Raw genomic sequence first — 72,089 nt, 5'->3', positions numbered from 1 at the left:
GAGCCATTCGAGTGACTGACATTGACTGATGTACCTATGATATGCCCCAAGTTCTCTGTTACAAAAACAGAGCAATGTTGAAACTATTTGTATCATTGGGATCTGTGACATTGTGGATTGCATATTTTGCTTGGAGAGGAAAAATCAACACTTAAAAAATAACTGGAGGACATAGCAACACACATAGAAAGTTTCATCAAGTGATTGAGATATGAGCAAGTTGACCAATCGAAAACATGTATATGAAGCTATTTAGGAATTCAGACTCCCTTTAGTAGGATACAGTTCTAGGTCACTTCATTCTCCCTCCCACACACAGAATAAGCAACTCTACAGCAGTGAACACACATAAATCTTTATTATTATTATTATTATTATTATCATTGTAAAAACGAGTCCACTGAATACTTGAAGATCTGGATTATTTCACAATTTTATTTTAAAATATCTTATTATTCTGCTGTTCCCTGTTTATGAATAACAGATACTTTGGGACATGCCAGTTGGAGGCCAGGTTTAACACAAGGCAACCACTGACTGCAAGGGTTTCTTTTCCAACAAAAGCTGTGTTCTATTAGTGTTCAGTAAATCCTTGAAACAGACGTAAGCTAAAGCCGCCAGGCAGCTCTTTGTCTGTCATTATCAGCTGTTCTTTGATGAAACTGCTATCTTGGAAAATGTATCTGCCTTCCTTGGGAGATTGTTCAGCACTGGAGAATGAACAAGCTTGTAATTTTTAGGCTTTGTGGTTTTCTCTGAATAGCAACCAATGTTGAAAGTTATGTGTGCCATCTTTTTTCAGTCTGATCTCAAAATAAGAAGGTTATGTAACCAATATCAAAGTCAGTTTTTGGGCACTGGATAAAAATTCCTTCAATCTCTTCTTTGATGAATTCTACACATTTCTCAATATCTTATTAAACTATCCAAAAAACCATAAAATCATAAAAATAAGAAAGAATCCAGACTGGCAAAGTGATAATGAATTGTTAACTTGAGTTTCTTTTGAGATCAACTTATTGGAATGGCTGAAAAGATGAAATGGTAGTTTAGTGGTTCTTAGGCTCTGATGTTATCCATTGGTGCCCAAATACGGATCCTTAAACACTACTCTTTCCATCAATTCTTAGTGTCTCTTTCGACTTCTCTCTTGCTTGTCCCTAGACATGTGCTCAACAATAGTGATAATACCTACTTCAGACTTGGGTTGGATAATGTGAGCTTTTGACATGAAAGTGTAAGTGATTTAAAATGCACCAAACTGTCCTGCATGAAAACTTGACCTAGTTCCCTTGCATAACTTCCAATACAATGCTAATATCAATTAAATGAGTCAGGGTGACTGAGACACTGCTGAATATCAACATATGCAAGTAGTTTTTCTACTGGAAGCCACGACTCACATGATAAAGGCAACCCTTATCCAAAACAGCTGTGTACCAGGTAACATTCAAAAAACTATGCCTAGGGCCCGGCGCCATGGCCTAGCGGCTAAAGTCCTCGCCTTGGAAGCCCCGGGATCCCATATGGGCGCCAGTTCTAATCCCGGCAGCTCCACTTCCCATCCAGCTCCCTGCTTGCGGCCCTGGAAAGCAGTTGAGGATGGCCCAATGCATTGGGACACTGCACCCGCGTGGGAGACCCGGAAGAGGTTCCAGGTTCCTGGCTTTGGATCGGTGCGCATCGGTCCGTTGCGGCTCACTTGGGGAGTGAATCATCGGACGGAAGATCTTCCTCTCTGTCTCTCCTCCTCTCTGTATATATAAAATGAATAAATCTTTAAAAAAAAAAAAGGACTATGCCTAGATTGAACTTAATTAATCATTGTACATGTTTATAGTTTGGGTATGATTCTTGCCTCCTGCATTAGTCAGCATTTTGCTACTTTAACATACCTCAAAGAAACTGTTTGAGAAGGGAAATATTCATTTTGGCTTGCAACTGGGGAGTTCACAGTTCAGTATTAGACAACTGCATTAGTGTGGTGTCTGGTGAAGGCTGGCAATGGCAAAGCAGGTGCAGGGAAACGGTGATGTTGTGAACCAAAAATGTGAGAGAAGCTGGGCAAAACATGAATAGCATAATCAATCCTCTCATGAAAACTACCTTCTTAGGGCAAGTCCTCAGTGAACTGAGTCTTCCCACCAGGCCCATCTCTCAGACCTCATATTTAAATCAAGTTGCAAACCTTAATTAAACACCCCTTCACATAAAACACAGATTTTAGACACCTGCCTGATTTGGAAAATTAACTACTGTCCAATACATATCACTTCCGTATACCAAATGATAATTACAGAGACATTAAGCATTTCAGCAAAGGTAACACAACTAATAGAAGAGGGATTTGCAGCCAAGTTTGTGGCCACAGGATCAGTTTTCTTAAGCACTATTTTGCTGAAATGTCCAAGTAGTCTCGATGAAGGAAGGACACAGGGCAGTTAGTAGTTAGTAGTTAGTAGTTAGTAGTTAGTAGTTAGTTTCTTATTGTCTAACTGGTCCAAGGGGTTGATGCTATGTCTTTTCACAAGTGCAAGAAACCTGAAAAACAGACTTCTTTTTAAGTCTCTTACTCCTTAAAATTGTGGTTATCAATTTTAAAACGTATTGAAGCATTGTTTTGACTTTCACAACACATTTCTAATAGCCACAAGTTTGTTACCTCCACTTCAAACACAAACTGTGTCACATGAGGATAAGCTCGACTCCTAGATACACAAAGGAGATACACAAAGGAGAGAAAGAGAGAAAGATCTTTTGCCTGTTGGTTCACTCCCCAAGTGGCCATAATAGCAGTAGCAAATTGATCCAAAGTCGGGAGCCAGGAACTTCCTCCAGGTCTCCATAAGGATGCAGGGTCCCAAGGCTTTGGACCATCCTCGACTGCTTTCCCAGGCCACAATCAGGGAGCTGGAAGGGAATAGAGTAGTCAGGACACAAACCAGTGCTCACGTGGGAGCCGGGAAGTGGCAAGGCAGGGATTTAAACTGGGCTATCGCACTGTGCCCCAGCACCTTAATTTTTAACAATCAAAATTGTCTCTAGAAATTTCTAATTTTTAAAATGTCCCCTCAGACAAAAAGTTGCCCTCAGTTAAACACAGTTGATTTAGGGTTAAGTTTATCATTCAAAATTATAGGAAAAAATACACATACTTTTTTTTTTTTTTTAAGAATTCCAACTTTTCATGTTAGCTTCTGGGAGATTTAGTTAGACTTTTTTTTCCTTATCACTTTGTCCAGGTAATGAGTTTTTACTGAGAATAGAAATGCATGTTTTTCCTTTCTGTTCTACCTTTACACCTGCTAGTTTTGATCAGTTGGTTCTGTGGGACAATCATCTCAAATTCTCGCACCCATTTTGCTGGGTCTGTTTATGCTCCACGTACTAGCACATGCGTCTTGGCACCAGTGTGGTACTCTTGCTTCCCATCATCCATGCTGCACGGGACGTGACATGTGGCCTTTAGAGTCTGCTCTGAGGAAGCTAACACATTAGTGTCAATTGGTAGAACAAATGTAAATTACATGTGCTGAATTTCTTTTTAAAAATGTACACATTAACAGAACTTCTAATAATGTTCCTTCCTTCACGACAACATTTTTCTCTTACCTGGAATGTGTATGAATCTCACTTTGGATGCCACTGGACCCAGTTAACAGAATTTCCAGAAACACCATCTTCTTTTAGTTCCCGATCAAAACTAGCCCACATCAATTCAAACCCCGAATCCTGTGGATGAATTTTACCTGTGGATGAATTCCTTGGAATAGGATCTCAAATGGACTGAAAGATGGAAACTACAGTGGCCTGTGCCTTTCTGGGCAGCATGCATGGGAAATCACCATTTTATTCCTGTTATTTTATCTCCAGGCAGATACTGATCCTTTGTTTCTAAGGTGTGTTGCTCCGATTGTCACATTTTATGAACTACATCAAAGCTAAATTTTGTGTATTCTGTTTTTTTTTTAGATTTATTTTATTTTTATTACAAAGTCAGATATACTGAAAGGAGGAGAGACAGAGAGGAGGAGAGACAGAGAGGAAGTGGAGCTGCCGGGATTAGAACCAGCGGCCATATGGGATCAAGGCGAGGACCTTAGCCACTAGGCCACGCTGCCAAGCCCCTGTGTATTCTGTTTTAAAGAAATCTAGTAGGTTTAAGTTTTAAATATGTTAGCTCTCAAAAGTGATTCTATCTCAAAAGATGATAATCTTATCTTCAGTGTCATCTGAGATGCACTGCTAACTCAGGGTTAGAATGCCTGTACTACCTTCATGGGATCTCTGTATATTTATTATAAATAAAGAAAACATCTAAACAATTATATTACTTCACATTTCTTGAGCGTTTGTTATTTGCTAGATACTATCTTAGCATGTGTGCTTTGCACTTTAATTGCTAGGTTTCATTAGGTTTTTGTTCAGACTGCTTTTATACAGTCGGCACTGTTTCACTGTTTTAAAGTAAAATTAAGTTGTGGAAACTTTAAGACTTAAAAATGCAAATATGGCACAGAACATTCTACGTGTTCTTTCACCAGTGTATCCTAAGTTCTTATCCGACATAATCAGCTGTATTTGAAAAGAAACAACAAAATAACACTAATGAATTACTATAAACTACAGACTTTGGAATTTATGTTTTTAATTTTTTTAACAGTGTCCTCTTTCTGTTTTTAAATTCAGTCCAGGTTTCACGTTCCAAATATTTCGCTTTTGATCAACTACTTTCATTTTCACAGTATCCTGGGAAACATTGTTGTTTCCTCATTTTACAGGTGAGGAAACCGGAGGCACAGAGAAACGAACGAATTAGCTGAAGTTTATTCAGTAAGTGAAAAAAACAGTAGGGTCTGTGGTCTCTTGCTTGCCTCTGGAGTCTTTTTTCTTTTTAGGATTTATTTACTGGAGTGAGTTACAGAGAAGCTGAGAAGTCAGGATGGGACGAGTGTCATGAGAGTGAGATTCTTCATCCACTGGCTTCATTCCCAGATGGACACAACATCCATGGCTGAACCAGCTCTAAGAAGGAGCAGGATGCTCATCTGGATCTCTCACCTTGGTGGCAGTGACACTTGTCCATCCTCTGCTGCTTTTCCAAGGCCATTATCTGGGAACTGGATTGGAAGTGGGTTGCTGGGTCATGAACTGGCACCCATATGTGATCCTGACATCACAGGAGGGAGCCTTATCCCCTGTACCACAGTGCCCACAGAAGCTTTATTCTCACCCTTACCTAAAACTGTTTTTTATATACACAAAAGACAAATATAACCCACCTATTTTGAACATCCAAATAGCTTCATGACTGGTAGGTTCCTGACAATCTAAGACATTACTACAGTCCCTCAGTGTGGGTATACACCATTGGCTCAACAATAGCTCCTCCATTTCTTCCAAAATTAGCATCTTTCATTGTATCCAATTGAGTTTTATTAAGAAACAAATGATTTACCCATCCCTGCATGTTTAACGCAGGCCTTTCCAAACTTGCTCGGTGGGTGGATCAGAAGATACTAGACTAGCAGGCCCATTCTGGAGGAGTCTGTGTATCTATTATTCATCAAGGCCCCGGGTCTTGCTAGGTCGCAGGGAACAATTTAAACATGGACACCTCTCTCACCATCCACTTTTAACCAAATTGGCCAAGTTTCTTTTTGTGTATGGTCCTTTGTGAAACAACGTGCCTGGGTTTAGAGAACAGAACAGATTCCAGTTGTACTATCAGATGTATATTTATTTTATCCATTGCAGGCATTCATTTCTTTAAAATACACGTACCTGGATTTCCTTATTACTTATAGGAATTGCTGAAACTGAGTAACTAACTCTAAGTACTGACACTTTGTTTCTTGTTATCTATTAACAATTCTCCCTTAGAAGTTCTTATGTTTCTGCCCTAGCATTCATAATTCCAATGCATCCCAAGGTGTTTTAATTGCTAAGCATTTTCTACAAGGCTCACTATGCTCTAAATCAAGAACTTCCTTGGCTGCTGGGCTTGTCACTCATTTTCACTGGTCTCACAACACGCACTCTTCTTTCCAACTTCTGTGTATAAGATGAGCAGCTCCAAAGAAACTTGTTCATCCATTTTTCTTTATATTACCCCCATTCCTTTAGCTTTCCTTCTCAATGGAAACATTTGCAAGTAAAATAATGTCACATCCTGTTCTGTTCCTGTGTTCCCAGTTTGCTGATTTTTCAAATATTTTTTCACTCACTCCTTTAGTATCTCTTAGCCAACTGAGACATACACTTTGTGTATTTTCTTGAAACCCATTGAAAGATGTTTTTGAAATGCTGGGTTGGAACCCAATACACTCATTATAGCCACACTTGGTAATTAGCAACTCTTAAATACACTCACTTGTTCTGAAGTTTCCTATTATTTTTTTAAGATTTACTTATTGTATTTCAAAGGTGAATTTACAGAGACAGAGAGGAGAAACAGGGAGAAAAATCAGTCATCCACTGGTTTACTACCCAAGTAGCCAAAACAATAGGAACCCAGCTGATCCAAAGCCAGGAGCCAGGAGCCTCTCCTAGCTATCCCACATGGGTGAAGGGTCCAAAGGCTTTGGGCCATCCTACACTGATTTTCCAGGTCCTAAGCAGGGGGTTGGATGGGAAATCGAGAAGCTGGAACATAAACTTGGGCCCCTGTGGGAGTCTGGTGCTTGCAAACTGAGGATTTAGCCACTAAGCCATTAAGCCAGGCTTGAAGTTGTCTATTATTACAAGCCCAATGATGAGTCCTTCTTCCTTTTAGATTAGAATTAAATCCACACCAGCACCTTCCACCACTGCTTGCTTTATTTTCTGGAAAACGAAAGTGCCAGCTTTTTATCTGGGCTAAGCATTTGCATGTTGCATACTTCAGATTTTTTTTCAACAGAAAAGATGAAGAGTATCAGGCTCTGTTCTGCAGAGCTGACTCAAGCCTGCACGTGCACAGCCAGGCATGCTTGAAGGACACTGCTACTCTCCAGGTTGGGTCCTAGGGTGTTAGTGGTTTGGGAAGGTAGCACTCCTTGGGTATACTCATGCTGTCACTCTTCGCAGAAGTAGATAGCTCTTCTATTAATAGTCACGGCTCCACTCTTCAACTGACATTTTTTTTAGCCTCAAACTGAAACCAGGATTTGGGGATCAGCAAGTAAGGTGCTCACAAATAAACAGGACTATCAGCAACTAAAACTTATGGAAAACTTACGAAAAACAGTTTTCAAACCAGGATGACAGTGTGCACAAATGTGACAGGTACATGGATTGGAGAAGCAGATATTGTCATCAACTTACTTTTCTGTCGTCCATAAAAGCTGCTGATGGTTATACATCAGGGACTGTGGGTGAGCAGATGCTTTGAGCTTAGCAGCATGCACTGAGTCTGTTGTTTGTCTGGAAAACTGCCTGGAAGAATAGGACACTGGGAAATGATTAATCAGATAGGTAGACTCATGCATTGTTTGTGGCTTTTACTTTCCTCTCTACACTTCTACCTTCGACACACTGTTGGCACACTACAATGAGGATTAAAAAGACATCTATGTCAACATGGAGATATGGAAATAAAGAGACACAGGTCCAGTGTGATAGCACAGTGGTTAAAGTCCTCGCCTAGCACATGCCAGGATCCCATATGGGTGCCAGTTCTAATCCTAGCAGCCCCACTTCCTATCCAGCTCCCTGCTTGTGGCCTGGGAAAACAGTCGAGGACAGCCCAAAGCCTCAGGACTTTGCACCTGATTGGGAGACCCAGAAGAGCTCCTGGCTCCTGGCTTTGAAATGGCTCAGCTCCAGCCGTTGGGGCTGCTTGGAAAGTGAACCATCAGATGGAAGATCTTCCTCTCTGTCTCTACCTCTCTCTGTGTATCTACCTTTCCAATAAAAATAAATAAATCTTGAGAGAGAGAGAGAGAGAGAGAGAGACAGAGAGAGAGACATGTCGAAGAGAAGGAGGTTGGTGGGAAAACTTCCTGAAAAGGCACTTGTGTATGTGTCAGGAGAATGAATCCTCCTGCTTTTATAAAGCAACCTATCCCATGTCCTTCACCAACACAGGATCAACTGACCCTCTCCCTCTGCACAGTCCCATCATGATTCCTGCCCAACATTTCAGCCTTAATTATTTAAATAGCCTAATTTCTTCTGCCACAAATGCAATACTTGACACTGAATTACCCCTCAAACCTTTGTTCATTGCTCTTGTTAACTTATGCACGCATTAAAAGCACAGTGTAAGAATACCTAGCTGTAACTATACGGTCCTAATTGAAAATCCGCTGTAGTTTAATTATGTCATTCTGCATTACAAATTATTGCTGCACACAGTGGTTCGCAAAAATAACTGTTTACTTGCATGTAATTCTGGATTACAAGAACTCAGGCAGGGAATGGAGGACGATTGCACTGCTCCATGTACTGGCCAGGGTCAGTCACTCACTCATGGCTATTCATTCTGGCCACCAATGTCATTTGTACGACTGCTTTTCTGTGTTCCTCTATATCCATTTGATGAAGTTGGGCTTTCTTCATAAAGGAAGTTCTCCTAATAGTCAGATTTTGATCCAGCTATCCCTTGCTGCATAACAAGACAACAATGTGATGTTATTTCCCACGGTATTGAATCCTCTTGGACAGATACCGTCAGACAAAAAGAGTGCTGTAGTTATCCAAAAGTTCTGACCCCTGACTGGTAGTTGATATTGGCTATGATGCGAGTTCAGTCCTAACTGTCAACTGGAGCAATTCTCTGACTGTGTACATGTGCCTCTGGCTTTTCCTGTTACAACACCTCTGTGCCAAGAAAGAGTGTCTCAAAAGTAAGTCCTTCAAAGTGTCCAGACAAGAAGTGGCTAGCCTGTAAGCTGCAGAGCATTGCCGTGGTCAATTTCTAATGGTCAAGAGCAAGTCTCAGGCATCATTCAGAATACAGCCAAGGAACTTCCAATGGGATGAATATGGAAAGTCATGACCAAAAATACAAAAGGGTGTCTTTGTTTACTGATATTGCAGATATTTTACACAGTTTTTTTTTTCTTTCACGAAGTGACATTTTAGGAAAATAGGAACAGAAACTATAAGCATGCTAATATCTAGCCTCCAAATGTATGCACTATTATTTCTGCTGCCAGATTCAAGGGGGAGGGGACATAAACCTCCCAACCCATGTAATTCGTCAATCCTACTGGAAATGGTTGATATGAGGGTTAGGAAAAATCACAGAAATATTTCATGCATGTTCATATAACTGAACTAAAAAATGATGTGTTTTATAAACATGTTGTATTTCATGCAAACATTGACTTAACTTTCTAGACTTCCTTCATCAAGGATTCATGATAGAAAAACATTTTCAGAGTTTGGGAATTTGGTGACAGTTTCCCATTCCAAAAACATATTTTTGTAACTTATCCAACTTCAAGTGACTTTTCCAAGTTTTGATTTTCATGAGTTTGGGTTTTAACTAAATGGAAAATGACTTTCGGAGTATTTGGCATAGTACAAGAAACCTTATTTAACTTTCATTATATTGACTCAGAGCCTCAAGCCATCATGTTAATGTCAAACATCCTACAAAGAAAGTAAACATGAATACAAAGCTAAACAATTGTGAATTGCTCCCCATCTTTGGAAATTTAAGATTACAGGCTTAATGACTTTCACTCAAAGTTATTTTTTCTGTTATGTTCTATAATATGTACATTTAATACTTATAAGCTAAAATAAAATTCTTTCTCATATAAAATTACTTTTCATTTAAGATCTCACAGAACTTAAAACCTATATTTCTTTAGAGCTATTCTCTGTTTCTCTAAATGCCCAAAATAATAACCAAAAACATATTTTCAGAAACAACAATGAGATGAAAACATGGAGTTAGATGACAACTATTCTCAGCTAACATCAATTCAGTCAATGTGTTTGTTGAAATTCTACTAAGTGTTGAATGTTATTTTATGTTAGAAATAAGTTCAGATAAACATCTTGCTCTTTTCTTGTGACATTACAACATTTTAATGTTTTGATCCATGCGTAGTATCCAGAAGCATAAAATAGGCAATATAAAGCTTTCAACACAAATTTAAAAACTGTCTTTATTTTGATCTAAATCACTGTAAATATCTGGCTATAATTCTTAACTCTATGATTCTATTCCATTAATTTCTGTCTTGTGCCACTCTTTCAACTATTACAACTTTAAAATAGGTTTCTGTTTAGATTTTTTTATTAGTGTCATTTAAATACATGGTAGAAAGGATGGTCTTATGGTTATAATTTCATTCTTGAAGTCCACCTTACTATCTTCCCAGCAAGCTTACATGACCTACTAGCTGTGTTATCATAGGTACTTAATCTCTAATGTGATTGTTATAATCTACACAATGGTAAGAATATCATTCACAAGAGATAATTTAATAAACATGTGTTTTCATTAGCTATGAATTGCTAGATACTATATAAAGTTACCAAGAATCTCCAAAGTTTACTATTGTTGATGGCTATTGCTGGTCCCAATGCCATCCGTAGATGTTCCACTAATGACCTTCTATGGAGCCATTAAAATTTTTCAGAGAAAGGAAAAAGGACACAGTTAAGTTTTTGTGGGAGAATATAAACATCAAACATTTCAGTGATGCATAGCTCTATTGTTCACTTCTGAATGACCAGCATGCGAATACATCTCATACCTTATAAAGCAAAAACCTGGCAAATGGGATCCGACTGAGGATGCCTGTGAGACAGAAAATTCATACAGTGACCTATTCACCATTCTCAGAAATAATATACACAATTCCTACAAAAACTGTTGGCACATAAGTAATTAATGATGGTCACATTTTAAGATTGTTATTGCAGACGAACAGTATGGTCCAACAGTCTAGGATCATTAAGTGGACAAGAATAATGAAGTTGACAGGGGCCTTTGCAAGGAAGTACAGCATGTTAAAGGAGTTCTACAGAGAGTCAGGAGCAGTTGCTTCCAGATGCAAGTATCAATTAAAGACAAGCACGAATTTTAAGTAGACTTGGGCCCACTTAAAGGAAGGATACATGGGTTTTAGGCAGCATAGTCAGTGGTTTAGAAACAAAAGGGTTATGCTAGGTATGAAGACTCTGGTTAGTTGTTGCTCTTGACAGGATTCAGACTACTTAATAAGCAGATACACAACTGGAGTTGAAAGAAAGGAGTAAGTCTAGATGAGTCTTACAAACACATAAACGTTTCTCTTGGCTTTAATCCTGAAATAGTGTAAATTGCTTTCAATTGACAGAGAGAAGTTTTATGCTAATAGGTTCCAAATCCAGTAGTATTTTAAGTCTTAGTTGATAGGTCTGTGGACACACTAATACAGACAAGGACAACTAAAGGGGCTTAGAAAGAATGTCTCACCTCTGGTGCAATGAAGTCAAAAACTTCTCAGAACAATCAAGACCACTAATCTAACACACTCGGAACATTCTTCCTTTTGTCAAGATTGAGATCATTGACCAACTTTGTCCCCATGGGCTGATATAAACTGGCAGCAAGGAGTAGCGGGCCCCCTTTCCTTCCTCATTCAGACCCAGGAGGAAAAACTGAAACATATATCTCACCTCCCTTCCCCCACACCCTACCCTCTACATTGTAGCTGGAGGTCCACATGGGTCTGTGACTCCTCTCCCCTTTATCATAAATATCAATATTTTCAAAAAATAAAATTCAGGTGAAAATTATAGTAAATCTTTGTTAGTTATTTGTCAGAACTATCAAAACTGAAATTGGAATGAAATTAGAGAAATAAAACACTGTGTCAACTGAACATAATGACGATGTCTTCATTCAAAATTACTATCAAAACATATTAAATGCCAACCTAAAAATTGTCAATCCTGAATTGTACAGTCGATTTCTCAAGCAAACCAACAAGCACACAGATTCACTTTGCAATAATCTCTTCAGCATCCACAATATATTCCACACCATATAGGTGCTTGGAATTGAAAATATGAAACTGTATCCTCAGAAAGTGCAAAGTCCATTTGAGGAATCAGGTGAGCGTAACTGCAAATGTGGGAGTAGCTTTCCATGAAGATACCAGAGATCATGGTTTATTCTTTAATGGATTGTTGATGATTTTCTTTTTTTCTTTTTTTATGTATTCATTAATTACATTGTATTATGTGACACAGTTTCATAGGTACTTGGATTCTCCCCACCCCTCCCCAAACCCTCCCCCCATGGTGGATTCCTCCACCTTGTTGCATAACCACAGTTCAAGTTCAGTTGAGATTCCCTCATTGCAAGCATATACCAAACATAGAGTCCAGCATCTTATTGTCCAGTCAAGTTCAATGGTTTCTTAGGTAGGCCCTCTCTGGTTTGAACGCAGAGCCAGCAGAGTATCATCAAAAAGGGCAGGGAAGGACATTATATATTGGTAAGGGATTGATTCATCAGGAAGTAATTACCATCGTGAACATATAGGCACCAAATTCCAATGCACCTAGCTACGTGAAGCAATTACTTACAGACTTAAGGGGAGACATTGATATGCACACAATAATTGTGGGTGATCTTAACACCCCGCTAACAAAAATAGACAGATCAACAAAACAAAAACTCAACAAAGAAACAACAGAGCTCATACAAACAATAGAACAACTGGACTTGGTAGACATTTATAGAACTTTTTATCCTAAGGCCACAGATTATACATTTTTTTCAGCAGTGCATGGCACCTTCTCCAGGATCGACCACATGATAGGACACAAAGCAAACCTAAATAACTTCAAAAAGATAGGAATCATACCATGTACCCTCTCAGACCACCACGGAATGAAACTGGAAATCAGCAATTCAAAAAGCCCCAGGAAATACAGAAACTCTTGGAGGCTGAACAATATGCTATTGAACGAACAATGGATCAGAGAAGAAATTAAAGATGAGATCAAAAAATTTATGGAAACCAATGAAAACTCTGACACAACATTCCAAAACTTGTGGGACACCGCCAAAGCAGTGCTACAGGGTAAAATCATTGCAATTGGAGCTCATGTCAAGGCCCAAGAGAGGCGCCAAATACAGGAACTAACCACACACCTCCAGGAATTGGAAAAACAGCAGCAGAAGAGCCCCACACACAATAGGAAACAAGAAATCATCAAAACAAGGGAGGAAATTAATCAGATAGAAATAAAAAAAAACTATACACAAAATCAATAAAAGCTGGTTTTTTGAGAAGATAAACAAAATAGACACCCCACTGGCCCGACTGACAAAGAAAAAACAAGAGAAAGCAAGAATTAACAGCATTAAAGATGAAAAAAGGCAACATAACAACAGACATTGCAACCATTAAGAACATAATCAGAAATTACTACAAAGCACTGTACTCCAACAAATCAGAAGACCACCAAGAAATGGAAAAGTTCTTAGAGTATTCAAGTATTCATGGAGGGTTTAGGAAGTTCTTAGCGTACCTTTGCACCATTTGAAATGAGGCACTGCAATGAGTGTGACTTTATTCAGCCCATGATCGAAAATGACATGAGCCGCTTAGACAGAACCATTAAAAGCCAGTCTATGATCAATGCATTTACTGATCCCTTTCAGTCTCCCGTCAGACCAGTGATTCCTTGATAGCATGCATCCCTGGATGGCAAAAACATGGAATAGAGACTCTTGAAATCACAAGATATACTTGCAGAATGAAAGAGAAACAAATCTTCATGAGTTCACTAAGATTTGGGGGACTTCTTCACATAGCGAAACTCAGCCATTCTGAATAAGCACAGAGAAAGGAGCCTTCAATAGAGCACTGTGAGAACAAACCCCAAATTACCCGGCAGTGGCTTGGTGTCCAAACACTGCAAAAGAAGCTGCTATTGAAGGTAAGAAAGAAGATGCTTAAAACATTGTGTTGAAAGCTTTAGGTGGGCTGGCAGTGTGGCATAGTGCATAGAGACACCACTCGCATTGCTCATATTGTGTAGAGAGTGCCAACTGGAGTCCCAGTTGCTTTATTTCTGGCTCTCTGCTAGTACACTTCAGAAAACAGTGTAAGATGGTTGAAGTACTTAGTATCCTACCACTCATGTGGGACACCAAGGTGGAACGCCTGGGTCTTGGCCTCAGCCTGACTCAGCTATAAGCATTGCTGTCATTTGGAGAGTGAACCAGCAAATGAAAGATTTCTTTCTCACTGTCTCCCTCATTTTCTGACACTATTCCTTTCAAATAAATAAAAATACACCTTTTTGTTTCAGTTTTAAAAGAAAATGAAACTTTAGTAAAGTTGTCTCAAGATCTGTAGTAAATTTGGCAGTAACACAGTTGTAACTCCAAACAAGAAGACTGAAAATCTATTGGTAGGTGAGGATTGCTATTGATCATATTTTGGAAGGTATATTCCAAGAAAGGGATATGTCTAGGAAACAAATGGCAGGTTTGCTCTCAGATGGATAGAGGAAATATATACATGAAACACTTATCACTATTTGAAGTAACAGCTCTTTTTAAGTTCAGTGAACAGGTAGCCTTCACAGATGGTGCTTTGTGGTATGGTCATCCTGTTGATTTTTAATATCAGTGAGCATAAAAGGGTCTTAGATTAAAATTCTCACTCAAGATGTGGTGACCATTAAATACATTTGATTGAAAAAAAGAATCAGTAAAAGAAACTAAGTATGTGGTTCTTTTTTATAATGTGTTCCTAAGTGTTTTATTATTATTATTATTATTAGTAGTAGTAGTAGTAGTATTTTACAATGCAGTTTCATAGGCTCTAGGGTTTCTCCTCCCCCTCCCCAAGACCCTTCCAATCACTGATTTTATTACAATATAATAGTCCTTCATAAAGAGTCACATGTCCATCATTCTGCCATTTAAGTGTAACCTTACATTGTAGGTATGAACAGTGGCAGAGAGTCCAGCATCCTATTGTGAAGACGTATTTAACAGTTTCTTTGGGAGTTCATCTTTGGTTTGGAAATAGAGATGCATACTGCATTACATCTTCACAACTGGTTAAGATAGTTTCTATTACATAGTTACTATACTTCCTTAAATGAAAAGCCATTAACTAAAATCAACAACAGGAATAGTAATAAAAATTTTGGAACAACATAAAGTCAAGTAACATGTTCTTGGATCATCATTATGTTGCAGAATAAATGAAAAAGAAAATAAAAAATCTTCCGGAGGAAAATGATGCCACCGTGTGACTTATGTGTCACTGAAGAAATTAGTGAAAAAATACTTTTTTATGGAAGAAATGAAGTGCACAAGCATCCTAACAACAAGGGAAACTCAAATAAAAAACACGCATACAGAAAAAAGCCAACAAACAACACCTGCTAGTGAGGATGTGGGTAAAAGGTACCCTACTCTACTGCTGGTGGGACTGTAGACTGGTGTTTCCACTTTGGAAGTCAGTGTGGAGAATACTCATGCAGCTGAAAATTCACCTATCATATGACCCAGCAATCTCACTCCTGGGAATGTATCCGAAAGAACTGCTACACACACATGAGAAAGCGTTCTGCACCCCTACACTCATTGCAGCACAATCAACAATCAAAAACATGGAAGCAACGTAGACACACACTGAAGGAGGGCTGGATAAAGAAACTGGTACCAATACTCTACGGAATACTATTCAGCTACTAAAAAGAATGAAATGTTATTTTTTGCAAAGAAATGGTCCCGGTTAGAGACTGTTTGCTCAGTGAAATGAGCCAATTCCAGTAAGACAAACATCGTATCTTCACTGCAACCTAAGACAACCTCCATCAAGAATGCAAAACCAAAACTAAGGTAAACAAAAGATACACTTATAATCTCAGAAAAAAAAGGATGTAATGGAGCCCAGAGTACCAGTAGTCTAATAAAATCAACAGAATGTATCTCTACTAATGAATAATGAAGCTTCTAAACATACCTAGACAGCAGAATATCAAACTTTCTACCATTGCTTATGCAAACAGTGTCGTCACCCATGTAAACAGCAGAAAGTCTGAGTCAAGACTACACATGATAGACAATTTTTATTACAAAACACAGAGGACAATGGAGGGGAGATATCACAAATGGCCTTTTTAGTATGTGGTTCTTTTGCGAAGACTTGCTGCATTCAATCAGCTACAAAGCGGTACAAAGGGAAGCACACAAGGTGGGGAAGGCAAAGGAGCATAAACAGATGAGTTTGTTTAAAAAAAAAAGAGCTCATCAACAAGCATATAAGTATTTCACAAATGTTTCAAGGAAATGTGCTATAATCGCACCATAAACTTGTATTCCAAGGAGCAGACGTCTGAGACTGACTGCTTGAGCTCTGAGCGTGGGCTGGAAAAGGCTGAAACACTCGCTGGAGAGTGGGGAAGGATAGTGCCATGCTAGCAGTTCTGATTTGAAGATGAGTGATGGGAAGGTGTCTTCTCTTAGAGGGTGGAACCTGAGTCCACATCCAGAAAAGTAGTGCAGTAGTGGAATTTAGAGTTGCTGCAGCCAATTTTGTTGCTTTTGCCTTAAGGTGAGTGGTTTTTACGGTTTTCCTCACTGTGTGGGACTGCAGTTGGTCCTTTTCATTACCTCAACTGGAAACAGAGACAACCAAATATTTCAGTACTGAATGGACTCTTTTCTGGTACTTCCTTGTCTCCTTCATCCAGAAATATGTCACTATTGCTTTTCTTTGCCTCTTCCAATTTATGTTCCTTTGTCTTACTTGAACCTCCATTAAGTCACAAGTGGGGCCAGCAATGTAGTGTAGTAGACTATGCCTCGACCTGCAGCACCAGTTTAACATATGGACACTGGTTTAATTTCCAGCTGTTTCACTTCCAGTCCAGGATGGTTCAGGTTCTTGGACACCTGTACCCACATAGGAGATCAGGAAGAAGTTTGTGGCTTCCAATTGGTTCAGCATTTACCATTGAGGCCATCTGGGGAGTAAATCAGCAGATGGACGATATCTCTGTCTCTCCCTCTTTCTGTAACTCTACCTTTTAGATAAAAATAAAATAAATCTTAAAAAAAAATTGTGTAGGCATGAGGAAAAGTACTATGTGTAGCACTTTTCTGCTTTTCTACAAACATATTTCAGTTTTTGGGTAGAATCAGTGTGTCTCATCATGCTCACTGCTTTCATCACTCTGGCTTTGAACCCCAAGTGTGAACAATGCAGAACACAGCCTCCTGCTCAAGACGGAAGTGCAGAAAAGCTGAGAAACAAACCCGTGAATGACACGTGCAAATCCACTGTGCAATTTAGAGATTGATGATGACTATGGTTTAGCAACAACCTGTTCTAAATGGTAGACACGCTAAGACACATCCCATAATTAATTGCAACCTGCATTAAAAATCACATGAGTGAAAAGGAAGGGCATTGCCCCAAGGGAATGTTGTATTTACAGATCAACTATCCCATTTCAACACAATTCCTAGAGTGGAAGTTAAACTATTAGCTTAATTCCAATAGGCGACAGAATAATAAAATATGTAGAGTGCTTAACTTTTGAAATTTTAAATATTAATAAACCTAAATACATTGTAATATGTGAGACTATTTAATAGCGTAATTATAAAGGGTTTTTAAAGGTAAGAATGTTTTAATTAATTCTAAATAAAAGAAAATTAGGGAAATTCAATGCATTAAATCTATGGGCAATCCATATATGCATAGTAAAATCTGTGCTCAAGAAAAATACACCACTTTTATTTTCCATAAAATATGATCAATTTAACTCCTTATTGGTCCTTGATATTGAGCTTACTGGTGTTGACTTAAAACATAATTTGTACTCTGAGTACAAACCACAACACTAGCTTGGTGATATTGCATATTATGGATTTGATGTCTTGTCACTCTGGAAATACTCTAAATTAAATGAAAGCAGTCTGTTATGTCTAAGACCTGGCACTTGTCTGTAAAAGAGGAACGGAAATTATGGAGTTTTAGGCAGAAATACCTCCATCAGTGCCCTGGAGAACTGCTGTTGAAATTGAGTGCTTTATTATGAAATCATGAGTAGTTAGCAGAATTATATCCAGATAGCTAGATAGCTATTTTACATTATTTTTCTATCAGGCAGAAATTCCTTCTCCATGGGAAAATTGAAAATGTGATACTGACAAATTAGAGAAATAAAGGAGAATTCCTTGTGGAGTGCTTTTTTTTCTTCTTTTGATTAGAGTTAGGGGCTATAAGTTATCTCTAGTTTCATATCTTGGAAAAATGGGTCAAGACACAGGTGGGATCCACAATTCTTTTCACTTTCTTTAATTCCTGGACTTTCTGGGAGGTTGGAGAAACTTGTCTTTATGTTTCAACTTTGCTATTTCAAGTGCGAAATGTTGCAGAAAATGTTTAGTTATGGCATTGTGCAATATCTTATCCATGGATTTTGCTGTGTTTACATGGGTTTTTGTATGTTATGTGGGTGCACTTTGTCAACTCCCAGTTGACCTGGCCACCGGTTGTGCTTGAACCACTGACTCCTAAGCAGACATTAGCATGCCAAGCACATGGGGGTCCTGCAAGGAAGTTCAAAGAGTCACAATCCAAATAAAACAGACTGCAGAAGGAAATTGAAAGCATTGTGCATACACACCTATGTTTATGCATGCACATGTGTAGATGTGTGTATTTGAGGGCTGTGAAATACTCCACTTTGAGCCAAAAAGAGATGACATTTATTGGGGACATAAGCAAAGTCAGAGAAGCACCACTCCCAAGTCCTACTCTGCAAGGGACAAGAGGTGACCTCCTATTTGTTCTCAGGGTCGTATGATGTGATGTTTTGGGCTATTTTTTAATTTTTTTTTTAATTTTTACTTGAAAATCAGTTGCACAGAGAGAGGTCTTCCATCTTCTGGTTCACCCTTCAAATTGCCAGGTCTCCCAGAGTTGTGTTGTTCTGAGGTTGGGAATCAGAAGCTCCTTGCAGGTCTCCCATGTTGGTGTGGGGTCCAGAGCCATGGGTCATCCTCTATTGCCTTCCCTGGCCATGAGCAGGGAGCTGGATCAGGTAGTAGAGTAGTCAGGACACAATCAAGTGTCCATGTGAGATACAGTGTCTCCCACAAAGGAATAGCTTGCTATGCCACCACACAGGTCCCTAGAACTATTTTTTTTTAATTTATAGAATGCAAAATGGTTAATGTAGCATGTAGCTCAGAATTTTTTTTAAAAAACATCTTTATTGAGTTTAGGACCCATAGACCTCAATGTTTTATGCACATAACCAGATTAAAGAACAGTATCTAATAAATATGAAATAGTAGCTCACCAAATTTTAGAAGAACATGATATGGAACTTTGATTCAGTATAAAAGAACTTGGCCCTAAGTTCAGTATAAAAGAACTCAGTCTGACACAGTGGGGAAGAGTTCAACATGAACTGAGACAGTTACTGAGCTGGACCAACTAATGACATTGAACCTAAGGCTGGCTAGTGACAGGTGCCAGTCAATAATGAACACCTGATGAGAGCATTCAGGGACCGACCGGATTCATTTGTAATCATGAAATTTTTTCGTATTCTGAATGTAGAAGTAGTTGCAAAATTGGTTTGAATTTGGAGAGACACATTATTGAGCCTATATATGAATTGTTTCCACTGGACAGGGGTGGAGAGTGGATAAGCAATGCATCAGACAAAGCCTCACTGTGCTCAACTAAAGTGATAAAGACCTAAGGAGGCGTGAGAGTCCTTTCAGATCCAGAACAGCAATGCAAAGCTAACACCAGCTACCACACAGACACCTTAACCAGAAGTGCTTTCTGTTTGCTTTGTTTCTTTTCTTTCCTAAGACCATCAGTGAGTCAGCCTTCTGAGCCTTCTGATAGGTACTATTCTTATAGATAATAGCTAGCATGACGAAACCAGAAGAAACTCAAAGCCTTTTCACACTTCTCCTTACCCCAGACTCTTGTACTATCTTTCTGATTTCCACCATGCCTTCCTTTAGCTAGGATTGGCAATATCCCAGATCCAAATTTTCTTACCCTTCCCTTAAGCTAGCAAGGTCAATGGATACCCAGTGTATTTTAGGCAATTCAAGGCTAGAAATGAGATATGTTCATATGGTAACTTCTAGATGAGATGTTTTAGAGGATAATACCTTCCCACAAAGTTATAAATCCAGTTAGGAATGGAAGATATGTGATGTTGCCTAATCTTTGACATGCAGCCATATACCCACTTCACCCGTATGTAAGTGTGGCCATGGCCACAAAGATGAGCTTTGTGGCTTTACACTGAGGCTGTAGAACTGAACTTGTAAGCATACTCAAAGCATGAGCCCAGCTGGGGATCTACTGCCATGATTTGTGTGGATTTTTTGGATGTAGCCATTCAGAGACCAAGCACAGGTAGGCTCTAGCTTTGTGGTCAGACTCCTCTCCACTACTGTAAGATTCCAGCATTAACACTGTTCATATCTAAAATACACGAGCAGTTTGGGCCAGCACAGTGGCTCAAGAAGCTAATCCTCCACCTGTAAGTACTAGCATTCAATATGGGCAACAGTTTATGTCCTCACTGTTCCAATTCTTATGCACTCTCTGAGGCCTGGGAAAACAGAACAGGATCATTCAAGTTGTTGGGATCCTGCACTCACATGGGAGACCCAGAAGAGGCTCTTGACTCCTGGCTCTGATCAGCTGATGCAAGATCTGTCTCTCTGTAAATCTACCTTTGCAATTAAAATTTTAAAACTTCTGAAACAAAACAAAACAAAAAGAAACATGAGCAGTGTCAGTGAAGCCGACCAAATGCTGATTTTTAACTTACAGGTGAATAATAAAACAGGAAATTATCTCAAAATTCTGAAATAGCATTTTCATAATGTCTAATGTTTCATTTCATTGGGATAAATTTCAACTATGTTGGCATAGACTAACGAAACCTCTTTAAAATCGGACCAGCCTCTCTCCCCAGCATTGGTCCTAACTTCTCTAGTGCACTTATGCTCAACTTCTCATCATTCCTTAAATGGCAATATCCTTTCGTTAGTTACTCTGCCCTAGCCAGGAGACTCTGGGTGTGTCTAATTTGCCAAGAAATGTCTGACTCCTCTGTCAACTTAAAGCTGGTGTCCTCATCTCTGTGTGGCCATCTCTTGCCGCCCGGGATCTGTCCTTTCACCCGAGTTCCCACTGTCCTCTTTCATCGCTGGTTTAGAGTATTTCTAAAACAGATTTCAGATATTTACATGAATATATCCCCTGCTACTGTGTGCTCTCCTAGAGGGGACCAGCTATGTTTTATTCATTTTGTATCATCGGCACCAATCATTGTGTGACTTGCCTAGAAAAGTAACTCAATAAATAATTGTGGAATGAATGGCTAAAAATAAATCCTGAAATATTTGAAGTAGTCTTGACGATGGGAAACATTTGTCTTGACACATGGGATAAGGTACAACACAAGCTATGAGAAAGAAATAGAATGATTCTGCCGTAAATGTTCTTGCTAGTTAATCCACACTACATCCAAAACTGCGAAGCCTAAGAAGTGCTGTGTTTTAAAACCGCCTTAACTGAAAATGACTACTTTACTCAAGAATAAGAAGCACAATTCTTATCAGATGCATATTAGTTATTGAGCAATAAGAATTTAAAAATTACACTGGAGATGCCTAAGTAAGCAGAGTCTATTGAGTTTCAAGTGAAATTGGCATTTACTTATGTTCTGCCATTAGGTGCTGACATACTCTGTCAGGTGTGAGCATGTTTGTTGATGGTAACTTGGCTGGGCAGGATAGAAACTCCAGGGTGAGTTTTACGATTACATTTTCATTACAAAACACAGATCTGTATCTAAGGCAGTTTATTCCTTGGAGTTATGAGTCATGCTCGTGCGATTCTTGAGTTCTGCCATTCCTGTTCAAATCGAACAGTGGAGCCGTGCTTTATACCTATTTGGTAAATGGCGTGGCCTGTGTCTGCAAACCCAAAGTGGTACACGAGTGTCCCTGGAAAAATTACTTAAATCAGATCTTGTATATTGTGCATTCAAAATACCTTTTAAATGGTGCAAAATTTTTGAAAAAAATATTTTAATCCACGTTTTTCACCCCATACCCAACAGAGTTTATGTCCAGATAAAAGTATTGTATTCTTAAATGCATTCAGTATACCAACCCTCTACTTGCTGATATAAAATACCAATGATAAAAATTATATCAGAACTGTAAATTTTAAGAAATTATGAACAAAAGAATACTTCTGTCACCTTGAACTTAATTTATGAAAATAGACCGATGAATAAGAAAATTGTCTAATTTCCCATTCTTATTCCCATTCCCCCCAAAAATAGGGAAAAAAGCAAAGCATTTTTTTTGCATTTATAGTTCAATCAGTTTTATCCATAGTTGTTGAGTGGATGAAGGCCATGCAAAGACATCTTAACATCTTCAGAATCACTAGCAAATGTCTATATCTATTTCCACAAATAACCTTTCAAGTAATTCATCAAGGAACACAACTGTGTTCTGGAAATGTTATCAGCTAGGACTCCGCACCCCACCCCTCCCCAGTGTGATCATTACATTATTGATTGGGTTATTTTCTCCTCCAATGGAAACTATGCAGTCCACTGAGGTTTGTCATCTGATTACTTACATCAAAATGGTCCACACCATTGAGTGAGCAACATTCAATCTAGATTATTTTCTCCCAACACAGCAAAATAGAAGCCATCAATGAAAACAAACTCAATTAATTTCTGCTGATTGCTTTCTCCATTCTGTTTCATTCCATAATACGAAAAGAAATACTTTACACACACCAAGGTTATGTGTTTATACTAAAAGAAAAAAAATAAACTTTTATGCCAAGATTGAATTGTAACTGCCAATTAGAGGCCAACTTGGTAGAGAATTCTTTTGGGTTTGTTAATACCTCTCGACCACTGGATGTAATAATTAGTGCTGTAAGCATAAATGTGAAAATGAGGGGGCTGTACTAGGTAATCTCTGAGGTCCCTTCCCACAATAGAATTCTCAAAGTTGGTGAGCCTGAAATTGCTAATGTGTTTCTGAATGTACTGAATTTATGCCAAGGGACAACTTATTCATTTGAAAGACCAGTCCTTTTTTCTTTACTACTAATTTGGCTAAGAAATAAAAGCTTAAATGAAAAGCAAGTACTGGTTAAACATGAATAATAATATGTAATTCTATAGTGTTACACCTTTTACAAACATGCATTTAATTCACAGCAATGTAAAAACAGTTCTGTAATTGGAATTTTCTCACACCTTTGGTAAATTTCTACAAAATCTTATATTGCTGGGACATTGCCACTTTTTTTATTTTGTCAAAGATGCTAAATGAGGGAAGGTGTTTGGAACGACGCTTAAGATACTGGTTGGGATACCTGCCTCCATCGGAGTGCCCAAGTTGGGCTCTCCTTTCTGTAATGGCAGGTCCCTGCCAATGTGCATCCTTGGAAGCAAGCTGATGACTCTCATAGGTCAGTCTTTGACACCTGTGAGGGAGACCCAGATGGAATTCCTGGCTCCTGGCTTTGATTCAACCTAGTTCTGGCTGCTGCAGACACCTGGAGAATAACCTACCATATCAGATCTTTCTCTCTCTCTCTCTCTCTCTTTCTCTCTCTCCCTCTCACTCGTTCTCCTCACTCTGTCTCTCAAACTAAAAAAAAAAATCCATATATGTTAACGAGTCCTGTGCAATCCTGGTATGCTCATAGTGTGAAACATTCAATTTGTGTAAACCTGGAAGCTACCTCCGGGCAAGGGCCTCTCTATTTTATCTGCAATTGCACCTTTAAACTACAGCTCCCTACTTCAAGGTTGTATCCCAGTGATAGTGATATGTAATATGTCAGACACTATGTCAGTAAATAATGAACTTTTAAAAAATATGTATTTATTTTTATTGGAAAGCCAGATTTACAGAGAGGAGCAGAGGCAGAGAGGAAGATCTTCTGTCAACTGATTCACTCCCCAAGTGGCTGCAATGGCCTGAGGTGAACCAATCCGAAGCCAGAAGCCAGGAGCCTGTTCCGGGTCTCCCACATGGGTACAGAGTCCCAAGGCCTTGGGCCATCCTTCATTACTTTTCCAGGCCACAAACAGGGAGCCAGATGGGAGGTGGGACCACCAGAATTAGAACCAGTGCCCATATGGGATCCAGGCGTGTGCAAGGCAAGGATTTTAGCCACTAGACTAGCATGCTGGGCCCAATAATATTTTTAAGGAGTATTGGAAAGACATTTTAAATAAAGATGAAGTCTTTAAGCAGGTGCTATTTGCTATCTCTCCATCGAGAGATAGCAGAAGCCACCCCTTTCTTCAAAGTTGTGACAAACAACATACCTCTCATTGTCTTGTGCAAAAGGAACTACTTTGAGATATAAGACACCAGCTATGGGTAACTGCCTAGGCAAGTGTTATACTGCTAGGAGAAAAGCAGCTAATAAATGGCGGGCATCCTGGGCCTGGGTAATTCCAAATCTATGCTAATTATACCGGTGTGCCAGCACAATTGCCTATTCTATTCTTTTAATTTTATTTTAAGATTAGGGGGAAGATGCCAACACACCAGCAGATAGGATCTAGGGACACACACATGAGCATGTGTGGGCCCTGGGTAGGCAGGCAGGGACCCAGGCTGCCATAGTACACTTCTGCAGGAGCAAGCTTGGGGATCTACATGTTAGCTGGAATTGGCAGGGGGGCACTATGGATTACTCAGAGAAGTGGGTCTGAAGATGTGTGGAAAGGAGGACTGCTGAAGGAGAATGTGACAGGTGAGAAGTGATTTCTGGGAGACTTCCAACAACCAGGTTGCTACACTTGCTGGTAAATGAGGGGACTGAGACCAGGTGGTTTAGAGGAGGGAAACCAGAGAACCCTTTGAGGCCAAAGAAATATACCCACCCATGAGGGAGAGTTGAGTAGAGCTAGTTGGTGTTAACCACAAGCTACCAATGCACATGAAAGCCAAGGCTGGGGGACATGCCTAGCAGGGTTCGACACAGTACCTGCCAGTTAGTGTCAGGCAGAGTGTGAACTGTTTTAGGCTGGATCATGACACCACCCAATTCACAAGAGAACTGGGTATGGGCACATAGTCTGTGAGGGATCGTGGGCTTACCCCTGTGCAACCGCCATACCAGCTGGTTTGCTCAAGGGCTGGGGTTCTGCCCTGGTGACCCAAGCTTTATTTTATGATAAACATAGTGTTTTGTTTGAATTTACAAGTTTCTTTGGAGGGCGGTCATAAATAATAGAAAATAATGGAAGTTAGCCTGTGACAAAAAATCAGCTCAATGGCTGAACTAGGCATGACCATGGAACTTATCAACACTCAGGGGCGTTAGGAGTGGGAACAGGCCAGGCCAGGCCTGGGTATGGGCCTAGTTGGGGAGAAACTGGGGAACTCCCCTAGTAGGCTGTCACTTTCGCTGGTGAGCATGTGAACCAGCTGGGTGTTAGGCCAGGGAGGGCCCCTCACTTGTTGCCAGGTCTATGGGTTGGTTCATGTGGTGGGGTAGAGAGGGGAAAACAATAGCACACTGGCATGTATGGGAGCCAGGACGGGGTGGGGACTATGCAGGGCTAGGCTATCACCCCTTCTAAATTTGCATGAAAGCCAGAGATGGGAGTAGGCTGGGCAGGGTTAGGCTATAGTATCCATCAGCAAGGGTTAGAACCATGGATTAGACGGGGCCAGGTCAGGGGCAACATCTGATAGAAAAGGCCAAGACAGGTGGAGGGTTATGCCAGACTGGTTAGAGCAGCCACTGGCACATACAAGGTCTGTGGCTGGGAGCAACCCTGGTTGGGGAGCCAGGAGCTGTCCCTACAGGGCTGCAGTTCCCACTGGTGAGTACAAGAGCTGAAATAGGGGTAGTGAACTGGGATGGACATGCCTACAGTATCCCACACCTTGTGTGTGGACTAGGTCTGGGTTGTGTTAGACTGGGCTAGGTTCCAGCTCCTACTGGTTTTCACAAGAGCCTCAGTATGTTTAAGTCAGGCTCGGCTAGATCTCAACACCCACTGAACCTTGCGAGACCTGGGCTGGGGGTGAATCAAGCAGGGATGAGCTATAGCACCCAACAATAAGAGATGGAATAGGTGTGGTCTGGTCAGGTAAGGTCACTGCACCTGCCAGGACAGAAGATAGGCCAAGTCAGGCTGGTCCAAGTACTTTCCAGTGTGCACAAGATCTGTAACTGGGAGATGACCTGATAGAGCAGCTTGGGAAACTTCTATGTCAGGATGCAGTCCATGTGGGTGAATGTAAGAACTGCAGTCCAAAACCAGGTTACAGTACCCTCCAGCATACATGTGGCTCAGGTATGGGGTGAGCCAGGCTGTGCCAGTTCACAGCACCCATTGGCAGATGTGAGAACCAAGACTGGGTACAAAACAGTCCAAGTTGGGCCACAATATAAGCCAGTTCATGATATAAGCCAATTCTGAGGGCTGGCTGGGCTAGGTTAGGCTGCAGCACGTGCTAGTAAATATCAAGGTAAAGCGAGCCATGCCGCTCTGAGCTGCAGCTCCCATCAGAGTACGTAAGACCTAGGACGGGGGGCAACCCGAGCAGGGAGCTGTGAGTGTTCCCCTGGTGGGACACTGCTCCCACTGGTGAGTATGAAAGCTGGGACTAGGAACAGACCAGGCAGGATAGGATTACAAACCCCTTTGGCCTGCTTATGAGCTGGGTTGGGGAAGAGCCAGGCTGGGCTGAACAACCATAGCTATTGTTGTATGCATGAGCCAGTGCAGGCTGGTTGGAATTTACCACATCACTGGGATTTTTTGGAAATGGGGGCCAATTCCATCAGCTTAGACTACATAACCATCTGGAAAGTGCAAGATCCATGACTGGGAATAGACCTAGTAGAAAAATCGTGGGTAACCCTCTGATAGGCTGCAGCTCCGACTGGTAACTATGAGATCCAGGGCTGGGGGAGAACCTGGCTGGACGGGCAGTGGCACTTACCAGTGTGAGTGTGGGCTGAATGGTGTAGTTGATTGGGCTAAACTAGGCTCCAGTGACCACTGATGTACATAAGAGCTTAATGGGATATTGGACAGACTGGACCAGTCTGCTGCACATACTAGCATATGCAGGAACAGGGCCTAGGGGCAGGCCTGGTGGGGTTATTGGGGGTTGCTCCAAATAGGCTGCAGTTCCTGCTGATGTGTGTGATGGCCAAGTGTATGGTGGGCAGTTTTAGGCTGGGCCACAACACCCATTGGTTTGCACATTAGATGGGGTTGACAGAACTGAGCAGGTGACTAGCCAGCAAGGTGTCTGTAGGCTGACGTGGATGATGGACTGAGCCAGACTCCACATTGGCTGGCACACACAAGAGTAAGGTTGAGATCACCTCTGGCAAGGTTTCTTTGGGTATCTCCCCAACTGGATCACTGGACTCAGAACTCCAACCATGATGAAAATCACAGGATCATGGGGTATGTGTGTCAGAACTGGGCCTCCATGGTTACTGATGCCTGTGCAGTGGATATCATGGAGGACACAACTACCAATTCACTGAGACCTGCAAAGGATGAGTTTTGCCATGAAGGGCAGAATAAATTGGACAGCTCTGCTTTTCAACCTTTGACAGCAATTAGTCGAGTGAATTGAGACTCTAAGGTGGACTATATTGTCAAATAGACGTTAGGAGGATTTCTTCAACCTTGGAGCAATGAAATCAACAGCATCTCAGAACTACTGAAACCACTTAAACAGTGTCCTCAGTATATGTTCCACATTGGGGTCCCAAAGATGGCATCAGGTAGTCGTCTCCCTCTCCTCTTCCCTCCCTATTTCCACAGACACAGGAGGAAAAAAAGGAGATGGGAAAGAGTTGTCTCATCTACTTTCCCCTATTCTTCAACCCTCCCCACATTAACTGATGGTCCACATGGACATGCATCCCTCTCAACTATGTAAATATCATCAAAAATAAATGAATTATTACTATTTTTATTATTTAAAAGATACAGGGCATTGGACTGCTCCTATATGGTAGACCCAAAAGAAGCTCCTGTCTCCTAGCTTTAGATGAGCTGAGCTGAAACTGGTATGGCCATTTGGGGCATAAACTGTCTCTCTTCTCTCTGTAAGCCTACCTTTCCAATAAAAATTGCTTCAGTCTTATAAAAAAAAAAAAAAGAAGAAAGAGGTAACTGGAGCAGGTGTCCAGCCCAGCAGTTAACCCTTCCCCCACCCCCCATACCACATTAGAGTGACTGACTTTCCTGTTGGACTTGGCTTCCAGAAGCCAGCTATCTGCAAATACAGACCCTGGCAGCATCAATGACTGAAGTAATTGGCTTACTGCCATTTTTTTCTGGGATACCCAGATGTATTTCCGGCTCTCAACTGTTGCAGACACTTAGGAGTGAACTAGTAAGTAGGATCTCTCTCTCTCTCTCTCTCTCTCTCTCTCTCTCTCTCTCTCCCCCCACTCCTGCATTTTCCTCCCAGTCTTTTCCTCTCTTACAAATAAAATCTATTGAGTCTGTGATAAGAGAAGGAAGATGAGTTGAATCTTCTTACCAGAGGGATGGAGAAGCGGTAGAAACTTTTTAATGGCTTGGAAGCTGTTCATTCTAGGTCTCCAGTGGATGCCAATCAGGGAGATCACATGGGAGTGTGTGTGTCTCAGAGCTGAGCCTCTCACTCATGCAGAGACTATAATATTCTTTTAAATGCTGGACTATGGCCATGGAAAGTGGAGAATAGCAGCGTTGCCCCACTGAATGTCAAAGACAAGCATACAGAATTGTACCACCTTCTCAGCTAACTTGGGCAAATGGGTGGCTGCTCACATTGATAGCTATTATTAGCATCACCAGGACCCACCCCAAACCCAGCCTGTATCACAGGCAGATAAGAGAATCTCTGAGAGGGATCATGCGCTTGGTTGCCACTTGGCATACTCTCATAAAGGTTCTTACCCTCTGTGACTACGATTTCACCAAACTCTTCACTTATCTCCTTTTTTGTACCTTGGTCCCAGTCCAATCTTCCTCTGCTCAACTGTCAGAATGTCCTTTCTAAAACACAACCTGAAATTATCTCAGCCCTTCCAAAAACACTTTGATGTTGCCTTTTAAATCAAGCTCAAGTCCCATAGCATTGCCTAGATGATGACTCTATCCTGTGACACCTTCTTTCAAGTCTATCAAGTCCCAAACCCACATGCAAATATGTCCCTTGCCTGTCCTTTTTCTGCTCATGGCCCATTCCTGACACTGCGCTTTAATATATGTCCAATAAATATGTATCATTGAAAAAGAAATGATGTTTTTTTAATTTATGTAAATATATTTCAACAAAGAAAAATGTCTTCTTGTTTTGTTTATTCCATTTCTTGCCCTCTACTCTCTCTTCCAACAACCACCCCCCCCTTCTTTTTGCCCTACGTGAGAATCTCTCTGCCATTAGAATTTCAGTATGGAAATTCTGTAGCTACTATGTCCCTCAGTTATTTTTCTGTATCTCCTCTCCACCCTCTCCTTTACTCAGTTTTCCTCACACATCTGACTAGTCTGTCTTGGTCTGTCCTGGTGAGAAGTCTTCACCATCCTTAGTTGTACATATTTAGCAGATCTCTACCTTTGATACCGTTCCTCTTTTCCTTTCCCATGTTTTCCATGGATAATCATTCCTATGAACTGACTTGCCACTTTGATGCTGGTGATCCTCAGATGTGTCCTGCAAACCTAAACCCATTTCCTGTGCCTACGATTCCTGAAATAAAACATCTTCCAAACACCTCCCCTGGGTGTCCCAGTTACACCCCAATTCAAAAAGCCTTTGGCTTGGTTCATCTTCATCTCACTGACATGGGACACCCTGCCACCATCCTAATCCAAACGTAGATTCTCCTGATGGCTCAAACTGGTTCTTTCCCATCCCCATGGAAATGTTGAGTAAGTTCTGTTCACTTAGGATCCCTCATGCTGTCTTGTTGATCCTGACTTTATTCAGACTCGGCTGGGGAGAAGTCTCGAGTATTTATCACTGACATGTTTTGTTCCAATCTGCTCTCTATGCTGCTGGCAGAGTAATCCTTGCTATGTTTCAGCACTGACATCCTGCGGGTTGTTCTCCAGCACGCACAACCTCCTGCGTCTCACCACTGGGGATATCACTAAGGCAGAATGACAGTACCCACTACAGCCATCATCACATAGATGCATCTGTGAATAGTTCTAGAACAGAACAGAGGCAGAAAAACAACACCCCTGTGATCTCCAGCTTCCTTTCCAGCCTTATCAGCTCCCGTGCAAGCTCTTTTGGCCATTTACATTCCAGCTCTATGAACTTGTAGAGTACCAGACGTGCAAAGCTTGGTCAAGCCTCTGTGAATCTACTAACGTTAGAAAATCTATTCCTCTCTCCTCCTCCCAACCTTTTCATCTTCAATGCCCTTCTGCCCTCTGTTTTTCTGATAAATACATAATTTTTCAAAAAGACTCTAAATAGACATAATATTCTTAAAAAGCTTTGTCTGATTTCTTTCATCATGTAGGGTAAATTCTCTCCTCTTACTTTTCATCTACACTGCATCCTGTAAATGACATGCCACTGCATCCACAATTTTTAATTCAATTATATTACTTTATTTTCTCATTTACTAGATTGATAGCATAGGTCACTTCTAGGAAAAAATACATCTTATTTATGCTTAATATCTACTATCAAGCTCAGAACACAGACGCATTCCATTTTTTATAGAGTGAGAAAATAAATGAATGGATGAATTAAAGATGCAGCAGACATTTTTAAGGTTCATTACTGCTGTTCATTTTCTGATTCTAAAAACAATTTTCAAAGCTTCTGTCTTAGTATTCATAGATAAGAAATAAAAAGCAATTCTCTCAAGAGCAGTGATACATTGACTTTGATTTAAAATAAACTGGGTGAAAATATATAACTTCAAGTCAATGTGGGTAGCATTTTAACAGCAAATTTTGATGTGGATGAAAGACTCAATGAGCATGACACCCCCGAAGGGCAGAGAGACCAAAAAAAAAAAAAAAAAAAGTTGAAGGGAAAGCAGCTCAATGAGAAAAATCACTGGGGTCACAACTTCTCAACTGCTTCAGCATTTCGCCAAGGGAAAGGCAGTCGTTTGTCACATCTTCATTGCTCACTAATTCTAGTAATAAGAATAAAACAATGGACATCTAAACTTTGTAAAATGATAATGTAGAGAAGTCCCAGACTACAACATCCCCATTTGGTGCATCCTTTAGTAGAAGCAAAACCATAAAACAAAGAAAAAGGTAAAACAGAGTTTAAATAGCTGCTGCAAAAATAAGCCACTAAATAAGTTATAAGTTCATAATTCTGCTCAGATTGGCTGTAAGCATCACCATGATGTTTGCTTCCATGACACATTATTTCTCAAATGTAAGTGTGAGACTACCAAAGACTGAAATGTAGACACAATATTTTTTCAATAAAAATCAATGTTTGGAGTTGATAATGGATGTTTTATTATACCCCAAAGGACTAAATACCACCTTCCCATGTGAGTGGCACCATAGAAGCCGATCATTCAATTGACTTTATATAATCTAATAATTACATATCAGAGTCATGCTAATCGGGTAAACATATACAGGAAATTCTCAGATTATCTCTTCAATCAGCAAAAACTATTGATGAGTGGAATTTTAGAATTTCCAACTTGGAATAAAACTTTAAAACTTACACTCAAGGAACTTTCAGTGACTTCTGCCCACAGGCACCTGCCAATCTTGGCAGGGATCGCATGACATCATGGTGACAAAAACAGGCAACAGTTTCCATACAGAAGCTGGGGGAAAGATGAAGAAACAGAAAGATGAGATCCAACCTTCTGTGAGGCCAGATACTGCAAGGCTTTGGCAGAGGAAGCTTGTTCTGCTCTGCTTTTTGCGAACATGGGAGGTGAGGTCTCCCATCCCTTCTGTACCACCATCTGCCTCAACCCTGCTGAGGGAAAAGACATGACAGCAGTCTCGGAAACACCACGGTATTTTGACTTCTTATAGCTGCTATGTAATGGTATGGGGAAAACACTGCCAAAAATGTAACTGTTTATGTATTATTCAGAAAAGCCAGCTGGGAAATGAGTTATAATGGAAACATCATTAGTACAAATTGCGAGATTAAAACCCAAACATTATGAAAACCCATTCATTAAGCACAAAAAGTTGAAATATGTGGAGTTAAATAGGATTAATAGTACATACAGGATCAAAAATATTCATATGTGGTTTAATAAAAACCAATATGCCCCAACTAATAGTTGTTGATCGCTTCTCTGAAGCAAAGGCCATGACCAGAAGTAGGTGAATTCTCTTTGGCCACAGCTTTAACTGAAATATCTGACTGAATTCAGTTGTCCTTCCAGGTTTCAACTGCTATTGTGTTTTCTTGTGTACATGAGGTCATACAACTAAAATCTCTTTAGTATTTGGACACTTTCAGGTGATCATTGTGTCTGTTATCGAAAAGAAAGCGCCAGCTCATATTGCTACTTGGGGCCAGGAAATTCTGACTCCAAACTTTGGAAGAATCAGAACACTAGTATTGCAAGGTTAGCATTTGTAAGTGCTGAATAATCTCACCAAATGCTTGTAACCTTCATGTTCTGACTGTCCTAGAAATGTGGCTGCATTTTATTATTTAACCCCATGAAACCCTGTAGGAAGATTTGGAAATCAGGCATGTGACAAAGGTTTTTTGGACTTCACATAGAAATCTTAGTGTCTTGAATGGAAGGTACAAAGATCTGCTTATCCCTCAAGACTTCATAGATGGCTGCCTCTGGATACACACACTGAAGGGCGGCAAGTTCAGATTTGAAGACTCAGAACCCCAAAATTCAGTAACAATGCATAGCTCTTCCTCTGACTGAAGCTTCTTAGAATACACGTTCCCTTACTTTCTTTTCTTTCTTTCTTTCTTCTTTCTTTCTTTCTTTCTTTCTTTCTTTCTTTCTTTCTTTCTTTCTTTCTTTCTTTCTTTCTTTCTTTCTTTTTTCTTTCTTTCTTTCCTTCTTCCTCTCCTTTTTTTTTAGATTTATGTATTTGTTGGAAGGCCTAGTTACACAGCAAGTGTGAGAGGGATGAAGGGAGGGAGAGAGAGACGCAGAGACAGAAAGACAGAGAGATCTTGTATGTGCTGGTTCACTACCCAGTTGGTTGAAACAACATTGGGGCTGGACCAGGCTCAATTCAGGTGTCAGGACTCCTCAATCTCCCATCTGGGTGGCAGAAACTCAAGTAGTTGGGTCATCTTTTTGCTACTTTTCCCAAGACATAACAGGGAGCTGAATCAAAAGTGAAGAAGCCAGAACTCTTACCGCTGTGGGATGCTGGTCACACCATTGTCACCCTTGTATGCACTGTACCAGAATGCTGGTCCCAGTCCACAAGATCTTAGAGAAGAAATTGTGTCTCTCTCTTTATTGGAAAGTCACATGTATAAACCTGATTTTCACTTAACAAGGTATGGGTCTGAGTACCATCTCAGAATCAGAGTCCTGATCTCATAACGGACATCATGAACTGGTATGCCTCATGTGGATATTGTGAGAAGCAGTGTGATGATACAAATTCAAGACATTTAAAGATGACTCAGAAATGCCCATCTGTCTTAGTTTAAGTGTAAGCTTGCGTCATTGTTTGAGAAATCTAGACACCAGTAGTTTCCATTGCGATCAAGAAAGGGGTCTTACTGTATGGTACCAAGACATTTCATCAGGGAGAGACCTGACATTCCATTGTATGCATGGTACAGTCAGGGTTCATAAGGCTGAAAGAACAGCTTCCTTTTGAGCAGTGTACATACGCTCTGAAGGTACTGAATCTGCAGGGTGGGAGGGTGATGTGTGATGATGAAGCTCCGCCCATACTGTCAGTACTTCCTAGTTTTCCTGCTCAGTAGGGGATATATACCACCATCACGCTGCATTCTGACTTCTTTGATTTTTTTCCCATTTATTAATGAAGGTTAAAAAATAAAAGAAAATAAATAGTATAGGGAGAAAGGGCACTCAAAGAGATTATTTTAGTCACAAACACTCTAATTTTTAGGCATGATATGATCATTTGAATGGTTTCATTTCAATGCCTTTCACAGTATTGGCAGGCACAGGAACCACAGTGCTGACCTTAGTCTCCCTCCTGCAGCCCGGATACTTTTCCCAGACATCGAACCACTAATGGGAAATTAAAGGCCATAAAGCAGCACTGGAATCCCATAACTGACAAGGTTTATATTGTCCTCTGAGCAATTCACACTTCCAGAATTTCCTTTCCAATCATCAGGTGTGTTTCTTTCTCTTGGGCATTCGAGTTGATGGACCCTTTCCTGGCAGAATGGTTTTCTCTTTGTGTAGTTGAACCTAGCTGATCTCCTTGTCCTCTCTCTCCACACTTCTGCCTCTAAACTTCTGAGGAGCTTTGTAAAGAAGGTCTTCACTCCCCGCCCCCCGCAGCCAGATCAGCTGGAGCAGGGGAGAAACACTGAGTGCCTACTGCAGAAATAATACGCATTGGATGCTCTAACATTGTGCTATTTTTATTCCACCCAATGTCATGGGCATTATTTTTTCATCTTGTAAGTAACTGAAATTCAGTGAAATCTTAATAACTATTTCTGCCTCTTAATCAAAATGCTCCTATCAAGTGCGATTGTGTAGCAGAAAAATTCAAGACTAAGATGCTATGATTGCTGGAGAAGAAATGGGTCAAATTCATATCAATAGTAATATTGTTCCTAATAATAATAGCTGAAATTCACTTAGAACACTTTGTATTCCCAACATCATGACAAGTGAAGTGCATGAATCAGACTTTTTAACTTTATTTAATCCTTTCAAAAATCCTGTTCATTACTGTTATCCTTCTTTTGCAGAGGAAAAAAATAGGGTTTGTATGCTTTAAATAATTACCTTCGATCTTTGGGCAGAGAGTGATAAAACTTGGATTTGAATCTGGATATCCTGATTCCAAAAGAAAAATTTTAAATATTTTTTCAAATATAGGTGCACTTGGGGAAATAGAAGGAAAATTTCTGTTGTCCCTATTTTTGTGCTTGCCCAAGTGAGAGACCTAGGTCTTACTCTGCACAATGTTTGAGGACCATTAACAGATGTAATTGTAAGCACTGACATGATCCTAATTGCATGTCTACAAAACTACTGTGGAGGAAATTTGAAAACCTAGTGGACAGAGGGAGGCAGAGACAGGAGGATCTTTCAGGAAGTTGCAATGCCAGCTCACCTGCATACTAATGCCAACACGGAAGGGTGCAGGTCTGAGCTAAGATGATGGCAGGGAGACAAATTGGAGGATATCTATTTAAAATGAGACCACTGAGTACAAAATTAATTGATTAATCTGGCATGTGGGAAATGAAAAAGAAGGGTAATGATGAGTGTGAGGTTGCTTACTTGAGTGACTTTATGTGGACAATAGAGCCATTTCTAACTCGAAATTAATAAAAAAGACAAAAAAATCTGGGGCAGAGTAAACGTTAATTTAAAGATAATCAGCCCATGTGGAGACCCTGAGCTCTCAGTGGAACACCCTCACAAGTAGCTCTGCAAGAAGGAGTGGAAGCAATGTTGTGGTTATCCCTGCTGCGGAACTGATGAAGACCTTGGCAGGGGTCCCAGCCTCAGAGCTTGGAGGCAGCTCTGGAAGAGAGCTGGGACACAGTCTAGGATAGATAAAAATGCAGGAGTCTGGGAATGGGTAGTTTCAGAGATATGCAAACAATCACCAAAAAACAAAACAAAACAAAAAAACAAGTAAGTAAAATAAGACCTTAACTAGGTTAAGGGAAGAGACACTTTGAAGAATTCCAAAATGTGCCCAAACTATAGTAAGGTCAGTTAACTGGCACAAAGCAACCTAACAGGAGTTTGCCAAAAAGGAGGCTCCTGATGAATCTGAAGAAAGTGCTTTCACTGAGTTGGCAGGTTAAAGACAGAGAGCCGCAGAAGAAACCGATGTCTGAGCAATCTATCCGTGTGACTCAGAATAATGAAAACCATTTTGCATTGCTTCTTTTTTCACAAGGTTTTACATTTGAAATATTTCGTGTGTGCCACAGGTAAATGATGTATAGTTTACTTCAATAGTTTCTATCGTTAAAGTATTGTCTTTGCAACCAATTACGCTTTATTTCTTAGCACATTCTTTTCTTTTTTCTTCCGCTTCCTCCTCCTCCTCGTTCTCGTTCTCCTCCTCCTCCCACTTCTTCTTTTTCATTAATTAGCACCGTGGCTCAGTCAGTTAAGCTGAAGCCTGCATAACCAGCATCTCGTAAGTGTGTTGGTTCAAGTCCCAGTTGCTCCACTTCCAGATCGGCTCCGTACTAATGCGCCTGGGAATGCAGGTAATTAGGCCCCAGTAACCCTTGGGAGATCCAGAAGGAGTTTCTTGCCCTTAACTTCATCCTGGCTCAGATCCAATCATTACAGAAACTTCTGCAGTGAACCAATAGACGGAACATTCTTCCCCCCTCCCTGTACATCTCTCTTTCTCGGTGTAACTCTGCCCTTCAAAATGAGTATATAATTTTTTAGAAATAAATAAATTAGTAACATCACAGAAGCTAAAAATCTGGCTATATACCCTTCTATTACTTTCATCTATCTGTTGATCTCTATTCATTGTCTCACTTTAAAACCATTTGTTAACAATTCAACCCATCCTTAGGATCACTATATTCTAAGATTTTTTTCTTTTCTATGTGATTTTTATGCTTCTAATTACATTATCATACATTCTTACATATATGTGTTTATGTGTGCATATATAATCATTTAGGGAAAATGTTTTGACAAGGAAACTAATTTATATGATTTACAGAAACCAACAGACTGCTTTATTAGTACAAATTACCACTTTTAACCATGTACTATGTGGTACACATAGACTAGAAAAGGGAATCCAAGTAGAACAAGACAAGATGATATCTACTTACTTGGTTTGGAAAACCCTCTGAAAAAAATCTTAGCATTACATTGACTAGAGATCTTACATAAATAATGCAATATTTGAAAAGAATATCTTCATATTATGAAATAAATTTTATATACATCAATGTATATAGATGGATAGATAGATAGATAGATATAGATATAGATATAATGTTAACTTTGCACATAAATAGCTTCCTTAGTTTACAAAGAATGTTTGTGGCAACATCTATACTGAATTTGTAACTACCAATTCAAGGGTTAACACGCATAAACTCCCGGTTTAAGAGTGCTGGTAAAACTCAAAGATGGGAATGATCAGTAGCCATTGCAAACCACACCATCGCCAGACAGTTATTATCTTTTCATCTCTGGAAATACCGGATCCTAATTGTCCCAAGTTAACCCTTGCTGAACTGAATTCATCTGCTGTTTCATCTGACTTTCTTGTTGTAGAACTATCTCGGCAACTTCACAGATCAAACTCATTGTCTGAATCTTGAAATGTAACCTACATATAAATCTTCTTCCATATGGTTACAGAATTAGTTTTTTATATTTTTTCCTAATTGTTGACTCATTAATCCATGTAGAACAGCTCTACGCTTTACAGTCCTTTAAATTCCTGCAGGGTCTTCCATCCTGTGCTGCTGCTTAGGGAGAGATTTCTCTATCTCTGTGACCTCAGATGGGAAAAAATGTTCTTATCAATATGCTGAGGATTGTTCCTCAAAAGTCCTTTTCTCTATCATTACTTCCTGCCTCCTGTTTTAAGCAGACTCCATGACAAGGCAAGCAATTTGCTCACTCATTCTTTCAACAAACATTTACTGAGCATGATTTTTCAGAACCAAATCAAGAAAGGAATCTCCCCTTCTTCTAAAGTCTCTGTCTTCTTACAAAGAAAGACAGGCAGATCAGGAATTACAAGTACCAAATCCACTGTGAAGGTACATGTAGCTTGAAATACAATCTTGGGAGGCACACTTACGTCAATATTCCAATCAAGCGTAGAAGGATGGCAGGAGGCTTTTTTTAGAAGGCATGAAAAAATGGCTCATTTAGGAAGATGTGGGTTTGTGGAAGCAGAGGTCTGGAGCAACATTACATTCTGGGATGTATGTAGAGAGGGGAGAATTTAGGACCCCAGTGAATACTTCGTGTAGTTCAGGAGCTTGAACTTTGCATAGTGGGAATATATTTATATCTAAACTAGATAGGCATTAAAAAGAAAAATAGAACATAGTTATACAAAAACCAACTGCGCAGCACTTTCTAAGAAGTTCGCTAGTTAACAATGACATGCCAGGAAGAAGCAAAGCTAGCCCAAGAGCTCCAGGACAGAGACATCAGAAACAAGGAGTCTATATGTGCCAACGTGTGAAACTTTATTATTTCATTTTTAATTATGAAATGTGTAAACTGAAAACCTAATGGACAGAGGGAGGCAGAGACAGGAGGAGCATTCAGGAAGTTGCAATGTCGGCTCACCTGCATACTAATGCCGACATGGAAGAGTACTATGTGATATTTTTGCATATGTATATACAGTGCAGTGTTCAGGAACAATACATACTTTTACATCCTCAAACATTCAAATTAGATTGTATGGAAAACACTCCAAATTTTATTATTTTTTTTTACATACAAGGAATTGCAAAGTGTTTAGTACTACACAATGCCACTCTACTGTGTGATGGAACACCAGAAATTCCTGTTCCTATGGAGCCATAATCTAGTCCCCATAAATCATCTTTTCCCATCCCTCCCCTTGGATCCGCACCCTAGCCTCTGGTAATGATCATTATATTTTTAACTTGCATGAAATCATTTTTTCTCCACACTATACAATGAGTGAAAGCATGACCTATTTGTCCTGTGCTGGCTTCCCTTAACATAGTGATCTCTAGTTCCAACCATACTGTTTTTTTTTATTAATTATTTTGCATTATGTGACAGTTTCATAGGCTCTGGGAATCTCCCCACCCCTCCCCCCTGGTGGATTCCTCCACCTTAATGCAGTATTACAGTTCAAATTCAATCAAAATTCTTTCCTTGCAAACGTAAACCAAGCATAGAGTCCAGCTGCAAACTGCTGTTGATGTTATATTGGGACTCTTAATTGACTGGGATGATATTCTACCAGCTCTAACTTCGGACCAGAAATGGTCTCCCCAAGAAACTGTTCAACCATACTGTTTTAAATCAAAAGAATTTATCCTTTAAATGGCTGAGAAGTATGTTCCCCGCTTTCTTTATCCACGCATTGGAGATTGGATATTTATGCTGGTTCCTTTTCTTGGTTATAACGAATAGTGTTGCAGGAAACATGGGAACACAGATGTCTCTTAGATGAATTTCGGTTGCTTTAGATATTAACCCAGGAGTGGGATTGCTGAATCATATGGTAGTCCTAGTTTTAATTTCTTGACAAATGTCCAAACTGCTTTCTGCAACAGCTATACTAATTTATATGCCCATCCACCATGTGCAAGGGTTCTATTTCTTCCATCTCCTCAAGACTTGCTATTGTTTTGCCTTTTGATAACAGTCAGTCTTACTGGGTGAAGTGGTACTTTTTTGTTAGTTTAATTTACATTACCCTGATGATTAGAGATGTTGATATGTTTTTCTAATTTCCCTGCCAAACATTTGTATTTCTTTAGCAAAATAAAAATAAAAATAAACAACAAGCCTGCGGGAAGTAATAGATTTTAAAGAGTAAAGCATATTATTTGGTATTGATTTTCAAAAAAATACATTTCCAAGAAAAATGTGTAGAATTGGTTTTGAAAATTGGGGAATCAAGAGGCAATAATCCAGGGGAATAATACTAAGGGCTTGCATTGTGATAGTGGAAAGAGAGCTAGAAATGAGTGGAATAGCAAGGTCAAGGACGTTAGGATGAGTGACAAATCCCACATATTTACTGTTGGTGTGGATGTAGCAAGGTGGGAAGAGAACTCTAGTTCATACAATGGACCATCAGAAGCTACCAAAAAATGGTCCAAGCAAGATGAAACAATGTTTTAAAAAGTAAGAGTTTGTGGTGGATTGGATTTTTTAAGTCCTACATAATATACAAATTGAGTGACCCCAGTTGGTATGTAGAGAGAAGAGTCTGTGCCCAGAAGGAAGTAACCAGTGCCTTTTTCAATCATTCAAAGGATCTCATCATTATTAGACGAAATTCCCTATAAGTCAAGTAGAGTCCTTAGTTAAAAGATGGAGGAACGTGTGTGTCAGATTAAGTGTTTACCAGCATATTTCTAATTCAGCTAACACAATGTGAGTAAACAGGAATTCATTCTGGTGACTTTCCATCTTAAAAAAAAAAAGAAGTAAAAAAGCAAAACGCTGTCACCCTTTCTAAAGCAGTCAAAGAAGTTATTTTGGCATCCTGAGATGAAAACAACTGGCATATTTAATCATTCCACTAGTGATTGTTTTGGCCCAGAATAGGTTGTCACTGTCCTGTCCAGAAGCTTCTAAGCAAAGTGAACAGTATGTCTGCTTATAAGAACTCTAATTGCTAAAGAAAGAGGTGACACGTCTTTGGTAAATATTGCACATTTCTAGTGAATAAAAATGAGCTCAGTGTGTTTAGTGGGATAAAAATTAGCACTGTACTTACACTAAAACACATTATCAGTGACATCTGCTATCAACGATAAGGATCAGTGCTTATGTGGGCCTCACACGGCACCAAGCACAGTCCAACAACCATCCCTGCACTGGTTGAATGTTGTATGAGGAAAATATTGACTGAGAAAACAGTAAGAATTTGACAATTTCCATGTTGCACACTTTGGCTAGGATATGGAGGAACCATTGGAACAGACTTGCATAGCATGTATATTTTATTGCTCATCCGTGACGTTTCTGATGACTGGTTAATGACTAGAAAGTCTACCAGAAAATCTTCTTGTTTAGACAGGGAAGATTAAAGGTGAAATTGTCAACTATTATTAACATGCATTTACTTATTCAACATTTTGGGGGTGTTTAATACATGCCAGATTAAGCAACTCTAAGCGAGTGATTCAGACTCATTGCCTGATAATGTTATGCAGACACTCATCCCACACTTACTAGGGCTGGCCTACCTTGATTTTCAAGATCAGTTGATTACAGATAGCTGCTCCACTTCTACTGAAAACAACATTGAAACTGTTGTGAAGCAAAATGCCAATGTAATAAAGCAAATAACTATCAGAGTCAAGTTAGACTTTCAACCTAAAGTTTTTTACAAACTGCCTTTCATAATAGAAGTAGGTCTCATGAAATAAATGAAAGTATCAAAAGATTGAAACTTTATCTATAATAGCCTTAAATGGGAAACAGCCCAAACATCTATGAGATAGATTAGTGAAATGTGATTTGTTTATACACCAGAATATGATCCATCAATGAGACTGGATAATCTACAACCACATGCTGCAATACAAGGAGTACATGCTTAGCAAGTCATTGACACAAAGATGAACAGTAAAACCGAATCAGTTGTGATAAAGATTAGCACAGGGACTCTGTTTCAGTGGTGGCATTAACTAGGAGAGGATATGAGAGAATCTCTTTTACACTAGAAATGTACACGCTCTGGGTCAGGGTGATGGCTTCAGCTATACAAATACATCAAATTCATTCACGTGTGTATTTATGCACATATGCATTTAAAAATAATAAATGATGAGTGGGAAAGAACTTGGTGAGTTGTTCAAAGACGATGTCAAGCAATGTCTTTAAAGTATTTTCAGAAAAAGAAAAGCTGATCTCAAAATCTAAACAATTTCACCTTGGAACCGATCCCTCAAGCCTTGGCTGTGTGTCAGCTTAGACCTGACCCACTTCAAGCCAGCCCTGCAATAATGAGCACCAACAGAACTTTCATCTGCCCTTTGATTCACCACAGCATGAGGCTAGGCATCCCTCCTAACTGCTGTGTTTCCCTGATAATTTCTTCAGGTAAGCAACTTCTCTGTTCTCCATTTGTTTTTAAGCAAAGTTCATGTTATTTAGTCAAGATAAATTTGTAAGATTTTCTCAGCCACCTACTTTAGTATTGTCACCTGTCAGCTCCTTCTCTCCTGTTCTCCCTTCTTCCTTGCCTTGTCTCTCTTCCTTTCTGTCTCCCTTTCCCCACTTCTTTCACTTTCTTTCTTTCTTCTTGCCTTCCAGCCCACCTTCCACAAAACTTGTTGAAGCCTATGTACGGCACATAGGTTGTCAGTTACTGGGGTAAATGCACATCAATGAGACAATGTTATCATATCATTTCAGACTCCGGATGAAGCAAACCTATCCACATACACCAAATCACAAAAATAATGAGGATCAGAAGGGAAACACCCAGAGGCAACAAGAAAATAGAGGGAAAACGTTGAACTCAAGCTGGGAGGTACTTTAGAGGTTTTGAAAGTCATTGAGGGCTTCAAAGAGAAAGAGAGAAAGTCCTTGCAGATAGAAATAGGTAGGTGGTAGATGATGATATTTTGGGCTGACGGAATTGCCTAAACAAAGATACGCAGTCATGACAGAACATGGAATATCTTAGGAGCAACAACGACAACAAACCCAAATTTCAAAATGATTAAATCTTATAGTTCAAGGGTGAAGAAGATGTGGAACGATGGGAAGCATAGGCAGAACCCACATCATCGAGGACCTTGTTTGCAAACTTCGGAAGTTTGGATCTCATCTCACAGGCAGGCTGTGGTTGCTCCCAGTCACACCCTGACTGCTGCCATGCCAAATTCTGCATGGCTCCACAGCCGCTCTGAGCACTGGCACAACTCGTTGCCATTCACCTTGTCTTGTTAGCTCCAAATGCCAAAGCTACCTGGCAAAGTTGTGTTCATTGTTCTGAGCTATGTACCTGACAATACAGAATTGCTTTCACCGAGCTTGGCACGGACAGTCTGCCATCGGTTCCCAATACACATGACGTGAAAACAAAATCCACAAACCTGGCTGTCCTAGTGACTGTAGCAATGTATGAAGTATTGTTTGTTATGTTTTGCATGTTCTTTTTATGCGGGCCACCAAAGCAAAGTCTCCCAGCACCAGAGTAGTCGAGGTCTCCTGAGAGTGGTTGGTGTTTATCTTAAGCGTACTCTGATGTGCCTTGCAAAACAAAGCTTCTCTTTGCATTAGCTCAGAGCCAGGTCTGTGACCCACCCTTAACAAGCCTACAGCTCGTCCTTTCTTCTTTTTGTGGACTAACCTCATCCTGCCTTAATTCAGTTTCATCTTTCTGTTTTCTCAGTGCCCTGGTTCCTCACTTAGTTTTATGTGCAGAGTCTATACATCTGAGATGCATCTCAAATCATTTTTGGAACAACTTGTAGGGTGAAAGATTCAGTGAATCCCTTTGGAAAACAGGTTTTCGTTCTTTGAGTCCTTTTAGGCGTCTCCTTTTGTTAGCTCTTTCCTGATGCTATCAGAGTTCATCAGCAACCCCTGACAATGCTCATGACCTTTGCTCGCATGTCTATTTTTCTCCCTTTGAATTGCTTGACAAGTAGTCTCTTACTTGCTTATTGCCTGTCTTCAGAAACTCCTTTAAGTTAACAACAAAATATTTTAATGTCCCCAGTATTTTCCCAGAAAGGTGTACCATATAATGTACAGAAACCCTCAGTGAATTTTTTGTGAATATGTAAGTAAGGATAAAGCAAAGCAAATATGACCCTAGTTTACCTGTCAAGAGAATGGGCTGAAAGAATATCGAAATGAGTTTGCAGAAAACATGTAGACTTCTGCAAGCCTCGGGACTAGAAAGGGTGTAGGATTCTGCACCCTCATTGTAAGTGAGGAAAAGAGAGAGAAGGAAGTTACACTTGTGGACACACAGTTACCCACTGGGGTCATGAAAAACACACTGGTTACAGTCATGCTCAATAATGTACTGGAAGTGGTAATAAGGTACTGTCAAAGCAGTGGGAGAAAAGCAACTTGAAGGATGTAAACTCTTCATTCTCTAAGGGTATGCTATAAAAGGCTTTTTTTTTTCTTTTTTAGCAACAGCTGGAAACTCACAAAATTTATGGAAATATTTACTGAGCATTTTACTGACAGCTGTGGTGACTCATGTTAAATACTTTCTATGTCTCTTTCAGGGTTTCCCCACTTACCCAGGGCATTCATGGTCACATCTCCCTTGGGACATAATGGTCCTATGGGCGCTGAAGGGCAGATGGTTTTCTTTTGCTTTGGCACATGAAGGAACTGAATTTCAAACAGGTCCAGCTGCTTGTACAAGTTTACTGACGTGGTTAGTGAAAATCAAAGGGAGAGTTCTGACTCATATTCTACGGCACAACATCCACTTTATTTTTCTATGTCAACAAGCTGCAGACAAAACCAGATATCAGCTTGCTCCAACGATCAAAACCAGGCTGGGGTTTTTGCAACATTTGCTCACTCAGGGTGACTTCCTGGAGCCTCTGGGATAGATTCCAAGTTCATCATCCCAACATTTGGAGCCCTTCCCAAGCTGGCTGCACCTGCTCAGGTGGTATCATTCCCACAGCCTTCACTCCTGCCTCTGAGCCTGCTCTACCTACGTGTGAGATTTTAACCCAAATTGCCATTCTTCATCTAAAGTCAGAAAATGTCACCCAGAAGGTATATGTACACTTCAATGCTCTTAAGACCTTGTAATTTATTAGTCTATCCATAAAATATCCATGTTTGTTTTATTAATAAAAGTATTGATGCTATTTGTTAATTAATATTTCCGATAGTTTAGGTTGATGTCTCTCAATGATACTCCTTGTTTGTTTTCTGTTCAAGGTGACTCCTTTACGTGACCTTCTGGAAGCAAACCCAAGGATGAGGGACATGGCATTAAATTACATAGCGAATTCAGAGAATGCAATAGGTCTCATTTTTGTAATCCTTGTACATGGCTCAAGGTATTACATTTCAGCCAGCATGCTGACTGGCTGGCTGGCTTGCTGGCTAGTTGGTTGACTGACTGACTGGCCATCTAGCAGGCTGGGTGAATAGATGCATAGGATGACAGATGGATGGGTAGAATATGCCAACCGTGGAACAAATAAATCTAAGACATAAACATTTATAATTTCAATGATGTTATGGTGCAAAAATCCCATATAATGACATGACCAAGGAGTGCATTTATAGGATCAACTTTTGGCAAACATCCAATAAAATACTGAAGCTAATTTATCTCATTAATTCCTTTCTCCGGATTTTCAAAAAAAAAAAAAAAATAAAAAACACAAGAAACCTTTTTTGCCTTTCTTTAGCATGCATAATGTAGGAAATATTTTCAATCCTAAAATCCCTAGGGGCCATATAGATTGTTTATTGATTGTACTTTTTTGAAACGATGCCTTTGCTAAAATTCAAATTTCTTCCATTATCAAGCAGACAATAGAGGTCTCCTGCAAAGGTGACTATAAAGTGAATTAACATTGACTTTTGCTTTTGAGAAAAGAACAATGAGGAGAGGAACTGCATTCTCAAGTAACAAATTCCTGAGCAAAGTGATAGAACATTCGGTGAACAAAAAGTTAATGTGTGTCCAGTGAGGCCAGAAAAGGGGAGGATATGTCTGGTTGTTGTTGAAGGAGGTGGTCACTGGGGATCTTAGTGGCAAAACAACACTCTTCACACAAAGATTTCCTGGGCAATTTTTTTCTATGCCTAAATTACCTAATTTCCCAATTCTTGAATTTTCATGAAAATATCAGTGTATGAGGGCGTAAATAGTGAGGGAGGTCCAGAATATGCTTATCTGTTAACGCTCTCTGCAAGTTGCTAGTGACAGCTTCTGGCCTCAGCCAGCTGAAGGCACCCTTCGCTGTCACGGCTTCGAGGCAGATAAAAACAAGACATGAAAACAAGATGGAGATTTAAAAAAAAATGTAACACCATAATTTACAGTCATGGTGAAATCTTGGATTTCTTTTGTGCTTTCTAATGAGAATACTGTGGAAGCCGGTATCTCGGTAGCAATTACCAATAGGTTACTGTATAGACTGAGGAAATAAAAGTGCTTCATGTCTAGTAGAGTTTCTCTATAGAATGGAATATTGAGAAAGAGAAAGAGAGAGAGAGAGAGAGAGAGAGAGAGAGAGAGAGAGAGAGAGAGAGTATTTTCAAATATAAGAAATAATTACTTGTGGAACTGGGAAATGTTTTACCTCTAGTTTCCTCTTTTCCTTTCTGTCTCCACTTCTCTCCTTTTCCCCCTTCTTTCTTCCTTTCTATTCCATCCATTTGGCACTCTATAAATTTCTCCCAAACAATGTTAGACTGGAAGCCAAGGTAAAAGTTTAGAGTTCAATAACAGGGTGTGAACTGAAGTGAATCACCGAAACTTTCGATTGACATTCCTCCAGATGTTGCACTTGGTGACATTTTCCTGTTTTATCAAATTACCTATAATGTTTACTCATTGTCCTAAGTCTGCTCTCCAATTGGCCTCCTGTGCAAGTGCCCACCCTACCCCATGTGACAATATATTTAGGTGCTCTGCACATATGGGGGGTCTAAAGAATGATGACTGGAGCAAATGGCATCTGACCCAACCTTTAAATGCGAGTGTTTGTAATTTTCTGAGTAAAGCAAAGGTTATACGTTCCAACCTCTGTTAGATGGTTCAAACCATATTCCATGATGTTTCATGGTTATCATAATTCGTTCCTTCCTGTGCTGCTCAGCCGTCAGCATTGCTTTTTCCATTCCAAGCTTTAACCAACCCCATCAGTTCTCTCTTCACCACCTCCTGCAGCAGTCTCCTGATCGTCTAACTCTGGTGGAATTTCAAATCTTTTATCTCACTTTTGGATTAGGCTCCTTTAAACTTCTCTGATGTGTCCTTCTTAACATTCTCTAACACTAGGCAATAAGCATGCGTCTATTTTTCTTTGCTGCTTGGGTTGCATAGTTACAATCATTTCACATTATCGACTAACTTTAATTGTAAGGTCAATTTCTAAGTCATTGACATATGAAGCATCTTCAGTCGTCTCTAATTCCACGTGTAATGCAGGTTAAGGACAACCACATACAGTATACCTTGGTTTCCAATTTCAGATTGCCTGTTCAATGGATTATTCTAATATCTCTGGTTCAGAAATCGTTCTGCTCTCTTTCTATACCCCTACACTGCCACATAACATGCTCAACTGTCTTCCACTATCAAATTCACGGCAAATCTGAAGAATAACATGACAATCTGTCCATATAAATGCGTGTCTCAGTGACTAGATTACATATTTTAATTCTTCTCATTCCAGCGAATACTGATGCAATAAAAGGATAACTTATATCCTATTGTGTATTGTATTCCTCCCAGTTATAATTTTAGTTTTATCACAATGTGTGACCAAATATTTCCTACATCTACTCTGTGGTGTAACATCAATATTGACTAGCAATTTTAATATCTTAAGCATAATCTGATATGAAGTTGATATAAATAATTTGCTGATACTAAAGAATGTCACAGAAATTTGAAGAGAAGAAATTCTCTCTTTACATTCAGAAAAAAGAAAAGAATGGTACATTGATTTGAATTCCAGAAGGACTAAAATAACATAGTATTCATGACCCAGTGTGGTGTCTCAAAACTTTTTTCTTATATCTTTATTCTTTGGAAAAAAAAAAAAAACTTCTCCATTTTTATCTGCCTCTCTAAAATCCCCCTTTCAAAGCTGGTTGGAAAAAAATGCTTATATTTTCTTCATCAAAACTGTCAATGCAACCTAAAGTATTTATGCCAGGGATAACAGCACTGCAGTTCATTTTGTAAATAAGATGGAATATGTAGAGGCGGAGCCATAAGTTGGAGAGATAGAAATATGACAAACCAAATGGAACAAAATGTTAATGCTTGAGTTTTTAAAGAAGATACGCAGAAGTCCACCAGAAAAAAAAATACAAACTTGGCTATAGGGTTGGAAAATTTTGGTTATAAAATATCGCGGGGAAAGCATTGTAAGACAGAGTTATTTATGTGTTCTCCTAGCTCATTTGACAGCACCGACTCTCACGTGTTCTGAAGGATTTGTTCTTCACCGATGTGCAAATGGACGAGCCTTCACGTTGCAAGGGTGTAATTATGGAGCCAATGAAGAAATCTGGCAGTTAATACTAAAAGGGAATATTTTCTACTTTGTGCAGGGCTCATCAAAAGACAAGTTGAAACACACGTTTTTGTCGTAACATTTTTGCATTGTAACCTGATGAAGTTTAAATTCAGCTAGCTCCAGCATGCTTCTGCAGAATGAATTCTACTCACAATACTAACAAATGTTTATCTGTAATAAGAAGAAACTGAGGGAAGATAAATACTGACAGCATTTTGCTGCATGTCATATGTCGTTTTTTAATAATGAAAGTGTAGGTAGAAACAACTCAGCAAAATCCCTTAAGCAATCGCGATAATGAAGACTGAAGAGGATGTTAAGGGAGAAGAGATAACATCGAGGGTGAGAACAGTCTAGTTCCCACAGATGCATATATGCTATTAAAAGAAATGATTAGAAAAGCACACAGAGTGGTTAGCACGATACTGAAAAGGAATGGGTTATCTAGTTTGATGCACATGCCAGTTAGCAAAGGGAAATTGTTTCACTTTCAATTCTAGGACCAATTATGGGTAACATAAGAGCACATAACCCTATCTAGTTACTTTTATGAAAGGATACATTTTCCCTGGCTATCTGAAAATGCTTATTGTTATCAAATACAGTGTCTAGACAAGCTATTGACCTTTTTATCATGACCTATAGCTGTCATTGTCCTTTCTCTAACTTTATATTAAGCAGAAATGGTTTGTCGCATTTTACAAATTTTCTTCCAATCTGAGATAGATATAGTCAGACTCTTTAAACATATTTTATTGAAGTAAGTTTTATTAAAAAAAGAGAAACTTGGATAAAGATTCTACAAGCATCCTGCAAGAAAAGATTTTTACAAAATGAATAGAAATTTAAACTTGGCCAGCATTATGGTCATATGTTAAAATGTTACAGATATTTTGTTTGATGGGCAAAATGTTGGATTAACTTTAATGATAAACTTTAATGATCTGTCAGCCACCATTGCAGAATTGCTTTAGGATCTGGACTGTCTAGTTCTCAAAAGAATTAAAGATTATCTGTATTAGTGTATTCATTTTAATATATCAATGAAGGTGCTTTTTAAAAATATAAATTTTTGCACGTTATATATTTATTCTGTGTTAAATGTATTAATTAAATAATTATTTTATCTACTTACTAAGTTATCTGTTCAAATACTAAACTAATTAACCTCAAATCCATTAAATCTGAAACAACATATTTTCTATCTCCATCAAAAAGGTATTCATCCTCTTTCAACAGTTTTGCAAACCTTTTTATGGATTCCTCTTCCATTTGTTTTCCAAACTATTGGGTTCCAAGAGAGATGAAACTCCAGGCAGTCAATGAGTTCCTAGGTGTTCACTTCTCATGAGCAAAGACCTCCCAGAGAGGTTGCTTCTGATAATAGCATCAATGAGACACTGAATCAAATAACTGTAACACCTTTGTTGGTATCTCAAAGAAGGGCAAATGGCACTAACATGTTCTTGAGTGGTTCTTTATGACATGATCTTTGTTTCTTTGTTTTTCTCTTCCACTTTTCTTCCTGCCCTCCTTTTCTTAAGGAAATGCTTATTTTCTGTCAGTAATGTAGAATACTTAGTAGAGTTTGTAATTGAAACATAAACCAGGACTGTGTTTTCCTAATGAAATGATGCCGTATTTCCTAGGTATTTGCTTCTAATTACTTGTAAGAATCAGACAGAGGCTTAAATCATCTGAGCAACTGTACAAAATCCCCTTTATCCCATCAGAATAGACATGCGAAGAGTAGGATCTGAAATTTGATAACCCCTAGTGCTTTAATTATACTTAATAATTAAATAGTAAAATATTAATCTTTTTACTTCTAAAATAGCAAGTTTTTTTGGAAAGTAGATTGTGAAGAAGTGTTTTATTTATACCTCATAGTTCTTCCAAAATACATTACCATTTTCCCAAGAAGAAGAAATGAAGGAGGAAGATGAAGACTGAGAACAATTCTGATCATTAAAGCCACGGAAAAAATTTGAAGAATATATAATATTGCATTTAAAGGTCTTTCATACAGAGGTGCTTTGGAATACTCAAAGAGCTTTTGAGATCTCCATGTCACAAAAAAAGGAGAAGGAAAACATGATGGAAGATCGGATAACTTGCTCATAACACACAGGGACTAGACACATTCTAGTCAAGTGCGGACATTCCAGTTGAACTCAGCTTCGGCTGTAACTTAGCAGGTTTTTCTGCAATACTAAGCTGGACTATCGAATCTTCAGTATTGCAGATTTTATTTGTGATCATTTCAATCATTTTACCGCGTCTGCAGTATATCCCCATTCTGCACAATATGTCCTGAGCAATATTTGGAAATGAGGTTGGCAGAATCAGCAGTTGCTGATTGCATGGATATCATTGTATCCATGACAATATTAAATTGGCTGCTGATCATGAGTGAGCTGTGAATAGAGACCCCATGATTCCCTCTTCTCTCCTAAGTGAGCTATTAGAAGATCACGATCAAGGCCATGGTGGCAGAGTAAACAATGACTGAGAAACCAACTGTAGGTGGCACCATCTGCAGCAACCCAAAATCACTCATTAACAATCTGCCAAACAATTACGGAGCTGGATGGGGTAAACTTGCAACAGTTCAAGTCACAAAAAATGGGAAAGGAAAGTAATATCTATGTTATTTAATTTGCTTGGCAGTGGGTTGAAGTCCATTTTTATTCCAGATAATTGTGCTACTGCCAGTAGCTTGAATTGTCTTCATTAGAGCTTAGGATGTCTTGATATTATTTGGGGCATTTTATGGAGCTGTTGATTAAGGAATGTGTAAAATATATCATCCTGACCAGTTCTGCCTTCTCTTGTGCAGCAATATAAACAGATACCAAGATATTCCTAACTTTCTGGTGGTTGTTTCAAGAACACAGAAGTCTTCTTCCATTCCCTTCTCCTTTCCTCCTTTATCCAGTTTTTAATTCTTGAAAAATCTCTTAGGGATCAGTAGTTATGAGGATAGCAAGATGTGTGTGTTTACAAAGTTTAGCAAAAGGGAAATTTTTGCTTATCCCTTTAACATATTTATATCAATATCTGAAATTTGGACTTGGGTTGATGTCCCTTTTGATAAAATATTATAGATATGGCTTAAAATCCTGTAAGCTTCAATAAGTTGTCCTGAGATACGAAATCATTATAGAAAGAGACAGGCATGTTGTCACATCCATTGGAATTATCACAGATTGCAGTTTAATAGGACACATTTGCAGATTTGAAGAAATAGATGCCAACAATGGATGTCAGAGAGGTGAAGCTAGTCTAGGGGGTTCAGAACTACCTTGGGGAGGATTGGGGATCCTGCCTGTTACATACCAGTGAGGTGTTGCAGGGCAAGTGAGGACAGGAGGAATCTTTACTGCTGCAGAAAACTCCTCTTGAGAGTCTCTGTCACTGGGAAAAAGAGGTATTGTTTGTGCTGTCTTCCTGCTTTCCTCCTTCCCTTACTGCCACTGACTTCCCTTCATTTCTCTCTGCTACTCCTGCCCCAATCCTGAGAAATCGTAACCCATAAAGTCAAAAGCCTCTTTGAACTTCTCTGGGGAGATGGAAATCCAGCAACACCTGTCAAGAGGAGCCAGGGGAATGGCCTCATGTCTCAGTTCTTGCTAAGGTATTTAGGAAAGAGCATGTGGGGGCAGTTGGCAGAGAATGCCAAGTCTTGACTTTTCTGTGTCCACTGAAAAGCAAGCTCCTGGGAGGCCACACTGAATCTGCATTTTACATAATGCAATTCTTAGGGTGTAATACAGTGGGTACTTTAAATTACTTAATAAATGCGTGAATTGAGGGTGAATTAGTGACCCTGCTACTGAAACTGAGTTCTCCAGCAACTCTACCGTACCTCACTCTGCTCATCCAATGTACCAAGAAATTGGGCATTCACATTCTGCTCTTTTGTTTTTGAGTTCCACAATTCTGCTTTTACTCTGCCTCACCGGCGGATAGAGCACAGACGCTTGCATCTCAGGATTTCTGTTTCAGCCAGCCTGTTACCAGGAATCTGTTTACAGAAGTGACAGGTTAGTATTCCAGTTCAGACTGATGCTGGCACTCCACTACAGCCCCTGTCAGACTGACTTCCTGCTGTCCTTTCCTTGTTTTGCTTTTATTCTTACCAGACTTTGGGGCCAGAAGCCCATTGTTGTGGGACCTGCTTCTACACAGGAGCTTCAAATGTATTTTGCACTTGAAGTTGTAGGCAAGAAGGGTTGGTGTGTGAACAAGGCTGAAAGACAGTGCAGGAAAATAAAGGCCAGCAGATGGACAAAGAGACATTTCCTGGGAACTTATGCTCACATCCCTTCACAATCACTATTGGCATATGGGGTGCCAAGTTGGATCCCAGGGCTTCACTTCCCAGCTCCATAGAGAAGAGGGAAAAGCCATGGCACAACCTTGAAGACTAAAGCTAAATTCTGTCTCTTCTGTCATGGATTTGGTTATTTTTTAGTTTTGTCTGCTAACACAGGGATATGCCTTGCTTCTTTCAAGGTACCTGGTTCTTCTCAGTTACTCCTTCCCACTTGGAGCCTGTCTCAGCACTAACACTCTTCCACCTGTTCTATTTTAATTGATGATAAATTTGTACAATAAAATGAAAATAAGTGGTCATAAATTAGAGAATCTTAGTACTGTAAGTATTGATTAAATACTCACTGGAACATTTTCTCTGATCAGAAAAGAGAAAGCACTGATTGATTAACAACTTGGGATGGAGAAAGACTCTGAGCAGCTGAAAGTGCAGCCTGGCTTCAAGCCTAAATCTCTGGTTCCAGTCCAGGAGCTATGTGGCCTTGACAAGGCACTGGATATTCTTGACCTCCGGTTCCCTCACCTGCAGCGTGTGTAATGACCGATCATCACATAATAACTTACTCTTCCTGGAGAATTATTCCTAGCCCAGGGATGCACATATGGTGTGCTAGACCACCAGTGTCAATTACTTGCTTCAGAAAAGTAAAGCCCTATCTGTTCAGAAGTCTTCTTTAAGCCATGTCTACAACAACTCTGATAAAAACAGATAGTCATGCAAAGGTGGCAATGACAAGAAGTTAACCAGTGTAATGGATGGCAGGAAAAGGCGTTGAACCAGAATGGGGAAATGTAATCAACTGAAAGTTTTGAAGATAGTTCCTAATGATCTTCTAGCTGTTAGCAAATGTCAACAGAGACTACTTCAAGTACATTAAACTGTTTTACCCAATCTCTTCAATCAAACTCAGTCCAAGCTATATAGATGATAAGCATCACACTGAGAACTTACTAGAGTGCTTTCATTTGGAGATAACTAAGAAATTAGAATCTTTGGATAAGGTGACATGTATACAAGTTATGATTCATGCTATAATTCCATGTATTAATGACCATAATAAAATTTTGAAATCTGGAAGGTGTAAATTAAAACATTTATATCTCTGTTCAAACGCAGCTGAAAGTAGGAAAGCAGCTGGGCAAAAATAAACTTATAGCACCAACTTGCAGGAAAGTATTTGAAAACGGTGAACCTGAGCAAAGTTGATTAATGGCCATTACTTGATCAATAATGTTTAATCAATATTAACTAAAAAGAATGCTAAAGATCAGTGAAAGGTAAGGATAGTGATTATGTCTTAATCACTGCTCTGTAAAGTACTTCACCAACATCTACTGACTAACCATTATTAAATTGTGTTGAGAATGGTAAGTACCATCATTTCCAAATAACATTTCAAAACACTCAGGTTTAGAGTTTTCAGAACAGAAAGCCGAGGTGAGATATGAGCCCATTCTCAGAGCCAAGAGAGTGCATTCTCAGAGCCAAGAGAGTGACTGAGACTCCATCTCAGTCAGCATTTCTAGGTAGAAGCACACGCAGAGGCTTTGCTGACAAGCTCAGAAACCAAGCAGCCATTCTTAGCAGACATATGACTTTGGATGAGTTCTTTAACATCTCCAAACTCCAGTTCCTTCAGTTATCAAAACATGCTAAGGCATTTCCATAAAAGGTTCTTTTAAGATGGAAATGAATGGATGCTTTTCAACTTCTATAAGAAGTAAAGGCTCAGAACATAGCAACCATTGCTGTTGTTGCTTTCGTCACACATGGTATTTTTGGATAGACTGGCCATGAGTTGTGTAACAAATGTGGGATGGGATTGGATGGAAAAAAACAGAGCAAGCTTGGATACTGCCGCTTGGGAAGGAAGGAAGGAAGCTAAAAGGACTTGGTTGTTAAGTACTTGCTTTGCATTTTCAATTGCTCTTCCATTCTTTGAATATTTTACTTATTTTTCACTTTATCTGAAAGACAAAGGGACAATTGGAGATCTCCAATCCACCGATTCACTCCCCCCGATGTGCAAAACATCTCACAGAGCTGGATCCAAAGCGGAGCAGCCAAGCTGTGAACAAGGCAACTCAACTTGAACAGGAGTTGAACAAGGCAACTCAACAGCTGAACCAAACATCCAGCATTTCTATTCCTTTATTCCTCTCAGTAAAACTACAACAGAGCATCCAGAGTCCATGTCCAAGCCCGGGGCAACTTCCTCTGAGACACAGGAAGCATCTGTTGTTACAGAGTCCATACCGTTGGAAGAGTGGTCCTGGCTGCAAGGATGAGAAATGAAGAAAAACCAAGGGCACTGGGACTCAAGGCTTGAGACCCGCAGGCAGGACTTTGCCAGAGAAGCTCATCAGTAAGGATGAGAATTTAGATATTGAGTTGGCACTCAAAAGCAGACCCATAACACCAGAGAAGGACCTCAAATCTAGTGGGGGAATTTAATGAGTTTGTTTGCTTAGTTATTTATTAAATATTTATTTTACTTTTATTTGAAAGAGTTACAGAGAAAACAAGACAGAAATAAAATTTTCATCTTTGGTTCACTCTCCAAATGACAGCAATGGTTGAAGCTGAGCTGATGCAAAGCTTGGCGCCTGTGCCGAATCTCCCATGTGGTTCCAAAGTCTCAAGAACCTGGGTCATGCTCTGCTGGTTCCCCAAACCATAAATAGGGAGCTGGATTAGAAATGGAGCAACTGGGACATGAACCGGCACCCACATGAAATGCCAACATGGCAGCCAGAGGCTCAGTGCGCTATGCCACAGCATGAGACTCCAGATGTAATAAATACAGATGTTGGCATTCAGGACCCAGTTTTTATATAGTAATGCCAGGGCCACAGCAAGAACAAACAGGGGACAGGCAATGCATCTTTTGACAAGTAAAGGTAGTGAAACTGAGAGCCAGTATCAGAGGAGGAATATTGACAAGTTCATTTGATACAATTGTTTTAATTTGCTGTTACTTTTAAGCATGGAACCTCTGGGTTAATTGTTAGTCTACTGTCTCTTTAAGTCCAAATACACTCTGCAACAGATGATCTGTGATAAACAATGAAAAGTGTTTTAATATTTCTCTTTAAAGTGAGCACAATGGTAACCTTTCTCAGCAGAGCATGTTACAGGGACATTATAGAAATCATTCACAGTTCTGGCTGTAGAATCTGGCAGAATGGATAAAACGATGAATGTTTACAGAAGTCCTGTATTGCCCTGGCAAGCCACTCTTGTCAGATGCAGTCTGGCCTAGCCTTTGGCCCAGGAAGCAGCCCTCTGTCATCTCAGTTACTCTTCTACGGTAATAACTATTGTAGCAAATTTTTTGATCAACCCAGTCTGTAATTACCGCCTTCTAATTAGATTCCTTGTGATTCAGCATTGTTTTCCGTATGAAAATTTGCCTGAAACTCAATATGTGACAGTAATACACCACTCCTCAGGCAAGGCCCCTGGGACGTGGACCTGTCTTCCCTCCGTCACAGTCCTACCTTCTTTCTGTCTCCAAGAACACTGTGCTTCCTTCCTGCCTTAGCCTTCAAGAGTTCTCAGATCCTCTATTTGGAAAAATTTCTTCCTACGTTTCCAAGCAGTCTTTTCCCACAGAACAGGATCCCCTCAAGACAGCCCCTCAAATCACAATTTTCCTTTGTTTTAGTTACAGAGAGTAGGAGAGAGAGAGAGAGAGAGAGAGAGAGAGAGAGAGAGAGAGATCTTCATCCACTGTTTCACATCCCCGATGGCCACAATGGCCAGAGCTGAGATGCAGGAATCGGGGATTTTTTAGTTTTCCCATGCAGCTGCAGGGGCCGAAGGACTTGAGCCATCCTCACACTGCTTTCCCAAGCCCTAAGCAGTGAGTTACACTGGAAGTGAGGCACCCAGGATTCAAACAGGCGCCTATACAGGATGTTGGTGCCACGGGTGGAGGTTTAGTCTACTATATGCTATATATAGTGTGTATATATAAATACACATATATATATATAATACATATGCTGTATGCTATAGCACTGGCAATCTTGAATCACTATTTTCCAAGTGCTATCATAAACTTCATACAACCGAGCACTTTCTGGAATTATGTTGCTTCGTCTTTGCTCCTATTTTGGACATCAGCTTTATGTCCCAACCTTATCCTTCCTCTCCCTTCCTGCCCTTTGGCTCTGAGTACGCAGGGGACTCTTTATTCTTATTATAATCATTTTTTTGTCCATGGAAAATTTTAAATAAAACTCCCTGAAAACCTGAGCTCCTAAGAGTTCCAGAGCAGAGAGCGCTCTTGGCACCCCCAGTGAAGCGTCCTTTTTGACTTTCCTTCCCAGCAGACACCTTGGGAGCAACGATAATTACTTATTTCCAACAAGAGTGGGGCCGAGACTTTCTGCTGCTCTCTGGCCTGTTGCAAAAGAGGCACAGATGGCTGTTCTGGGAGTTATGGTGAAGGGGTCACTGCTATCGCAGAGGAGGCTCTGACCACAAAGCAAGGGAAAACATGAGCTGACTGCACAACATGTCAAGAGGGAGAAGTGGAGGGAAGCGCCTGAACCCTCTGAGTAATCCCTGGAGGGGGCGTTTGAAGGACTTGACTAATCAGGGCCATCTCTGGGCCACCTGAACTACCCTTGAGGCAGGCCTACAGTGTGAACCCACAGGCAAAGTGAAAAATCATAGAAAAGGCTAATTGGGGTAAGGAAAAAAAAAAAAGGAGTGTGGAAGCAACAAGAATTTTCCTGGACTAAAAATACAACTGGACCTTCTGCCTCTCAGGGGATGCCCTCTTGTGAATCACCTTTGCAGGGCCAAGAAATTGAAGATGATTATTTTCCAATAGAGTGGTTCCAAGATAGTAAGCCTCAGAAGTTTATAATTTATTAATGCAGTAAGTAATATCTAGTGGTCGATACTTTGTTGGGGTCTGTGATTTCTCAGCCTTTTCCATTGGGCAGCCTTTAAAAGATAAATTTTGTTTTGCACAATCGACATATTTGTCTCCCAAATTAGATGACTGTTTAAGACACAGGAGCAAAAAATCAACACACATTCCCAGGAGTTTGTCTGAGACACAACCTGGCGTCGTTACTTGGATCTCCTATGATGAAAATGCTATTGTTTTTTTCTAATTACTAGCATCAATACTACTAGTTTTCATTGATCATTATGTGCCAGACACTACATTTTACCTAAATAAATCATACAAAATCCAATGGGATTAACTTATTATAATTGTCCAGATGAGAAAATTGAAACTTGTAGAAACATAATATTTGGTAAAAGTTTCATAGGGTATAGATGGGAGAACTGAAATACAGACTCTGACTTTTTACCTAAATTCTGACATTCAAAGTTTTGTTGGCATATACAATCAGTCATTCACTACATTGGGAATTTTAGTCATAATATATGCGTGAAGAAGTTGAGAAGTATTTGAAAATCCAGGATAATTATACCTAGGAAAATAAGAGTAGAATAATAGTTGAGGTTCAGTGGTGTTATGAGAACACTTCAAAAAGTTCATATTAATGTAGAATTAAATAAAAAGTTCATTTTGAAAAATGAAGTTTTTTGAATGCCATGCGTACATTATTTTTTTCAGAAACCACATTCTCCATAAAATTTAGAAGTCTCATAATATACAAATGAGAGGCATTCCAGGACAGCCCTAAAAGTGTAATGTATAACATTAAAGGTGTTTAATCTTTAGTTATAATTGGAATACTTTATCCTTGTAGGTTGAATATATGATGTAGCAGTTATGTTTTAATTCTGGGGAAAATTGTTGCACTGGAATGAAGAAATAGATGTTGAAAAGGAACAAGAGATTTGTTCGTAAGTTTAATTCAAGCATTTATATTGGTGTGAAATGCAAGAGCAACACACACACACACACACACACACACACACACACAAATCTGTTGGTTCACTTCTAAAGAAATTAGACCAGGTTGCAGTCAGGGTTTGGCATGTTGGTGGCAGGAATCTAATCACTGGGCCATCACTTGCCGCCTCCCAAGGTGTGTCAGCAGGACTGCAGCACGGGAAGAGGTGTGAGACCTCCAAGCCAAGCATTCCAATATGGAATCGAAGATAGTGCAAGAGGAGTGTTCATCCTGTTTTAATCCTCCAGCCCAGAATTTGTGGATTGATTGCATATTAGAGGGTGGGAAAGAATCGGTGGTAATTCTCACATGTTCAACTTGAATAAGGAGAGCAATAAGAATAATGATGATTTAGTGTGATGCACTGTTTCACTAACAAAGGGAGACAGAAATTACAATTTGACTAGAGACATATGGGAAACCGAGACATTTAGTTCCTTAGTATCAGAAGAGAGAAAAATGTAATCCAGATATCCATATGACAAGAGTGGGGAGGTCACTGTGCCAACATAAACAATTGCTATCTCAATAGATTCACTTTCATTCTCCTTTCAGAAAACAAAATCATCTTTTTTGAAAAAAAATAGGTAAGGACAAAAATTTATAAAATGCAAAACAGCCTTGTAACATAAGTGAACATATTTTTAAATTAAATGAAAACAAGTGAAAAAAAAAAGTATTCATGTTATGTACCCCTCAAAGATCTACAGCAAGCCAAATATATTTTGTCTTAGTGGGGTGGCAGTGAAGTGTTTAAAAGCACCATAAAAGCAGAATTCTCCCAAAAACTAATGCAGGTGTCTAGGTCAAATGCAAATAAAGAGGTATGCAAATTGAGCTACACTTGACTACAAAATCAGATACTTAAAAACATTTCAGGAGAGTGAAGTTTTAGTCTCACAAAATTTACCGAGTCCTCATTGTAATGTGTTTCCCATTTGTGCCATTCATTCAATGCCCTGAAATTATGATGGGGCTCCAGTTAAGTGGATTTAGAAGATGATTATCCTGCATTAAATGTATTCACTTCAATTTAAGCAAGAATTCTTTTCCCCTTTTTAAAAGTAAAACTAAACGAAGGGAAGTGGAAAGAATGACAAAATTGAATCGTCTCGTGATGTTGTAATGAGATTAGAAAAAGAACGACTTCGTGATATGCAGAGGCCTACGTCCCCACTTACCTGATTCAAACAACTAAAGAACACCTTGCAATTTCATGAATCGCTCTTTCTCTGTACTTGATACCCTCTGTACACATGACGCATTCACCCCCCGAGACTGCAGCTCTCATGCACTGCTTATTTTTGTTATTAACTTATGGGGTTTATATCAGTTTATTATAAATTTCCCAGGCAACAATTATGAAAGCAGAAGTACCAGAAAGGAAACTCCAGTATGTATTAAGAGTTGGCTCCTATGTTGACATATCCACCGAGAAAGGATGCCAGCCTATGCTCTTGGTCTTCCCGATCTTTCACATACACGTGTTGATTTATACTACATGGTCTATAAGTCTCTTTATTTCCACAACACAAGTGATTTTGGGAAAAGCTAGTTGGATGGCATTTTTCAGTCCTCCCCTCAAACACTATTTAAAATTGAAAAATTGAAATTATTGGCATGGAAATATTCTAATGAATTTACTTATGAACTGTTTTTCCTACACTACTTGTATTGTACATTAGTCAAAACTGCCTAAAATTCAAAAGTTTGCAGGGTGATCAAGTTAATTTCATGGGTTTCTAAATAAATTCAGAAAGAAATCATTGACAAAGCAAGTGAATGTTAAGCATATATAGATTCTAATTTCTTGTGGCCAGGGCATTTTGTCATTTCCTGGCACAGCCACCAGTCTTCCTTCACAACAGAGCACTCCAGCAGAGGCTGCCCCTCACACCACTGTTTCCTTTTTTTATTATTCTTAAGGATTTGTTTTAATTTTTACTGTTATTTGTAAGAATCACAGAGGGAAAAGCGAGAGACTTTCCATCTGTGGGTTTACTTCCCAAAGGATGATAAAGGCCAGAGCTGAGAGAACTTGAAGTTGGAATCTAAAGCCGGGAGCCAGGGGTTTCATCCCAGTCTCCCATACAGGTGCAGGGACCTTAACATCTCAGTCATCCTCGGCTTCTTTCCCAGGCCACAGGCAGTGAGCTGGACTGGAAGTAGAACAGCAGAGCTGGAAATGGTGCCAAAGGAGATGCCAGCACCACAAGTGGACGATTAGCCTACTATGTCACAGTGAAAATCCAGGGTAGGGAATTTTTAATAACATCCTGGTTTTATTTTTTTACAAATGAAAATTTTTTCTTGAGTCTTAATGAACATATATTTTTAATATTTTTACTTATTTGTTTTCATTTATTTGAAGGGAGACAGAGGAGAGAATAGAGGAGATCTTCCATAAGCTGTTTCACTCCCCCATGTCTACAAAAGCCAGAGGCTGTGCCAGACTAAAGTCAGGTGTCAGGAACTCCACCCAGGCCTCGCCCCTGGGTGGCAGGCATGCTAGTATTTAGCCACCACCTGCTGCCTCCAATGGTACACTGCCACACTGAGCACAGCCGGAAGAGTAGCAACCAAACCTAAGCACTCCCAGGTGGGGATATAGTTTTCCCAAGTGACAACTCTTACCGAATGGACACTCCGTGTTCCTGAATCAGTCACGTTTTCCCTTTGATCATTTTCCCTATAGATGTTATTTCCTCACGTGTCTGGTGGTTATCCTTTCAAATTTGCAGTTCATGTCCCCACTGCACCACTTGCAATCCAACTCGCTGCTAGACGTCCAGAAAGAGCAGCAGAAGACGACTTGTAACTCTATCTAGCATTCAGATACATAAATAAATACAACAACAAAAACACGGAGCTGTAGAGAGGCACACTAAGGACTCTTCCACACATAGGGGTTTGTTTGCTGGCAGCTTTAGCCTGATGTGAATAGGCAGGTACTCAACAACCGTGCTGGATGCAGCCGCCCGGGACTGTAAGAAAGTGGAGAGATTTGAACACATGATACTCAGACCATCTACTCTGCTGTCTGCTGACAATATGTTTTATGGGGTGAAAAAAAAAAAAAAAAACAGGCCTTTAGTGTTTCATTTTTTATTGTTCTGATTGGGAACTAAAGAAGTAGGAAGGAGGTGTTTTTGTTGTTGTTGTTTTTCCAGAAGAACATATGCACAGGGATCTCTCAACTGATACACATGCAAACAGGTACCGTCTCTGAAATACTTCTGATCTCTGTTCTGCTTCACACTGTATGCGTTGATCCTGGTTGTCAGACAAGCAAGTCAATTTCTGTTCCAATCACAAGGCTCTCACTGAAGCTGTTCATCTGTCCACTCTGTTTGCTAAACTAACATTCTGCAGCGTGTATTTTATTGTTCAGGAATTGGTTGGTCTGCTCTCTCTTTTAGGATGGTAGCACTTTTAAATATTGTACATTTATTTTAATAGGCACAGATCAGTCATAAAAATAATAAAATCCTGACATTTGCAACAAAATAAATGAAAACAGAGATTGTTATGCCAAGTGATATAAGCCAGACACAGAAAGACAAATACCATGTTTACTGTTATATATGGGAATTCATATATCAAGGATATAAACATTGTGTAAATGTCATATTAGTTGGCATATAAATAATTGCGAAAGTCATCTTATTTTCTGACTTTATGATCAAGGTTGTGACTTCTATGTCATGAGCTGTTTATATCCCTGTGTTTAAGAAAAATAGTAGGTATTTGTAGTATGTAATGGTTACATATGAAGTAAATATGATGAAATATCTTTAAAAATTTCTTGAGTTGTCATGAACTCACAATGTTAACGGCCCACTGGTTCCATTCCTGGTTGTCGTGCTTCCCAAACAGCTCCCTGTCAGTGTGCCTGGGAAAGCAGTGGAGAATGGCCAAGTGCTTGGGCTCCCGGCCCAGGTGGGAGACCTGGAGTCCTGATGTCGTTGTGGCATTGACTGTTGTCGCCATTCCCTTTTTTCTGTAGCTCTGCCTTTCAAATACATAAAACAGACATTTAAAAAAAAATATGTGATAAATCTACAATAAGTCCTACAAATATTTCTAGGAACAAAAAACACAAAGAAACCCCATGCTCCACCCCGTCAGTATGTATAATTATGCTAACATTACTGTGCTTCTCCATCCAGACCAAATGCATTTCATGTAGTTGGTCACCACATGAGGCCAGGGCTATCGTCTTAGTGCTGTGACTCTAACATGGTTCCATCTCAGGTCACCGCAGTGGTCAGGTGTGTTAATTCCTATAAGTCTCCTGGCTTTTCTCCCAGTTCTTCTGTATAAAAGGCTTTTTCCTTTGCATCTCCTCACTGTTCTTTCACACTTCTTTTAAAACTTTGTTCAAATGAGTCCTTTCAGCATCCTCCCCCCTTTATTTTCTCCATGGTTCCCATATAAGTACTTTCTGAAGAAAATACACGATGAATGTAACACATATACATACACACATATAAGACACATTTTCCTTAAGTTAACCTGAAACCAAGCCTTTATCCACCTGCACTGATGGAGAATTCTGTTTTATTTTTAAAGGGGATCCTTTCTCCTATCCTGAGAGTTTTTAGAAGTACTGTCCATTTGTAATGTGCTCAGTGAATTCCAGAGCTGTCTGTGTCTTGCCACAGTGGGCCAAGGAAGGTGTCACCCTGACTCCCTGCTGACCTCAGTTGCCAGTCCCCGTGTCTAGCTCCCAGCTCTCCTGAAGAAAGGCCTGACCACCCCCCAGCCATGGTTCTGCAGCGTCCCATAGTCCCCATCCTTTCCCCAGTCCTTGCCGAGATCTCCCATGTGCCTTCACTTTAATGCCTTCTCTCCCTCATCTAATGTCTTTGCCTTTTTCAACTTTCTGATATATAAAGGGTACTTTGAATTAAAAGAGAAGTAAATGTTGGTGCAAAAAATGCTTGAAATCTGTGTCTTTTTCATAATACGTATTTTTTGTGAACTTTATAAGGATTCTTTTTCTACATGAACTTAGAAATATTTTAACTTCAATACATATGTATAATTTATTTCCATTGTCTATGAACTTTCTGAAGGACATATGTACTCAGCAGCTTAGAAAAATGATATTAATCCTAGGCTCAATAGGGTAGCCTGGTTGGTAAATCCTCACCGTGTATGTGCTGAGATCCTTTATGGGTGTCGGTTTGGTATCCTGGCTGCTCCACTTCTCATCCAGTTCCCTTCTTGTGGCCTGGGACTGCAGCAGAGGATGGGCCAAGGCTTTGGGACACTGCATCCATGTAGGAGACCCTGAAGAATCTCCTGGCTTCTGGCTTCGGATGGACTCAGCTACAGCTGTTACAGCCACTAGGAGAGTGAATCAGCAGATGGAAGATCTTTCTCTCTGTAACCTCCTTCTCTGGGTAAAACTGCCTTTCCAATAAAGATAAATGAATCCAAAAGGAAATAATCCTAATGCTTAGAAGAGGATGGGTTTGAATAGGATGAGGCATGATATATGGTGAATGAGATCAGCTTGCAAGCTTTACAATAGAAACGCATAAGCCAAAAGTCTAAGTATCGCCTTAGATTTAGAGTAAAATCCGATAATCATATATTAAAAATAGGCATTGTACCATTTCAGTGAATTTTTGACACCTCCATTTGAAAACGTGAGCAGATTCTTAAATACTGTCAACCTGTTTCACCTGGGTGTGGTCTCCTTAATGCTGTATTTTTATTCTACACCGTAGAGAACCTCCAAACTAAATTACATTAGTGCCTCTGTTAGGGTGCAAACATCATGGGGATTTTAGAAGTGCTATCTATGGGATTTTTTACATGGACTAAAACCTTAAGTGAAAGAAATTTTTGAAAACGGTAAGAAAGCAAATAGATTCTTGAGTGAAACATAAATAAAGACACTCAGGAAATCTAGGGAAGAAGTAGAGAAGAGGCCTGATTTCAGAGTTGAGGGGTTGGGCGTGGGATAAGAAAGGAAGAACATTATATGAACTATCAAAGCAGTATGAGGAAGAGTTCATGCGGTATAATTAAAGCTCCTCACAGAATGACCATCTTTCTAAATGTTTATTTATTTTCATTGGAAAGGCAGATTTACAGTGAGAAGGAGAAACAGAGAAAGTTCTTCCATCTGCTGGTTCATTCAACAAATGACTGCATTGGATAGAGCTGAGCCAACCTGAAGCCAGAAGCTTCTGGTCTTCCACGGAAGTGAAGGTTACCAAGGCTTTGGGCCATTCTCTACTGCTTTCCCAGGCCACAAGCAGGGAGTTGTATGGCAGTAAAGTAGCCGGGCCACAAACCAGTGCGCATGTGGTATATTGGCACTTGCAGTGGGAAGATTAGCCATTTGAGCCATCATAGCAGGCCTAAATGTCCATCCTTTAGCAGAGAATTTAAGACACTAATTACGACATCCATATCTCATATCAGAATGCCTGGACTTGGTACCTGTCTCAGCCTGTGTTTCCAGCTTCCTGCTAAAGCTGAATCTAGAAGACAGCAAATAATAGGATATCTTATCACGTTATTACTACTCACATTGGAAATATGTATTGAATTCCCAATTCCCAGCTTTGGCACAGCTCATCTCTGATTCTTTGAAGCTTTAGATAGTCAGTGAAAGGAGATTTCTTTCTGTCTCTCTGCATCTCAAATAAATCATTCTGAGTAAACACACTATGTACCCTTATATTGTTTCATGAGGATAACTGAGTTGAGATATTACAAATGCAATAATAATATAAAGAGTAAAAACTAAAAACTCACTAATTAGATAACTTCTTTGTGTCAGGTATTTCTACTTAAAATATTTCTGTTCATCTTCACAATAATGCAGTAAAGTAAGTGGTATTAATTTCATCTTGCCAGTAAGGATTAAAGCTCAGGATGATAGACTATCTGATCCAGGACCACACAAATATTGAGTCACATTCAGGAAAAAAAAAGCCTTAATGGAGTCTAGGCAACCCACTTCTACTATGATCACTTGCTTAGCCCCACATCAGTTGTGGGGATCACATAATAAATGTCAAAATAATACGTTCCTGTTCCAGAGTAGAAATCGTTTCTCAGGCTCTAGGGTAGCCTAGTGGCTAGAATCCTCGCTTTGCATGTGCTGGGATCCCATGTGGATGTCAATCCTGCTTCCCATCCAGCTCCCTGCTTGTTGTTTGGGAAAGCAGTCGAAGATGACCCAAGGCCTTGGGACCCTGCACCTGAATGGGAGACCTAGAAGAGGCTCTTGGCTCCTGGCTTCGGATAAGCACAGCTCTGCAGCCACTTGAGGAGTGAATCATCAGACAGAAGATCTTCCTCTCTGTCTCTCCTCCTCTATGTATATCTGATTTTTCAATAAAAATAAAATAAATCTTCCAAAAAAAGAAATTGTTTTCCATTTCATTTTCTTTATACATTTAACACAGTATTCAAGGAAAGCAACAAATCACTATTCAATGAACAAATTGATAAAAAAAAAAAAAGGTAGTGCACAAATGTGCATGCAACCTATTTTCTTGTTCATACTACAGATTTTGAGAGTGAAACACTGTAAACATGATAGAAAGACCAGCTATTGCCAAAATACGCAAAGTAATTCAGGGGGCAGGATCTCTTAAAATGCAAGGTCCCCTTGGAAGGCAGTATAACCTAATTAGCAAAGGGAAATTAGTGCATTCTGAGAAAATTGAACACATGCATGAAAAACGTCTCTAATTTCTGGATTATTAACATTTTATAAGATATATAATCATCCTTTGGGTACTTTGTTACAGTGCTTTATTGTAAAATCTGCAAAAAAAATGGTTTAAAATAAATCTCAAATGTCACCGCAGTCTCCTGGACAATTCTTCACAAGACCAAACAATGCTGTCTCCAATTGCATTATCGATGAGGTTGGGGATGGATAATGAGGCCAATCTATTGTGATGAAACCCAAGCTATACTAAAAGGCTCTATCTCTCTTTGCAGTCTTGAATTGTACCACCTACTTCTGCACGAACAACCCAGCTGTTATAGAGAATGGATGCTGTTCTCAAAGACTGAAGATGTCAGACAGCCATTTGGGTATATAGGCAGTCTTCATGAGTTGGTTTCATGAAGGCAGAAATTTTTGCCAATTCTGTTTGCATGTGCTTTCCAAGAACATTAGATAGTTCTGACATTTTCGTGTGTGTGTGTGTGTGTGTGTGTGTGTGTGTGTGTGTATTTGGCATACAGTAGAAGCTCAAAAAAAACCGTAAAAACTCAATTACATATCCATATATATGTAAATAATTAATCACATAAGGGGACTTGAAAAAGGTCACAGAAGTCTGTGATTCAGAGCAATTATACATGGATTTCAAAGATTTTCATGAAAAGAAAATGTTTTAATCCCATTAGCCAAAAGATTTCTGGAATATATTCTTCCTAATGTTAATTTCAATTTATTATATTTACTTATATCACAAAACACCCTTCCATGGACCCCCTAATTGTCCCATTAGCTCACAGTTGTATCTGTCATTCTTTGGGAAACATTGAATAGTCTGATTTTTAACACTAGTCCCATCTCCTGTATTTAATGACTTGCTTATTCAGGTACTTTCAGCCTCTTACTATCATTTCAGATGTCTCTAAACATTCAAGTTATTTGTGTTTCATCTTTAATTGTTTTCTCAACAAGGGCTTATAATCTGTATGTAGTTAAAATATCAAAAGCAAAACAAAAGCAAAAATAGATCTTAGATCTGGCATGGTGGCTCAATAAGCTAATCTTCGACGTGCAAGTGTCTGTATTTCATATGGGCACTGATTCTGATCCCAGCTGTTCCAGTCCCAATCCAGCCTCTTGTTTATGGCCTGGGAAAGTAGTAGAGGATGACCCAAGGTTCTTTTTTTTTTTTATTAAATTTATTCATTAATTACATTGTGTTGTAATTACATAGAATCTGGGATTCTCCCCCCCACCCTCCCCCCATGGTGGGTTCCTCCACCCCGCTGCATAACCACAGTTCAAGTTCAGTTGAAATTCCCTCCCTGCAAGTATTTGCCACGCATAGAGTCCAACATCCCATAGTCCAGACAAGTCCAACTATTTATTGGGTAGATCCTCTCTGGTCCGAGGGCAGTCAGCAGAGTATCTTCCCTGTCAAATAAAAGCACTAATATACCATCTGCAACAATTAACATCGTTATGGAATTAATTGGCATGGTATTGAGCAGTCAACATGTTAAAAATAAATGCGATTTCTTAACCACTTTCTGTGACCCCCCATTCACAGTTCAATTTTAGTTTATATACTACAAATGACATAATATCCATAACATAACATGATATGCTTAACATCATATCACATTAAATTAAGGCAAACATGTGGTATCTAACCTTTTGGGATTGGTTCATTTCCCTTAGCATTATGGTTTCCAGTTTGGCCCATTTGGCCACAAAGAACTTCATTTTGTTTTTTTTAATAGCTGAGTAGTATTCCATGGAGTAGATGAACCATAGCTTTCTTATCCAATCCTCTGCTGATGGGCATTTTGGTTGTTTCCATGTTTTTGCAATTACTGATTGTGCTGCTATGAACATAGGAGTGCATGTTGGTTTCTCATAAAACAAGTGTTCTGGATATATTCCTAGGAGTGCTATAGCTGGGTCATACGGTATGTCGATTTTGAGTTGTTTGAATATTCTCCATACTGATTGCCATAGAGGCTGTACCAATCTGCAGCCCCACCAGCAGTGGAGTAGGGTTCCTTTTTTCCCGCAACCTCACCAGCAAGTGTTGTTGGTGTTTTTCATGTGGGCCACCCTTACTGGCGTTAGGTGGTATCTCATTGATGTTTTAATTTGGATTTCCCTTATTGCCAGGGAGCTTGAGCATTTTTTCATATGTTTATTTGCCATTTGGGATTGTTCCTTTGTGAAATGTCTGCCCATTTCCCGTGCCCATTTCTTGAGTGGCTTGTTTATTTTGGTGTTTTGGCTGTTTTGTAATTCTTTGTATACTCTGGAGATTAGTCCTCTATCACCTACGTAGTGCGCAAAGATCTTCTCCCATTCTGTGGTCTGCTTTTTTACTTTGTTGATTGTTTCCTTTGCTGTGCAGAAGCTTCTTAGTTTGATGAGGTCCCATTTGTTTATTTTGGTCTCGATTTCTACTGCTTTTGGTGTCCTTCTTAGGAAGCAGGGACCTACGACCCAAGGTTCTTGGATCCATGCAGTCATGTGGGAGATTCAGAATTATTTCCTGACTTAGGACCAGTTTAGGTCAGGCTGTTGCAGCAATTTGGTGAGTGAACCGAAGATCTTTTTCTCTCTTCCCCTCCTTCTCTCTGTACATCTGCCTTTAAAATAAAAAAACATAATTCTTTCAAAAAACAAGTCACTCTTGAAACGTGTAATTTCTTTTTTCTATATTTGAAATATTTGAAAGTGTATACTTAGAAACAGGATAAAATACAACTATATAACCAGAAGCACGGAACTCAACACTGAAGAATAAATAAATATTAATTTTAGTCCTCCCACTGAACCCTTGAGATGAATCTTATAAGACTGTTTTTGTCTTTATTCGGCTTACTTATATCTGATTACCCTGCTGATGAGTTCCTAATAGGTACATTCAGGTTACTGGTTCTGGGTGACACCCACTATTCTTTAATTACTAAAACCCTAGGAAATGTATTCTATGCAAATGCTGAATGGCATGCCTTGCTTTATAAAACTGCAGCTAGAGACTGGTTTCAGGTGTGAGAGTAAAGAATAGATGAGCCAGACACAATCTCTTCTTCAACAAGAACATCCATGAGGTTCAATGTAATCCAGAGTACCCCCTGAATGCTTGAAAGAAAAGATAGGGAAAGCCTGCCGCTACCTTCTACAAGTTGTGAAAACTAGAAACTCTTTCTTTAATTATCCCCAGAATGGAAAAAGAAGACTTATCTTCAAAACAGTTAGGAGATTAAGTAAAACATAAAGTATCTGCAAACATACCCAGGACATGGTTGAGCCCAGTGGATAGGTTTTATTCAAACACTTGTCCGAAAACATCCAAAGCCAAGTGACGAAGCAGAACTCATATGGGATTCACATGATGAAATTCAAAATGAGCAAGTTGATTCAGGTTAAACTGCACATCTTGTGGTTTGATTGTTGTTCTTTGGTATTGCTTGTACTCCAATGGAAGTGTGATCTTTCCACGTTTTACCTGTTGAGTATAATGGCGAGTGGTTTATCAAGCATGTGATTATAGAGAGAACTGAAATAATGCCTTTGTAATATTTAAGTAAAAAAGGAAGGAAGGAAGGAAAGGGGTTGAGGGAAGGAAAGAGTGAGAGGGAAGTATGGCTGTCTTAGAATTGTACCTATGAAATTTGAAAAAAAAGTTGTTTTCTTTGTGTTAATAATTTTTAAAAGATACATAAAACCAATCCTACTCCCTTGACATTGTTCTTGCAAGCTGTTAACATATCATTTTCAGAAGATTTGAAACCTAAGTAGTTTCATTCCGTTTAAGTGATGGGTAAAGTGATGCCCTACAACAGGTAGATTAATGAATAACCTCATTGGTCTTTATCATCGGTGTTGTTCTCTAGGAAGTCGCAAGAGAAACTATTGATCACATAAAATGAGACCTGAGCCACCATATTCTACCCATGACCATTTATCTACCCCTCTCTTGGAAAATGTCCTTGGAAACTACAAAGGAGATTTAGGGATAAAGAAAGAATCATTTGGTCCCATATTAGGACAGCCGTCTGTGCTTCAGTTTACCTCCTACATGAAGAGCCGAGTTTCATTTATATAATCACAGTCTCAAAGGCAAATCCTTTGTTTCAGAGGTTGAATGGGCTATTTCCTTCCATGTCTAATTACATGCCGTGCATCTCTAAGCATAGTGACAATTTCATTATACTGAGTGCAGTAATCCATATCAACAATTCATCCCTGTTTTGAATTATAAAAATACAGTGATTTAAGAAGCCAGGTATAAGCAAACTCATCTGCTGCTAGTCCTTCAGGTATTGGACTAGGTCCAAAATTAAGCTAAATGCACAACAGCTTCTTAAATTTAAACATTTCCTAAAACTGTCTTTTCACCAAAATGAGGTCACTGAAACGATTAAAAGCACTCCCCTTTTCTTCCTCAAGGAAAGCAAGAGAGGAAGAGAAAATACGTAATTACCTTCTAATTTAAAACTCTAATTGAGTGCTCTTATATTCATAAGATGTTCCACTTTCCTTTAGGGACAATATTCTTATTAGTCACAGAAGCCGTCTAATCATTTAAGGGCAAGCCTTCTTCAAACCATATACCTTTGTTGCAAAGCAAATGAGAAAGCAGAGCCCTGTCTTTTTCTCCTAAGTGCATCTCAATTATGTACTTCTCAACACATCCATTGAGTACTCAAGCTGCTAAATGATTTCTTCTTGACTGAATTTAAACACAGCTTAGTTTAGGCCTGTTTAAGGTAGTACTTCTCTTGATCAAAATCCAAAGACTGGCAAAGACACAAACACAAAAACAAACAAGAACACTCACAAGTACAGAACAAGTCATCTGGACCAGCAGCTTTGTTTACCACGCTGTCTCCTGCAATGCTGACTTCCCATATCAACAGCAGATCAAGACCTGGCTGTTCCACTTTTAATCCAGCTCAGTGCTAATGCACCTGGGAAAGCAAAAGAAGACCCACATATTATGGCCTCTGTACCTATGTGGGAGAGCCAGAACAAGCTCCTGGCTCCTGGCTTCAAACCTGCCCAGCTTCAGCCACTGTGGCTATTTGGACATTGAATCAGCAGATCTCTCTCCCTGACTCTCCTTCTGTCTATGCCTCTATCTTTTACATAAGATAAATAAATCTTTTAAAAACGTAAGAATAAATAATCTAGTTGAGCAAAGTAGATGAGAATGAGGATTACTGAGACGATACTTGTGTTTTGAATTGTTCGACAAGATCAATAGATGTTCAAATAGTCATTCTTGTACAATTAAGAAGTCGCTTTGCAAACAGGAGCTGTCCAACACCTAGTTTTCCATGCTTCCAGCTTTCTCCATAGCCAATGGGAATACAAGGAAACTAGTATTCTGACATAATGTTTTGTCATATCCCTGGCACTTTACATAGATTATCTCAGGTAGTCAAGATTATGTTCATCTGGTATATATTCACTTCAAACATGAGAAAACTGAGGTTGAGAGAGGGGGGGAAAAGCCTATTGAAAGTCATCTAAACAGAAAGGGGTGACTGGAGCCTACAAACTAGCTCTCTAGGGTCTGACCCATGCTTTCCACACTGTAGGACTTTCATGTACACAACACATACACAGATACACAAGCACACACACACATATTTTCAGGTCACTTTGGGGATTCATTTGAGGTTTCTCTTGGACTGACACAACCTGAGTATGATAAAGTCTCTTATAATCCTCCAAATACCCCTGGGAAGTGTGTGCAGAATTTGAACATTCAAAAGCTGGTGATAGACTCAGAGTTATAATTGAGGTCTCTTTAACACCAAAGTATACGTGTTTTTCCTGTACCAGAACAGGTCTAATGAGAATCCATGGGTGTTTGAATAGAAATCCATCATTAAAACACATAGAAACCTTTGCTTCTTAGTCTCTTAAGTTATGTAAGATTACACTTCCTCCTGGGAAAAATGAGTTCTCTCATGGTTGAATTATCCTCGTTGAATAAAAGTGTTGAGGACTGGTTCTTTCTGAATTGGGTTAAAAGGATGCATAACTGAG

The sequence above is a fragment of the Ochotona princeps genome, chromosome 5 (assembly GCF_030435755.1).
Source record: "Ochotona princeps isolate mOchPri1 chromosome 5, mOchPri1.hap1, whole genome shotgun sequence".
Lineage (NCBI taxonomy): Eukaryota > Metazoa > Chordata > Mammalia > Lagomorpha > Ochotonidae > Ochotona > Ochotona princeps.
This window is presented reverse-complemented; position numbering follows the sequence as displayed.